Genomic DNA, 64,471 nt, shown 5'->3' with positions numbered 1-64,471 from the left:
ACAGGAAGGATTTTAAAACACTTTTTAAATGCTTCAAGCAATTCAATTGTTCGGATCCTCAGTGGAAGAGCATGCATTCCAGAGAGATGGAGCTGAAGAAGCAAATGCCTTTTCTCCTAGGGTTAAATTTGTTCTATAATACATGATTAGGTGATTTTCGAGATATACTACAATCCTGATTCTGATGAATCTTGATTGTTTTTTTTTCGTTATTTGTTATATACTTACTTTGCTTTTTTATTTTTTGTTAAACCCGCACATAACCGTGACAAATGTCATATACACCAATTCATTTCAGACTCTCAAATTCTAATCTCTAATTTGATAAATGACTAATTCCTGATTTGACCCAATCTGCATTTTTTCTTAAAGTATTAATTTGATAACCTTGTTTTTGTTTGTTTCTCTATTCATATTACGATGAAGGTTAATTTATATAGAAGTATTGTAATTACATGTTTAAATTTATTGCTATTTTGTGTTATTCCATGTAGACACCAGCCAATGTGGAGAACCTCTCGACAGAATTTTCAATTCTTTTAGGTGATCCCCAGGCATTGGCTGGTGCTCAATTTTACATTTCTTTTGTAATGTTTCTATCGCTGTCATGTTTTCTTGCCTGGAAATGAAATAAATAAACAAATCCTCCTATATAGAATAATAGATATAAACAAAACATTATCATGACAATATTGCATTATGATTTGTGTTGTAAAAAAATCGGAACAAACTACGCTTTTTCTACGCGAAAATGATATTCAAGTTTAAGTTGAGGTTCGCGTGACTATACTACATGCTTTGTTATGTTGTACACAACTGTATATGTTTACTCAGGTGAATAAGCACTATGTCTACCGTCAAGTTCCAAGAATCGTTTGATAATGACTCCTTACAAACCTGGTCTTGGTGTATACGAGGAGTATTGGTGTATGCTCATTCATGTATGTCCACTTAGTAGTCTGAAAACTACAATTCGAGTGTACAAAAAGAGATGTATCAAAAGAAGAGTCAGAGAGAAAAGAGTTAGAAAGGCTTTTCAAAATACATGTAATAAAAAAAAGGACATGTGGTTTACGAATATAAAAAATGGAAATGAAAATGAAAGAGAGATACAAAGAGATGAAAGGTAAAAAAATGAAAGGGTTTGAGAAAATGAAATTGGAAGGGAAATTGATACAGAGAGAGGGAGAGAGATAAGGGGGGGGGGGTGAAGGGGGGCTTTCATCATTTGGGTTTACAAATTCATTGCTCTACACATTTCTATGCATTGTTCGTCTACTTGTGTATAATAACCATCCATAACGTGTCTGATAATAAAGACTAACGACTCAGAGTCCACAATAACGGACTCTCCTTTCTAAAGAAGATGTGTAGTTAGTCATAATAAAGCTGACCGTTTCTCGAAACTGGAAAGTGTGCCCTAATTGAAATGTAAAGTTTCTTTGAATGATAATAAAAGAGAGTAAGGGGGGGGGGGGCTTGTAACCCCCCCCCCCCCAATATTGTCATGATTGTGATCATGGACCCAGTAGGTCCATGTTGTAATCATAGCCATAGACCAGTCCAATCACAAAATATTGAAGTGCTCCTGTGTGAAATATTAAATAACTCATGCATGGGAGGAGGAGGAAGGGGGGGGGGGGGGTAATGGCAATAACAGTTCACTGGAACAGCTGGGTTCAAAAGGCAATTGAGGGAAAAGGAATGATTAAAGATTAAAGCATCGAGAGCTAAAAAAGAAAATTTCGGGGACAAACGATAAAAATAGTAACATATTAGATTTGAATCATAACAACGTTGACACAGTAATACATTTAAGATATTTACCAATAACACAATACTCATCTAACCCTTCTAACTTAGGCATTTGAGACTTTCTAAACTACCAAAATCGCATTCTCTTTCGAAATCAGAATAATTAAAGTATTATTGTATTGCATTCCAAAAGTTACCTCGCATTGCAATCAGGTTTATTACGAAAGTAGAAGATATGTTCAATAAACCATTTCTATTTTGTCCAATCTCATGATTTTTATCAATTTTGTTTCTACAAAATCTTTTTTTAAAAGGGGGTGTTTTTTTTCTTTTGTTTTATATCATGTTTTTATTGTCTTTTTCAAAATCAAATATACAATAACAAAATATATATCATAAGCAAATTATACAATCACTAAAACAAGTATCACATAATTATACAATTGTACAACAGTCATTGAGAATGAAAACAAAAATGAAATAATGATGATAATGAAGAACATTACAACTTGTCTCGAATACAGATTGAAATTCATAAAAATCTAAATGATAAGAGAGAAAAACAAAGATAAAAATAACAGGTTACTATATTATATCGATGATATTCAATAAACAATGATTCGATACGATAACAAGTTAAGAGGATAGCAATATCCATTTATTAGATAGGAAAAAATGACGTAAAAAAATCATGATCATGCCAGCAATCACGTCATAGTGCTCTGCCTATATTCATACTGTTCTCCGTATAGACTTCTAATGGCGTAAGTAATGGCGTAAGTGGACAAGGGTATTTAACTCGGAAAAGTTACGTAACACTCGGGAAGAACGACCAAGATTATATCATTCATGACTTTAAACTAAAAATCGAATGCAATATCGATATCCCATTCTGTGTATGCAACCGTCACACCGATTCCAGAAGGATTAACGTTTAATAAGATTATTTCCTTTTTTTTTTTTACATATCACGATACATCGGTCCGTTTGAGGCTGTTTATAGCTGGTGTGACTTGATAGGCTGCTGAACTAAACATACATAACTACTATATTTCCCTCGGGGCTTCGCCCCTCGGGGAAAAATAGTAATTGCCAGACCAACCTCGGATAAATAATTCCACTATACTTTCTCAAAGCCTGATATATTTGTTTTATATCCTACTTTTAATAATTTATAACCAAAATCTATGCGCTGAGCATGCAAAGTCCTGTACTTGCGTTGAATTACCTACTTTTCTCCGAGCCACCGCGCTCAGCGGAACGCAGATTAGTGTCTGCGCTGACGCATCGCGCTGGACTTGCGCACTATGCTTTCGAATGAAACGCCTGATATATTTGCTTTATATCCTACTTTTAATAATTTATAACCAAAATCAAAATCTATGCGCTGAGTATGCAAAGTCCTGTTGAATTACCTACTTTTCTCCGAGCCACCGCGCCCAGCGGAACGCAGATTAGTGTCTGCGCTGACTTGCGCTGGACTTGCGCTGGACTTGCGCGCCCGGGAGAGAGAGAGCGCGCAAGCCGGTGCGCCGAGATATCCAGTTTTGTGAAATAATGACGTCAGAATATTGGTATATCCAAAAATATATCGAGGTCTGACGTCACGCAACATCATAGTTGAAATATATTCGGTCACATGATGCTACTTGAACCAATCACTATACAGGATTTACTCTATGTAGGATATATTGGTATATCCAAAAATATATCGAGGTCTGACGTCACGCAACATCATAGTTGAAATATATTCGGTCACATGATGCTACTTGAACCAATCACTATACAGGATTTACTCTATGTAGGATATAATAAACAAATATATCAGGCTTTGAGAAAGTATAAACAGTAAATCTTTTCAAAATGAATGAATCTTTGTTCATTTTTCTTCAAATGTTCATCATATTCATTCCATAATATTTATTGCACATTTTTGCACTTAACATCCACTTGTATCACTTGTTCTCTCTTCTACACATTCTCTCCAATCACTCTATTTAATGACTATTGGCAATTCATTGTATGTTTGCAAGTCTCTAACAATAAAAGAAACAAACGGGAACAGCATTTCAATTAATACAACCATTTAATAGGAATAACAGATCAAATAAATATATCATGCAAATCTATTACAATTATAAGGATTAGTTCATCCTGCTAATACTACAGGAGGATAAATTTATCTTAATTTCAAGGCTACATGAGGATAAATTTATCCTAATTTCAAGGCTACGCAAGGATAAATTTATCTTAATTTCAAAGCTTCACGAGGATAAATTTATCCTAATTTCAAGGCTACACGAGGATAAATTTATCTTAATTTCAAGGATACACGAGGATAAATTTATCTTAATTTCAAGGCTTCATGAGGATAAATTTATCCTAATTTCAAAGCTACATGAGGATAAATTTATCTTCGTTTCAAAGCTACATGAGGATAAATTTATCTTAATTTCAAAGCTTCACGAGGATAAATTTATCCTAATTTCAAGGCTACGCGAGGATAAATTTATCTTAATTTCAAAGCTACACGAGGATAAATTTATCTTAATTTCAAGGCTACATGAGGATAAATTTATCTTAATTTCAAAGCTACATGAGGATAAATTTATCTTAATTTCAAAGCTTCACGAGGATAAATTTATCCTAATTTCAAGGCTACACGAGGATAAATTTATCTTAATTTCAAGGATACACGAGGATAAATTTATCTTAATTTCAAGGCTTCATGAGGATAAATTCATCCTAATTTCAAGAATACACGAGGATAAATTTATCCTAATTTCAAAGCTACATGAGGATGAATTTATCTTCGTTTCAAAGCTACATGAGGATAAATTTATCTTAATTTCAAAGCTTCACGAGGATAAATTTATCCTAATTTCAAGGCTACGCAAGGATAAATTCATCTTAATTTCAAAGCTACACAAGGATAAATTTATCTTAATTTCAAGGCTACACGAGGATAAATTTATCCTAATTTCAAGGCTACACGAGGATAAATTTATCTTAATTTCAGTCTACATGAGGATAAATTTATCCTAACTTCAAGGCAACATGAGGATAAATTTATCTTAATTTCAAGGCTACACGAGGATAAATTTATCCTAATTTCAAGGCTACACGAGGATAAATTTATCTTAATTTCAGTCTACATGAGGATAAATTTATCCTAACTTCAAGGCAACATGAGGATAAATTTATCCTAACTTCAAGGCAACATGAGGATAAATTTATCTTAATTTGAAAGCTACATGAGGATAAATTTATCTTAATTTCAAAGCTACACGAGGATAAATTTATCTTAATTTCAAGGCTACATGAGGATAAATTTATCTTAATTTCAAAGCTACACGAGGATAAATTTATCCTTATTTCAAAGCTACACGAGGATACATTTATCTTAATTTCATGGCTACACGAGGATAAATTTATCTTAATTTCAAGGCTTCATGAGGATAAATTTATCCTAATTTCAAGGCTACACGAGGATAAATTTATCCTAATTTCAAGGCTACATGAAGATAAATTTATCCTAATTTAAAGGCTACATGAGGATAAAATTATCTTAATTTCAAAGCTTCATGAGGATAAATTTATCTTAATTTCAAGAATACACGAGGATAAATTTATCCTAATTTCAAAGCTACATGAGGATAAATTTATCTTCGTTTCAAAGCTACATGAGGATAAATTTATCTTAATTTCAAAGCTTCACGAGGATAAATTTATCCTAATTTCAAGGCTACGCAAGGATAAATTCATCTTAATTTCAAAGCTTCATGAGGATAAATTTATCTTAATTTCAAAGCTACACAAGGATAAATTTATCTTAATTTCAAGGCTACATGACGACAAATTTATCTTAATTTCAAAGCTACACGAGGATAAATTTATCCTAATTTCAAGGCTACACAAGGATATATTTATCCTAATTTCAAGGCTACACTAGGATAAATTTATCTTAATTTCAAGACTACATGAGGATAAATTTATCCTAACTTCAAGGCTACATGAGGATAAATTTATCTTAATTTCAAGGCTACATGACAATAAATTTATCTTAATTTCAAAGCTACATGAGGATAAATTTATCTTAATTTCAAAGCTACACGAGGATAAATTTATCCTAATTTCAAGGCTACACGAGGATAAATTTATCCTAATTTCAAAGCTACACGAGGATAAATTTATCTTAATTCCAAGGCTACATGAGGATAAATTGAACTTAATTTCAAAGCTACACGAGGATAAATTTATCCTAATTTAACGGCTACACGAGGATAAATTTATCTTAATTTCAAGACTACATGAGGATAAATTTATCCTAACTTCAAGGCTACATGAGGATAAATTTATCCTAATTTCAAGGCTACATGAGGATAAATTTGTCTTAATTTCAAAGCTACATGAGGATAAATTTATCTTAATTTCAAAGCTACACGAGGATAAATTTATCCTAATTTCAAGGCAACACGAGGATAAATTTATCCTAATTTCAAGGCTACATGAGGATAAATTTATCCTAATTTCAAAGCTACACGAGGATAAATTTATCTTAATTTCAAGGCTACACGAGGATAAATTTATCTTTATTTCAAAGCTACACCATTACATCAACTACATCAACAACAATGAAAAACAGAAGAAATAAATAAATATATATACTCGAGGTTAAGATTTCGATATTCTTTCCCCTAACATGGTCTAAGTTCATTGACCCTAAATGACTTTTGACCCTGGTCATGTGACCTGAAACTCAGGCAGGATGCTCAGTAATACTTGATTTCCCTCATAAGTTTCAAGAACTGGGTCTATACACTTTGTAAGTTATGATGACATTTCAACAAGTGGAACGCCTCTGGCAGTCTCGCCTGCATTACGCAATTCGATATAGCAGCAGTGCTTCCTTTGAAAACAGCTAATGAATAATTATTCACAGAAGAAAACACTAATACGTATATACGAAAATAAAATACTATGTCCATTGACCCAAAATGACATTTGACCATGATCATGTGACCTAAGACATGTGCAAAACAATCATTCATAGCCAGAGTTCATTGACCTTTAAATGACCTTTGATCTTGGCTATGTTCCTAAAACGCACACAGGGTATTCAGGGATACATTGCTGCTCTTATGTCAAAGTTTCATGAACTAGATCCCTAGACTTTAACCCTAAATAGACTGGGCTATTTCGACGCCTAAGAAGACTCGGGGGGGGGGGGGGGGCTGATTCAGCCCCTCCTTATGATCTCGGCCGTCGATCGCGCGATCACGACGAAAATTGGCACGCCCCTTACCCATGGCATTATCTACAAAACTATAATATCAAATTTTGCGAAAAATCTCATTGCTCATTAATTATGCTAATTTATGCGTAAAATCATAAGTTTGCATGCTCTAATTAATAAAATAATGCCCCTAAAATTCTAATTTTTGTTTCACAGACTCAAGATAGGCATCTGACCAAATTTATTTTTCAAAAATTTTAACATCACATTTATTTTCTTATGTATTCTATTGTTTTCTAAATTTCTTATGTATTTCTTTGTTTTTTGACTTTTTGTTTTTTATTGTTTTTTCAATGGAAATTGTCGGGGACTTTATTTTGACCGTAAGCAAGATAAAATTAATTGATTTTAAGCAGTAAAAGGAAAAATAATGATACATTTTATGAATTTTGGCTAAAAACATTATTTGCATTGGATTTGCACACAAATTCACGTTTTTGAGTAATTTTGGGTCTGCATGCACTTACGAAATGTTGCGTAATTTCGGAACCGCGTACCCGGGGGTCACAATTTTGGTCTTAAAAGTTGCGCGAGACTTGAAAGTAAAAAGTCAGTGAACGAAGCGGTAAAAAAATATCGAGCGGCGGATTTATCGCGAAAAATGTCGAGGGGGGGCTAAATCAATTCAGCCCCCCCCCCCCAGTATTCTTAGGATGATGACAATTCCTCCTATACCCCCAATATGGCTTAAGTTCGTTGACCCTAAGTGACCTTTGACCTTAGTCATGTGACCTGAAACTCACACATGATATTCAGGGATACATGGTTGCTCTTATGTCCAAGTTTCATGAACTAGATCCATAAAGTTTTAAAGTTATGATGATAATTCCTCAAATAACCCCAACATGGCCATAGTTTGACCCTAAGTGACCTTTGACCTTAATCATGTGACCTGAAACTCAAGCAGGATCTTTAGTGATACACTATTACCCTTATGTCTAAGTTTTATGAACTAGGTCCATATACTTTCAAAGTTATGACAACATTTCAAAAAGTGGACCTTGGTTAAAATTTTGATATTGATTCCCCCAACATGGTATAAGTTCATTGACCCTAAATGACCTTTGACCTTGGTCATGTGACCTGAAACTCAAGCAGGATGTTTAGTCATACTTGATTACCCTTGTTCAAGTTTCATGAACTAGGCCCATATACTTTCTAAGTTATGATGACATTTCAAAAACTTAACCTTGGTTAAGATTTCAATGTTGACGACGCCGCCGCCGCCGTCGAAAAAGCGGCGCCTATAGTCTCACTCTGCTATGCAGGCGAGACAAAAACTTAACCTTGGGGAAATTCCATAAAATGATAAGCCTTTTTGTACATCCGACCCCCATTTTTCTCAAGTCTTACTTCACTTCATAAACTGACGGAATCATGGACGTTATAGAACATTACAGACTGTCAAGAGAACCAGAAATCAGAGACAGAAAATTTCATGAAAGTCCCACATATAGGGGGTCGGACGTACATATTTTATGGAATTACCACTTGGTTAAGATTTCAATGTTGACGACACTGCCGCTGTCGGAAAAGTGACCCCTATTGTCTCACTCAGCTAGGCAGGCAAGACAATAAAACTCATTCAACTATATTGCACTATGCAATCAATGAAAGGTCTTCAGATGGTTCCAGTTGATGTATAATTTCTTTCTCACATAGTCTGACTTAAAATTTTTGTTTGAGAGATAACTGACATGTGCCATTACAGAAAATCGTTATTTGTGCCTGTTCAGTATACGCAAATGTTGCATATTGAGTTCCATGGTAAGGAGCTTACCTCTTGAGCACTGAGAGGGTAAACTTTCCATTGGCAGTGGAACTTAATTCATTACCTACTTCAGGTACCAACTCTCTATCAACCATTGTGCATTTATCTCTTCTAAATGTAGATACATGTAGGTGATCAAAATTATGTGAAGATAAACCCTGGAAATTATCACCATATCCCAGGGAGGCCACTTCCATTGACGAGTGGATACCATGCGCGACCATGGGGTCTCGAAAAGCACCCTAAACAATTATTTTCCATATTCTGAAAATGCACCCCTTAACAAGTATTGGCGTCTGAAACCCTACCCTTAACAAGTATTGGTAACAAATCAACACTCTTGGCAAGTATTCCCTGAAATGAACCCCTAAACAAGTACAGCGATATGTTATGTCACGGGTCCGTCGGTCGTCGGTTTTACCTTTACACACCATTTGGTGCACGGCCCCACCTTCCACACCTCGCGCAAATCGGACTCTAAACACGTAGTGTTGGGGCAAAGAGGACATCCTTTATAAAAAATTTTAATTTTGTTTCATCATTCCCGCAAATTTGACCCTAAACACGTAACTTTCCTAGCGAAATAGATACCCTTTTTCCATTATTTTTGTGTTTTTGACACCCTTGTTACGTACGTAACGTGCCCAATCTTGAATAAGACATCCTGTTTACATGTTTTTTTGGTCGCGCATGGTATCCACTCGTCAATGTAAGTGGCCCCCCCGGGCACCATGTCCAATGTGGAAACATATAGGTACATTGTAATATCACAAAAATACATAATTCAAGTGGCTTCCATATAGACAGACAGCTTTTGAGTCCTGGACAAACAAACTCATTCCAAATTGGTATGAATACAGTGTATGTTCATACAGACCTAATATGCAAAGTATTCTTCACGTTTTTCCTTCAAGTGACACTGGATATCCTATGGTAATTTGTTTGTTTTAGTAAGACTGTAGGGGAAAGAAATGACTTCTTGAAGAGAGACTTCTCCTGTGTACGGCTGACCCTTCTGTCCTTGAACTGATGTGGTAGGTGATATCCACGTGGACGTTTCTGATCCTGAGTACCAATGCAGATTCACACTGTCTCTAAAGTCATTTCCAACACTTTGCTCACTCGCGGCCACTCATTACTGAACTCTTCTAAGTAGACTGCAACCATATCTCCCAGTTTTAATACTGGCTGTTGAGGCCTTTTCTGCTTAGTACCTAGATGGACCTGAAATATTGCAATGAGAAAAATCTAAATATTTATTACAAAGGCAATACAAGTTAACAGTGTTATAGTGCACATGAACATATTATGGGGCACAAGTGATTAATTCTGAGTGTTTGGAATCCCAGCTATGGGTTAACTTTCTTCAGCAAGAAATTGAACCACATTGTGCTGCAATCAACCCAAGTGAGGAAAGCGGGTACGGGCAGGATTAATTTGGCTACTTTTACACATTTACTTACCGCTTGAATAGGTTGCTGTTCATCATTTGAGAATTCCGAAGTTGGATCAAGATGTCTTTGTGGTGTATTCTGAGACTCTTTATCCATCAATATATCCACCAGTGGCCATTTACCAGAGTCTTCTATTCCAAAAAAAAATCCCCAATAGAATGAAAAGAAGTATATGCACAAGTGGTAAGATAAATCCGACCCAAATTTCAAACTATAAGTGCTTGCATAAATGATTGGAAGTTCCAACCCTTATCCCCTATTGATATTAATTATACCTTATTATAGTATAAAAATATACCAGGCTTTGAGTGAGTATAGCGGGAATTATTCATACGAGGTTGGACTGGCATTACTATTTTTCCCCGAGGGGCGAAGCCCTGAGGGAAAATAATGATTTTGCCAGTACAACCAAGGATGAATAATTCCCTCTATAGTTTTCGAAATAATGGCCTGGTATATTTGTTTTATATCCTACTTTAATAAGTTAGAGCAATAGATCTTGATAATCTAGTTCTTGTACATCCTTTTTTTTTTAAAATCTGAACCAAACCAGCCCTGCTGACTCAGTGACTGACCTGCTTTTCCTGAAGTGCTTAGCTACGCGCTCAGTGCGCGTATTAGTGCTTGCGAGTGACGTCAGTGATAACGGAATAGCACATTTTCTTCCGTGGGCTTTCATTTTCGACATCACCGCAAAATAATGAGAATATGTTTGGTCACATGATGCTATTTAAACCAATCAGCATACAGGATTTAATTTATGTAGGATGTAATAATTACTATTTTCATACAACAGGACTAAGATGCAAAACAGTCATTATATCTCTGATCCTATGAACCTGTTTAGACATGTGAATAAATAAATGCTTTCATTCTTTTAATACTTTTAATTTTAAGGGTGTACGTATAAAGGAGATGCCAGTATTGAGTGACAAACTTTTTATTATTTCCACAGGAAATTCTTCTTCTTTGTAAATTTTGTCCATCAATACTTTTAAAAAGCTTTTGCAACACCTGTCAACAAAATTAATGCGGAAAATTACTTCCTCATATACCTAGGACTATTGAAGTTCATAATGGAAGCCACATCAAATTAAAAAAATTATCGGCCATTTCAGCAACCTTGCCCTCCCTCTTACAAACAAACAGGCGCGTAGCCAGGGGGGGCGGTGGGGGCGGTCGCCCCCCCCAAAAAAAACGTCCCCAAAAAGAAAAAAAAGAAGGGAAAAAAGAGAGGAGAAAAGGGAAAGGGAAAAAAGGAAGCTTTGTGGGTTTTTTTTATTCTTTTTTTTTCTCAAAAGAGAAACTCCTTCACTCTTGCTCTAAATTTATATATGAATTTTGCTTCCGCGCTGCGCGCGGTTAAATGACAATATTGAAGTTCTCCATTATTTCCCCCACCCTTTCTCTAACCCTGTTTTTCCACCTCAGCTATATGTGTTTCTTGCCAGTTAAAGTTCAAATGTACACATTAGGGCATGGAATTAGAGTAAGATTAGGCCGAAGTATATGAAGTTATCTTTTTTTTAATTGATCGCGCAACTTCTGGTCGGGTCGGCTCCGGGCGGGTAAAATCTTTATATCAATTTCTGCCGTCACCTCAGTAAAGTAAACTTTTCCCGCTTTTTAGCTCATTACTATACAACCTTAATTTGGGGGCAAACATGTTCCTAATTTAAGAAGAGGAAGGTATAAAATTCGTGTCGTATTAAATAAAAAAGTACAATATTTTTTATCTAATTCTATTAAACTTCATGTCATTTCCCTGCACATTCATCTCCTGTCCTGATTTGCGCCCTCAGTTTGAAATTTTGAATGACACTTAAGTTTCTTTATAATTCAAAATGAGGCGCTTCAGGATAAGTAAAATAAATTAGGCATCCTTTTTAATATAATTTCAATAAATCATAGAAGTTTCAACTTTTTGCGCGCTATTTTCCTTGTAATGAAGTTCAATAATCTTAGAAAATCAATTGAATTAGAGCCGATGGGGTATTATAGAGATATCTGCATTTGATGAAACGTCCGCCCTTTGAAATTTCAGAGTTTCATTGCTCTGCGCGGGGAGGAATATCTTCCTCCCGGCATAATATACACTTCTTCTCCTCTGTTTTTCGAGTTAAAGATATGCACTGTCGCTAAAATGTTTGTAATCAAACCTGATCTTTCCAAGGGAATTAGGAATTCAATGTATCTTTGAGAATACCCTTTTCTCGGGACCCTTTTCATGGCAAAAAAAATTGATAAAACGCTTTAGCTTCCGCGCTTCGCGCGGGGTTATTATTATTTCAATTTCCTCCATTGTATTCCTTTTTTGTGCGTTCACAATCACTTTTGAAAACAAGGTTCAAAATCACAATATAGTCAGTCAACTGAATTGGAGCTGATATAGGTACTAGAGACAAGAGAGACGGCTCCTTTTCATTTTAATTTAAGAAACACCGAAAGCTTCGCACGGGAGGGGGAAACTCCCCCTCCCAGCACCCACCCCCTAGGGAGCGCGCTTTGCGCGCTCTGTAAGTGTTGGCACGCTTTGCGTGCATTTACCGCCCCCTCCAAAATGAAATCCTGGCTACGCGGTTGTCTCTACTTAGTAAAATAAAAAAGCTTCATGAAATTTCTGATAGAAATAGGAAGTAATTGCAAATTCTAGAATACATTCTGTTAGATTACATGATGGACATCCAGGATTACATATGGTGTTGAGTGTTCTTATCCCTGCAACTCTCGCATACCACTGAAATGTGAATTTAAATTGCCTCAACCATTGGCGTAAATCCGTGTTGAGGGGTGGGGGGGATGACTGAAATATTTTTGCTTTTTTTTTTGTTATCATGTTTTTAGATATGCAAGGAATTGTAATTGATATGTCCACAGTGGCGTACCGTGGGTCACGGCATTGTGGGGGCACCAGCAAAATTTTCAAATCACTGAGCGCTTGGTTGCTAGTTATTCTGACCTAATAGAGACATTTTAAGGACAATGTCATTGAACGGATATGTATCTCACTGACCAAATAATGCAAGCGAAGCGCGAGCTGAATTTTTTATATTCACACCTAAAAAGCGACATTATAATCAAATTTGTGTAATCATGATAGGTACCTGTCTCGCTAAACAATGCGAGCGCGAAGTGCGAGCTGAAATTTTCGTATATTTTGACCCCAAACAGCGAGATTTTAAGGAATATATTTTAGGAATCCATTAAGAGTATGCATATCTCACCATAGTCATCTAATGCAAGTGCCAAGCGCTTGCTGATTTTATCAGAATTACATCTGAACACATGAAACACTTTTTGTACTCATTGCAATCATGATTATCATACGCATCTCACTAATCAAATATTGCGAGCGTGAAGCGCGAGCTGAAAATTTAGATAATTTAGATAATTCAGACCTGAAGTGGGGCATTCTAAGGTTTCTTTGTAGGAATTAACTAGGACCATACGTATTTCATTAACCAAATGATGCGAGCGCGAAGCGCGAGCTTAAAATTTTTGATATTCAGATCAGAAGAAAGGACATTTCAAGGACTGATTTTAGGAATTCATGAAGAGCAGACATATCTCACCAATCCACTAATGCGAACGTAATCACGGAAGGAAATGTTTTTATATATACATGTACGAAGACCTTAACATGGGGCAATCACCTTTTTAATCATGTAAAAGAAGCTAATGTCACTACATAAAATAATGATAACTCAAGTGCTAGGAAATATATTTAGTTTATATTGACTTGAAAACGGGATGTTTTAGTACAACAGGATTATATTATCTCTTTGAACAGAAAATGCGAGCACCAGGAACTATGAAGACGTAGGCCCTGGGTAAATTATGTTTCATGAAGTTATGATAAAAATGTTTCTTATGTAATGTAACATAACATAATTATAATATAACATTATAATGAATAATATTTTCTTCTTTCCCACTACGTTTCTCTTCCTTTCTCCCTCTTTTCTATTTTTCCCCATTTCCCCGTCAGCCGATGGGGGGAGCATGTGCCCCCCATGCCCCCCCCCTCCCCCCCCCCCCCCCGTAGTTACGCCACTGTATGTCCATATGGCAAATACCCCTCCAATATTATTATCTTTTAACCCCATGATGGTTTAATTGTTTTATTAGAGATTACATTCAAAATTTTTTGACATTCCATCTTAATCCCTTCCCAAAGACCCCAACATTGATGAATTGGAAGAAACGGGGGTTTCTCTTCAATGTTATAATAAGGACTTAAATGTAAGTATTTTGTTTGGAAATGGTGAACTGGCTCTTTATTTGCATTTTATGATTCAATAATATTGTTTTATTTGTTAAGCAGTATTTTAGGAAGAATTTTCACCAATAAAACAATTATCTCTTGTGATTTTTTTTTTATTTCTTTCGTACAAAGTGGGGGGATATATCCCCCCCATCCCCCCGGGATTTACGCCAGTGGCCTCAACATTGTATCTCTGCATATACTTTGAAAATACCACATTTACACAAAAGAAGAGGGAAGAAAGATGGCAAGTGAATAAAGATTGATAATTGTGGAGGCTAGTCTTCCGGGCTGACATCCATGACATATAAATGATACTTATCCTGGAAGACTGTGATAATTAAATCTAAATACATGTACATATACACTATCAAATATTTCATTGAAACTTACTTTTGCTGGAAAAGGTGTGACTCTCTTTCTTGCAGTAAAGTTTGTCTCTCTTCTCTGCCAGTTGTCTTCTCTAGGCAAGATTTCAGTTTGGTGCATATGTCGCATTTCGTAAAAAAGGTTCACCTGGAATGAACAAATAAAGAGAGAATTACACAATGTATATTTTCTAAATTTTTTAAGGAATAGTAGTTAACATCATCATAGTTAGGTGCTATACCATTGTAGCAGCTGCACTGCTAAAGCCAGCAAAGTATGCTATATTATTGTAGATCACCTAAAGACCTGTGTTTATGTTGGGGAATACATAGTCAAGTATATCAAATCTAATTGGTCTCAAAACAGCTTCATGAAATGTGATAGAAATAGGAAGTTATTTCAAATTTTTCAATAAAATGCAAAATCTCTGGTTTTATAATTAACCCTATGATTCAGATTTAACATTTTTTGTGATATATCTGCCGTGCGAAATTGTCTGACTGCGCCATTGACTAAATTTTCATTTTAAAGTCTCACACAACTTTTGAGAATAAACTTGCGACCCCTGATTACATGGTTCCAAAATTACCCAATATTTTGTTAGTGCATACAGACCCCAAATTGCCCCAAAACATGAATTTTTGTTCAAATCCGATGCAAATAGTGTTTTTAGCCCAAGTTCATCAATATATTACCTTTTCTCCTTTCACTAATTAAACATAATAAATATCATGTTGTCTATGGTCAGAGTAACAATGATTTCCATAAAAAAAATCAATAAAAAACAAAGAAATCAATCAGAATTCTAGAAATAAGGATATATATAAAAATAATAATTGCGATATTGAATTATTTTTAGCAAAAGGGCCTTATTTAGATAGAGGAAAGGTTTTTTTATGCATAAATTAACATAATACATTGGCATAATTAATTAGCAATGTAATATTTTTGAAAATTGATTTTACCATTTTGTAGATTATGCCATGTGTAATGCGAGTGCAGATTTTCATCGCGATCAATGGCCAAGATCATATGGGGGGAGGGGCTGAATCAGCCCCGCCCCAGTCTTCTAAGGTATCAAAATAGCCCAGTTTTTTATGGTTAAAGGTATGATAGTTTTGTAAATATACAGTGAAAATACTCATGAGAATCACCTACCTTTGGAATGGTAACATGAGACATTTCCTGTCTCCATTTGCGGAAGAAGTATTGCTGACTACAAACAGAACCTCCTTGCTCTTCTACTTCCTCCTTCATAGTCCAATACACATTTCCACGTGTAAGGCATGATGGAAGATGGATTTTGTTGTTGGTTGGCAGTTTCTCTCCAAACTTATCGACAAATTCACTAAGCCACACCATTGACGTCATCACAGACAAAAAAGTCCTTTATGATGGTGATTTGATGGACGAGATGTCACCAATCCTTCTGGAGGTTAAATGAATACAGAGGTGGTACATTTAAAGCAAAAGAAACTATAAACATGTATCTTCTACAATATTATTATCAATAGAAAATTTTCATATTATTCCCTGAGCTTAATTTACACTGGTCACATGTACAACAATTGCTATCGCTTTAAAATTGTGATCACTTTAAAATGTTATCAATTAATTCAGTTTACCTTTGATCCTTAAATCATATCCTGCCTCCAAATATTTGAACTTGGTAACCCTTGTACATGTACTTGGTCATTTTTTACCCTTTGAAATTCTATTTGGGTGAATTATCTACGTTCTAAATTCCAAGCCAAGCAATGGAAAGACTGAGTTAAGAGATAGGTGACAACCACATTTCTGCTGGTGAAATTTTGGGTGTACTAAATTTTGATATCCAAGGTCTTATATATGTCCAATTCTAATGCTTTTAAGTCCATTTTTTAGACCAGTTTTCGTCGATTTTTTTTTATATTAACGCACCTTTCATTGTAAGGAGGGTTTTGACTTTCTTTACTCTATCCCTACAATCAAGCCTCCTGCAGTTGTCTTATCATATCAGCACTCCTCTTCATTACATGTATCTTTCTCTCCAGCATGCACATATAACAATATGTTAAAAACTTGTTTGAGATTAAAACAAGCAGACTCCCCTTCCCCATCTCCTAAATAAGCACAGAGACCCATTTTCACATGGAATTTTTGCTTGAATAATTGTAATGTTTGGGAAAAGACATCTGTGACTACCAAGTGAACCAAAGAATTGTCCTTTATAAGCTTGCTGGGTTTAGCTCCTGCACCAATGATTATAGCAGAACCAGATCCTAAGAGACAACATGTAAAACTATAATCCCTTATAAATAAATTAAGTGAAAAAAAAGAAAGTTTAAAGTATGTATCATGATTTAATTTTACAAAAATGGTACTAGTAATGTTAAAGGATACCTCTTGAACCATTTACCTGCTAATCCTGACTCCATCTTCCATAAGCGGGTCCTAGTAATCCCAAGGATGAGTCTCCATCCATGTTTACAAAGTTGTGATGTTCAATAAGGTACTGCAAAATCCATAGCCTCTGATCTGCTAGAGTATTGTTCTGAAATCTTCTGCGGGCCTTGCTTGCATCTATTCTTGATATCTTATGAAGACAATAACTTTTGCAGCATTTCATCCTCAGTATTGCCGCTAATTCCAGACCGGCTGCATTTCGCTCTGTAAAGTCATCAAAAACAAAAACATCAGGGCATGAATGTACCAGGATGTTCAGTAATACTTGATTCACCTTTTGGCCAAGTTTCATGAACTAGGTCCAGATACTTTTTAAGTTATGCTGTCATTTCAAAAACTTAACCTTTGGTTAAGATTTGGTGTTGACGCCGCCGTCGGAAAAAGCGGCACCTATAGTCTCACTCTGCTATGCAGGTGAGACAAAAATCTCTTAACCCTAATTTGACTAGGTTATTTCAGACCATGAATTACTGGGGGGTCGAATGACCCCCCCCCTTCAGATCTTGGCCGCTGATTGCAAAATCACCACAGAAATTTGCATACACCTCGAGCCATATGTAAACCACAAGACAGTTGTATAGTTAAGCTTTTTTTTAATTTTGATTTTTTATTTTTTTTAATTACTAGTAATTAATTGTGCAAATAAGTATGAAATTTTCCGTAAATCTTTAAGGTTTTTGAGTACCGTATAGAAAGTCATGATGACGAGGCTGTTTTCTGCATCCTCTCGTATAAGGTATTCAGCTCCTACTGAATGGTTTGGGTCTTGGTACAGCAAAGTTAGTACCGTATTCCTATTCAAACATGAAACGAGGATCAGTTTCTTTGGAAGAATTCCATGACTCAGAAACTCACATTCTTCAAAGAGAAACATTCTCAATTTTCATGCCAAGAACAGAAAATAATGTGTTAAAGAAAACTACAATTTTTTTTATTTGTTAAACATCCTTTGTTATTTGAGCCACAATTGGAACTTTTTTACTGTTCAAAGCATTGTTTGCAAAGCTGTGACTTACTGGGAAAAAGTTGCAAGTTTATTTTAATTATTTATTTTCGTACAATCGGGGAAGTGGGAGGTTTCTAGTACAATAAACCTGAAATATTAATTTGGCAGTTCTTAGCAGTTTTGCTAGGAATAAGAACACCTGGTTCTACAGCTTTAAAGAGAAATTCCAGTAGTTGCAGTAAACACTGATTTCATGAGAAAGTCTGTAAAACCAGGCTTAATTGTCAGTATATCATCGAGGATCTAAATCTGGTACAGTTACATAAACTGAACTTTGTGAAATCTTGAAATCTACGCTGAATAATGTTCAGACTGAACTTCCCCAACACAGATAAGCGCACGTGGGACAGTGTATAATTATTGCTTTGAGCGTCGGGCCCGACGCTCTACCCGAATCCTGTGCTTATTTGCTGATTTCTCAGCAATTACACAATTTCTTCCAGAATCCTTTAGCACATACGTTTTATCTAAATACAAACAGACACTTTGGTGGTCATTTCATTGGATTCTGTACGAACTCATTTTGATATCGTTACCAAAACTAGCATTTACCTTTAAATACATGTAATAAAATGTTATACTAATGGGATAAAACCAGGGACAATGCAGATTTTGTGTATTATTGCACTCAATTATCTGTGCATTATTGAACCTTTCTCAGTGTACCTGCTGAATGAGCACAATTGTACAGAAAGTATGAACAGGCCTTGGCTAAATTCAGGCCTATAATAGTATAAATTCAGTTTTTACTCTTTGAATTCCTTTTTTTAAACATATTTTTTTTGTTCTGGAGTACCAATATTGCTGTGGGTGTACAGCTGCGTATAAAGTGTTAACCGATATAGGCTACATTGCAAGATCAACCTGTCTTAAACATATGATTTCAATTGTTTTGAGTAGATATGAAGGATTTTGTTTCGATGATATAACGTTGATAAAATCTTTCTGTTTTGAGTAAAAAAAAATATTACTGCCACATGTCAATCATTTGTACATGTTTCAATGTCAGTTATTTCAAATCAATGATTTTTTAAAATCATAGTGCAAGTGGAGTAGGGGGCGAGTGTTCACCACTTTATAGGCTATAATGCAATATTATCCTGATTTTTAATGACATGATTTCAATTGTTTGGAGAGTAGATATGAAGTATTTATTCATGTTTTGATGATATAAAGTTGATAAAATCTTTCAATTTTGATTAAAAATAAATTAGCCACAAATAAAAAAAATTTCAATCATTTGTACACGTTTCAATGGAAGTGATTTAAATCATGATTTAAATCAACGTGATTTAAATCGGCCAACCCTGACCCTTTCGCAATCAATAATAGCACAAAACATAAACAAAAATAAAATGTGTATACATTTATGATTTTTGGTTGAGAAACAGAGTTTGCATTGTATACAGAATCACATTTTGGAGCAATTGCAGGTCTTACATGTACATGTACATGTGCTTTAAAAAATGTTGTGTTATTTCTCAACCGCATACCCAGGCATCACAAATTTGGTTTCAAAAGATGTGCAATATTTAAAAGTAAAAAGTCAGGGAGCAGCGCGGAAAAAAAAAAATATTCGCGCAGCTGCATAGTGAAAAAATTTGTTGGGGACCCCCTCCCAGCCTCCCCCCGTTTAATGCGAGTTAACCTGAAATGACCTTTAATTGTGATATTATGACATGGAAATAGTTTCAAATTAATTTCCCAAATGTTGTGACAACAGACATATGAAAATGCAATGACTACCAAATCAAGATTACTCTTGTCAGTCTAATCAGTTAGATCTAGATTGACAGTTACAAATTAAGATTCCAATTGATTTATCAAACGACAAATGCTCTCATTCGTTCCTTAGCCCATAGTAGCTCATTAAATAACTAGGGTAGCCACTCATGCAGTTCCAAAACCTGATCTCCCAGCGGGCCCTGCTATTATCATCATTACCTTACAAGTTACATTGTGGTTTGTACAGGTAAAACAAAGTGCAAAATGTAACATAAAATGATCATTATGTAAAATTTTAACTTAAAAATAGCTTACTTTTGCTGAAGTTCCTTCTACAGGTACGTGATACAGCTTCAGAGCAATGAGAGGAGTCAGACTCTGACTGTCTCTCTGTCAACAAAATAAACCATCAGACGTTTTCTTCCTCGGGAGGGTTGATCTTGAATAGATAAAATACAAATTAAAATGACTTATTAATACTTCAGTAGATCTCAGAACTGTTGCAAGAAGTCTAACAAAATTATTGCCTAAGTTTCAGATCTACTGTATGGTTTGGTGGGCTTAATCATTCATTCAGAGATCCATGATATCAACAAGGTTTTGGTAACCTATTAACTAAGCATTCTAAAAACTTGCCTTAAACACTTTCAGGATAGATTTCCATTTGTATTTGCACTGATCTTAATCCGCTTGCCTTCAAACCTCTCAAAGAGCATTTTTTTCTACTGAACAACAAAACATTAGGTGATGCCATGGCCCTGGGAAGCAGAGGTGCTAGATTTGCCTTGGGGTGATTCATTTATTATTCTCCATAGGCAGTACCCCTGGAATTCTGGAAGGTGCTATAAAATGGAGAAATGTAACTTAATCATACAAATAAGTGTATGAAATTAAGTAATATCCTTAAAGTCTCTTTAAATTTATGTAGCTTAGTGAAATGGTAATATTTGGGGAAATATTGATTTTGACATTGCTACAAACCCCACAGAAGTCACCAGAAATTAATTTTCAGTTGAATATGCCAACAGAAATAGGGGAATCTTAGCTTCATAATGATATATAATTCATGCATGAGTATGCTACGGGGGGGGGGGGGGGGGGCCAGGAGGGGCACGTGCCCCCCCCCCCCCCCTGAAAAAATTGGCGGAGCAAAAAAAAAAAAAAGAAAAGAGAAGGGGAAAGACAGAAGGAAAAAAGAAGAGGAGGAAGACGAGTGAGACTTGCAAAACAAAAAATCTTTCATGTTACTAAATAAAATTTTTGCTCGCGCTTCACGCTCAAATTTCCTGTTCGATGAGATTCATATCTTGCTCAATAGGCTGATATGGAGCTTAAAATGTCAAGTTTTGAAGTCAATATACAAAACATATTTCATCTCGGACATCGAGCTTTCATTATTTTTTTTTCATTTAATGCACTCTGTAAAATGTCTGTTAATATGGTCTACATAATTATCAACATTTTAAGCTCACGCTGCGTGGTCGCATTATTTGATTGCCAAGTTCCTTGTCTTCATGTATTCCATAAAGTTCTCAAAATATAAATTTTCAGATGTGACTGTCAAAACGTAGGCCTATTTTTTTATTTCTAGTTGTCAAGCCTTAAAAACAAAAACTTCCACGTTGTCATTACGCATGTTAGATAAACAAATTTTTCATTATAAAGTGTGATCCACATCCACTTCACAATTTTCCTACACAGTACTTGAAATAGTTTTTTAAATTAACCCTCTTCAGATCATAATATCAAATGTTTTCAGCTCGCGCTTGCATTATTGATCTTCATGATTATAAAAATGTATTCAGAATGCCAAGATTCTAGGTCTAAATCTAAAATATGCGCACGTATGTTTATTGAAATAGCCTGCATGTTCTTTATTTAAAATATGCTTATCCAGTTTCAGATCAGAATATCAATAATTATCAATGATACCCAATTAACCATATCCTATTCATAATTTACAAAATATGAATAGAGTGTCCCGCTTTTAGGTCTAAAATCTTAATTTTCTTCCAAATTGTTTAGTTACATACATGCACCTATCCCATTTATGATTACAAAAAGTGCTTAGAATGTCAATTATTTAGGTCGAAATTAAGTTTTAGCTCCCGCTTCACGCTCCCATTATTGATATATGTACCGTATTCGTGGGTAGCTGTAAACAGTCCTTAACAGGTCTGTTTCCGATCATTCTAGAACATTCATTAAAAATTTCTGCTCGTGCTTTGCGCTTGCAGTAATTATCTAGTTACATACACATCTTGTTCAGGATTAAACTGTGCCCAGAATGTTCAATTTTCAGGACAAAATAAATGAAAGATAAAAAAAATCGCTCGCGCTTCGCGCTCGCACTTTTTTATATAGAGCTTATGAGATTATTTCATATTTAGGTTGTTTTATAGAAGTGACTGATCAGGGAAAATATAGGTGAAGATAATTTCGGGCTCCACCCCCATTCGGATCTGCCCTTGTGACATAGTATATACACACACACAGAAAAAATGTCCCCCCCCCCCCTGAAAAAGCAAGGACCCCCCAGTGCCCCCCCAGGAAAAAATCCTAGCTACGCCACTGGATGTTATAACCCTCATTACCAAGAGAAGAACTTTGACTCCCACAGATGTTTACTTTTGACAAAAGAGGGATTAAATTTGGCAAGTCTATTGAAGCACACTTACCCTCACACTATTGTACAAGGTGACAAAAAGAGGATTAGAACTCATTCAAATCAGCCTAGAGCAACTTTGACACAGTAATTAGGCACTTCCTGTCTTGATTGCAGAGAAGTATCAATGAAAGGTTTTAAGTTTTAAATTTACTGGAATTCAAAATTAGGAAAATACTCTTGTTTTGCATCTTAGGAAGAACAAATTCCAAAATAATTTAGAGACAAAATATCTCAGTCTAAATAATACTTTCAGAACATCAATATGGGTTTGTTTGGTACATCCATTTTGTTAATGGGTGGTCAATGGATGGCACATGGTCATTCTTTAATACCACATACAACTTAATGAATCTGAGTTTCTGTCACATGATACACAAGACTATTCACTTAAAAAAAAGAAAGAAATATTTCCATTCCTACTTTTCATACACTAATGATGCTAGAAGTAGTAGTACATGTAGTTACATTACAAGTTATCGGGCCAAATCATAAAATAAGGTTACTTCAGCTACTGGTGGGCTTAACCATTGACTTTAAAAAGGTAAATTAATACAATACTAGCACATCAATGATGTGGAGCTCATCCGGCAACTCGCAAAGAAATTGAACACAATTTTTAATTTCAGCGCAGTTGACAATGTAGTGAATTATATTGGTGACATAAATTGAGGAAACAGAATTGAAATTGATGAATAAATGAGAGAAGCTTTTTTGTGATTTATGAAAAAAAAATTGTCTAAGCATAAATAATCTTCTAGTCAAAATTTCTTAATTCTGTGTAAAACCTTGGTGAACCCCATGTAGCTCTCAGATGGAACAAAAAAAAATCAAAATCGGTTAACAAATAAATAAGAAGCATTTATTGTGAGTTTTGAAAAATATGCATGAAATACATGCAGCATATTTAATGATTTCTAATTTTGTATCCCCCACCTAGAGCTATCATATAAAGCAAACAAAATTGAAATTGACAAATGAAGGAGAAATAAGCATTTTTTGTGATTTATTGATAAATTTCGCATAAATATCACAAATTAGCATAATTTTCTAGTCAACATTTTAAAATTCTGTGGGGAAGTTTGGTGACCCTCATGTAGCTCCACCAGATGGAGGAAAAAAAAATCAAAATTGACCAACTAATAAAGCATTTATTTGTGATTATGAATAAATTTTGCATAAATTAACATTTAAGTAATTTTCTAGTCAAAATTATTTGTTGAAGTTTGTGAACCTCATGCAGCTCAACCAGATGGAAGAAAAAATAATCAAATCAGTCAACAAATAAAGAAGCATTTTATGTGAATTTTGAAAAATATGCATTAAAAAATTTCGCTTGAATTAGCATAAAAAATGTTTTAGTCAAAATTTCAAAATTCTGTGTAGAAGTTTGGTGAACTTCATAAAGCTCTACCAGGTGGAAGCAAAAAATCAAAATCGGTCAATAAATAAAGAAGCATTTTTTGTGAATTTTGAAAAAATGCGCATAAATTAGCATATTTAATGAGTTTCAAAATTCTGTGTAGGAGTTTTGAATCCCCCACCTAGTGCTATCATATAAAGCAAACAGAATTGAAATCGGACTTAAATGACAAAGCATTTTGAAATTGTGGACGGACGAAAGACGACAGATGCAACGCCGCGAAATAAGCTAAAAACAAGGAAAAGTAATCAATGCAAAAGCAAAGTAATACATCAGAATAAATAAAAGCCAGCAATTAATTTTATTTGTCAATATTGTGGGTGGCCTCTATGTTATTTTTTTTTGCATGAAGAACTATTTCAAAGTACCTATATAAGAAAGAACTCTTTTGATATTTTTCTTTGAATGGTGCATTCCTAAGTGAACATTACTATTAATAATTGTATCCATGTTATTAAGCAATATACAACAAAAATTATGGAAACTTTAATGAAATTTCCAATGCAATGTTTGCAAAATCTACATTGCAAGTGTAAAGTGTACTCAGATTGAGTGAATTCAATAAATGTCACCATAATAAGATTCACTACTTTGGGGGGGGGGGGGTCGGGGGTGGTATTCTGAGATCCATTTCATCTCAGATAAAATAAAATATTTTATCTGTGTTAAAATCAGTGAGATAAATACCCTTAACCTTATCTTAACTGGGCTATTTCAGACCAACATATACTGGGGGGGGGGGGGGGGGGTCAATTTGACCTCCCCCCTCAGATCTCGGCGGTTGATTGCGCAATTGCCGCAAAAATTTGCATGTGCTTAGGGCCGGATGTAAACTACAAGACCGTATAGAAAAATTTTCCTAAATTGCTTACATTTTTAAAATTAATTAATTATGCAAATAAACGTATGAAGTTTGCCCTAATTAGGCGTTTTTGTGTATGTTCTTGCCTTTAACTCAATTTATAAAGCTAGTAGAATTCTAATTTTTTACATTTCTACCAATAATCTAAACAAAATTGAAGAAAAATAATCAATTTATTATGTATCTTATTGTTTTTTTTATTCTTATGTATTTCTTTGTTTTTTCAAACCTTTGTTTTTATTGTTTTTTTTCGATGGACTTTGTCGGAAATCCTTTTGCGAACATAAACAACATAAAATAAATCTATCTTAACCAACCAAAGTAAAAATAATCATACATTTATGTATGTCAATTTGCATTGACTTTGTACACATAATCACGTTTTTGCATAAAAACACTTTTTTCATAACTTTATGAAACATGATTTGCTCAGGGCTAATGTCTTCATTGTTTCTGGTGCTTGCATTGTCTGTTTAACGAGATATAATAGATCAAATATTTTTTCGGAATACTATAGTTTTCAAGTATATTTGAGAGTTAATATACAAGTTAATATACAACAAATACATTTCCTCGCACTTCGAGCTATTATCATTTTATGTAGTGACATATTCTTCTTTTTCATGACTACTAAAAGTGATCGGCCCATTTTACGGTCTTAATATAAAACATTTCCTGTCCGTGCTTACGTTCGCATTAAAGGATTGGTGAGATATCTGCTCTTCATGAATTCCTAAAATCAGTCCTTAAAATGTCCCATTTTCTGGTTTGAATATAAAAAAATTTCAGCTTGCGCTTCGCACTCGCATCATTTAGTTAGTGAAATACATATGGTCTTAGTGAATTCCTACAAACAAGCCTTAGAATGCCCCTCTTCAGGTCTGAATTTCCTTTATTTTCTGTTCGCGCTCGCAATATTTGATTAGTGAGATGCATGTGATAATCATGATTACAATGACTAAAAAAGTGCTTCATGTGTTTAGATGTAATTCTAACCAAATCAGCAAGTGCTTGGCATTCACATTAGTTGACTATGGTAAGATATGTATACTCTTAATGGATTCTTTAAAAATATTCCTTAAGATGTCCCTTTTTCTGATTTGAATATCAAAAATTTTCAGCTCGCGCTTCGCACTCGCATCATTTGATTAGTGAAATACGTATGGTCTTAGTGCATTCCTACAAACAAGCCTTAGAATTAGAATGCCCCTCTTCAGGTCTGAATTTCCTAAATTTTCAGCTCGCGCTTCGCGCTTGCAATAGTGAGATGCGTATGTTAATCATGGTTATAATGACTACAAGTGCTTCCTGTGTTTAGATATAATTTTAACAAAATCAGCAAGCATTTAAAAGGGGGGAAAACAGTGACTTACTTCGGCTGTCGCGCAACTCCCACTTCCCAGGTTGATCTGAACTTAATACATAAACATATGGCCATTGAGTCCCTGTACAGATCGAGCTACAACTTCGGTCTCTGTATTTGGTGAGTGGAGCCAACGGAGTTCAGCGGAACAACCAACATAACAGAGACCGAAATCTTTTGGTCTAGTCATGCGACATCTACATTGTAGATCTAGACAGCTGGGTGCCGTCTGTCTCAAGGAGTTACTAAATATTTTTTTTTTTTTCTCTGTAATTGGTAGGTGGATCGAGCCAACACTAAACAGTCTTTGGTGGCGGAACAACCAATTTAACAGAGACCAAGGCAATTGCTCTATGCTACAATTCATACATGTACAATGATGCATGTAGCCTAGACTAGACAGACTCGAGGGTAGCCCCCGGGGGGGGCACTCGACCAAAAAAGTGGTAGGGGTGTGCCGCGGGCGAGGCAAAAAACGGGGGCCTTGGAGCGGGCTTATTGTAAAAAGGAGGGTCATCGGAACGGGCTTCGGAACTACAAATGTTTGTGAAAACGGGGGTCCTCGGAACGGATCTCCGTATCTCTGTGAGTGCGTATGCATCCCTATGGAACGGGCAATCGTGCATGACGCAGCTAGCGCGGCCTCCGCCGGGTGCGCTCGCGCTTAGGCGATGGTCGAAAAGCGCTCTACGGCCGCTTTTCACCAAAATTGCAGCTCCTTGTAGCAGATCAATGCGACCGGAACGACGTAACGAAAAATATGCGAAGCTTTGGAACGGATTTCTTTCTTCTTTTTTTCTCGATAAGAAGGAAATGCTATGCCTTGAAGCGGCTTTCTTTGTTCTTTTTCTCAAAAAGACAAAAATGCTATGCCTTGGAACGGAAATTTGAGTGTAAAAATGGGGGTCCCCTCCGCGGCACATACCCACTTTGCATTATATACTGAGTGCCCCCCCCGGGGGGTAGCCTAAAGAAGGTCTAGACTTTAGTCTAGTAGTAGTATATCCCCAGTAAAGTAGTACTATTACTAAATAAACTAAAAATATAGCCTATATTTAAAGGCTAAGCTAAGGCTTAGGCTAGGTTAAGTAACTTAAGTAGGCTTAGCCTTTAATAGGCGCGCCTTACCTCTCTCTTCGCCAACGGGATCTGCTCGAACAACGTCGTTGCTTGTTGCAATCTTCAAACCCGTAGCTGATGTCAAATCGCAAAAACTCGACTCCTGGCCTGGGAGTCGTCCCCGCCTAAGGCTAAGCCGTACTCCGGCCCGTAAACTGGTGGCCTCTTCACTTGTTGCAGCATTTTCCTCTTCTGTAAAATAGAGAGCTTCGAAAAGATGTCGCGCTTCGTCGCCATCGTATATTCTTCTTCGTTTAAATTTAGTCCACATTGCAAATGTGTGCTGAATGAAAAGTACTTAGATTTACGAGTGAACAGTTTAGATTTCGAGATGCAATTATTAAGCAGTGCAGTGTGATGCCCAACGTCAGCTTTGTGTACAAACAAAACACACGTGCGATTGATTGCGAAATCAAGCTTCTTGCACGCGTACTATCGTGTGGCCGTGGGCATAGGGTATCTATAGGGTGGACAGGGGCGCCGTCGTCCAGTGTGTGTGTGTGCTGAACATATAGGTCCATGGTGTGTGTGAGGGTGCGTTTGTATTGTGTCTCGTATTTTTTTCTTTGTATGTTACTGGTCTACCTCCATGGTATGATCATGGACCTATCATGATCATGGACCTATATACATGATGTACGGTTCCGTACATGAATTTTGAATTTGAATTTATTAACAAACTTCATTCATATGGCATGAATATTTTGTTTTAAAATATATAGGCCTACAATGATAACATAAACAAAAACATTCATAACTGTACATGTATGTCGTATAAATCAGCAATACATCAATACATAGATTTCCAATTATTATAAAGATATACATCTATATATACAAAGAGAAATGACGAATTGAAATTTAACATAAGAAGGTGTAGCATAATGCAATATACATAAGTTATTATCGAATACAAATCAGGAAGTAAATAAATGTATAACGTTAGAGATATATCTTTGGTAATGGTGGCTTTGGTGGATTTTAGATATTTTGAATGAAATTTAAAAAGAAAATAAAATGTACTTGATGTTAAAACTCACCCCTCTTATTTATAATCGCATTGAAGAACTTACAAAAATTATCAATTATGTTTTCATTATCAAGTTTCATTATGAATGTAAATTTGTCTTCATCGCTAAGGTTCTTAAATTGTATATACATTTCAGCTATTTTGTCAAAAAACACCACCATTTCAGTTGTGTGTACATAACATTCTATTATCGTGTGATACTCATCCCCAACCCTTCCTGAATTACAATTATTGCACGTTCTTAAATGTGAGGGTATTTAATCTGGACGTCTACCCTGATAGCAGACACGGTCGTGATGACGTCATTTTCTGGTCAGAAACTAGTAAATCTCGTCATAGTATATTTGGACAACGTCGTTACGACGTCATTTTGACGACTTTGAACGACAACTTTATTTTGCATTTTTGTATGACCAGATTATGACGTGATTGTGACGTCATTTACTGACCAATCTACGACAAGTAAATTTGCATTTTTATATGACCACATTAGGACGTGATTATGACATCATTTATTTACCAATCAACGACGAGGAAATTTGCGTTTTCATTTGACCAAATTACGACGTGATTATGACATCGATTATTTGCCAATCAACAAGAAATTTACAATTTTATTTTGCTATTTTTTCAACCTTGCCATGTTATTAGCGAGGCTGCATGTTTTCTCTTTAAAAAAGGAAAAAGAAGAAGAAAAAAAAGTAAAATACGGTAGTACATGCAAAAAAAATAGGAAATTATATAATCTTAAAAAAAAAGCTACAAAAGCAGTGGCAAAAATATCATTTTGACTGGTTGCCAACCATAACCAAACAAGAAGAAGAAGAAGAAGCTTCTTATGCCAAAGAAGTTTGTATCTATTTTAAAAACTTTTTTCTTACTCGCGGTGTTAGACCCCCCTCAGCTCAACCCCTATAAAAATTCGCCGGGGGGCGGCGCGGCGACAGGCTTGTGCATGCGCACTTACCGCCAACATTTGAAAAGAATTCCGTTGCGTTGTTGGAGTTGCAGTTTATTGAGCTCGATCGAGAAGTGCGACGAAGAAGGCCGTTAATAATTCTTTTAAAGAATACGGGTCAGATATGGACAACGACTTCGAAGACATTTGCAGTAGGCTAAACAGTAAGTTAGATAACCATTTTCTATTATTTTATTTTCGTATTTTGTGAAATGCCGCGGCTTGCAGCTAGCTTCGTCACTGAAAATGACATGACGCTGGCAATCCCATCCTGGTACCGCCGGCTCGCCCCGGCCCGAGCGCCCGCTCGCTGCTGTGGACCACTGCACTGGCGGCCGGCTGGTGATCGCCAACCCCAAGTCTGCACATCTAACGATTTGAGTTCAGAATTAACGTGAATTTCCTTTTATTTTACAAAATCTTTCAATTGATGATGTTCCTTGTATTCTTATGAGTAAGTATGCAAAAAGTCTCATTAAAAAATGAGAGAAATAATTGATTTTCTTGGAAAAAAACTTGGCCAGTCATGGTCATTTTCAGATTGAACAAAATGATTAGTGGCTTAACTGGTAGTGGCAGCGGCAGTGCCCGATGTGTGATGTCTGCGCACTCATTCACTTTGCACAGGCCTGTTACACACGGTGTGAAGATTTTGATAAGAAAGCAAGCACCGAGGTACCTCGAGCGAAGATCGTGCAGGCTCCACTCCACTTCACTACTGCTGCTACACTACACTCGTAGCGGTAGTGAAGTGGAGTGGAGCCTGCACGAACTTAGCTCGAGGTAGCACCGAGGCTGCATTTTGAGGCCGTCACATGAAATGCCCTGGAAAGAGTTCCATATCCAATGCACCCCTCCCCCCCCCCCCCCCACCAACATGACCAAAAATAACAAAAGAATGAAAAGATTGTTGAGAATTAATTCCGTTTCGTTCAGATTTTTCTATAATTTTTTTTTTGTACCGTTATCGTTATGTTGGCACCTTCCTTAGTTGGAACTTGAACTCACCTCGTTTTATCTGCAGTCTGCTATGCTAGCGAGATAGCCGATAGTTCAACTAGACTTGACTCAGACCCTTTACTGATTAAATAAACCGATGTCTATGGACAATTACACACACTCTATACATGCTCAAAATTTGACGGAATAAAGCCATATTTTAGTATGTATTTCCACTTCCCCATCATATATGTTCTATATTGGGCTGATGGGCTCGATATATATTATTCTGATCCTTCTTCGTGTTTTTATTTTCAATATCAGTGGGGGTGCATATGGAACTCTTGGCAATGCCCTAAATTCATTATTTTCCCACCATTTTGAGTCAGATTTTTGATGAATAGATCTGTTTATGACATTTCAGGGGAAAGAGAGGGAGAACCAAAACTCCCTGTCCTGGCATCACACTTGAGGAGGAGATGAAGTCAGTGAATATGACCTAGCCCGGGGGAGTTTCCAGAAGGCCCAGAACCGCCGGCCGCCAGGAGTGGAGGTCCTTCGTTGTTGCCCTACGTGCCAAGCGGCATCAGGCAGTAGGTAAGTCAGTACAGTAGGCTATTTCAGGTGTAAAGTTTATTTTTTGTTTTGAGTCGTTGCGCATCTTCTATTATCAGAATCGCACAGATTCGGATGTGCGCATTCTTGGGGCACCTTATATCTGTCAATGGTCCTAACTGTACTAAGAGGACTCTGTGATGCTATTTTATCATTTTTACATTGTATTTTCATTCATGGAGCCTAGACAAGTCTCTGTTGACTGTAGAACTTTGTACACAAAGATGGATTTCCCTAGAAAATCCACTTTTCCCTCAATAATTTTTGGGCAAACATTTAATTTTTCTGATTTGTAAGCCTTTGTATTCTAAATATAAAAAATTCTTAACCCTAAATGGACTGGGCTATTTCGACACCTAAGAAGACTGGGGGGGGGGGCTGATTCAGCCCCCCCCCCCTTATGATTTTGGCTGGCGATCGCGACGAAAATTGGCATGCTCGTTACCCATGGCATTCATTATCTACAAAACTATAATATCAAATTCTGCGAAAAATCTCACTGCTCATTAAGTTGGCTCTAATTAATAAAATAATACCCCTAAAATGCTAATTTTTGTTTCACATACTCTAGAAAGGCATCTGATCAATTTTTATTTTTCAAAAATTTCAAAAAAACATTTATTTTCTTATGTATTCTATTCTTTGTTTTACGACTTTTTGTTTTTTAGTGTTTTTTCAATGGAAATTGTCGGGGACTTTATTTTTACCATAAACAAGATAAAATTAATTGATTTTAACTTTTAAGCAGTGAAAGGAAAAATAATGATACATTTATGAATTTTGGCTAAAAACACTATTTGCATTGAATTTGTACACAAATTCACGTTTTTCAATAATTTTGGGTCTGCATGCACTTACAAAATGTTGCGTAATTTCGGAAACACGTACCCGGGGGTCACAGTTTTGGTCTCAAAAGTTGCACGAGAGTTGAAAGTAAAAAGTCAGCAAGCGACACGGTCAAAAAAATTTGAGCGGCGGATTTATCGCGAAATATGTTGAGGGGGGGGGGCTGAATCAGCCCCCCCCAGTCTTTTAACATGTGCATTTATGATTACATCAGAATTGATCTTGGTTATGTGAAATTGGCAACTTGTAATTTCTTATTCAAACTGATGGAATTATCCCATAACCATTTAAAACAAATAAAAAAGCATGAATTAAAAATTTTTTTTTCAAACAAATTTACTCTAAAATTTCCTTCCCTTTACAGAGATGGTTTGGAGGTGTAGATCTTGAGGGCATCAAGCCCCCCCCCCCTCCCCCAACTTGACTTTACATGTTAATATTTGAAGTACTGTATAAAATATGTAACGCACCCCACATTGTTTTGGAATCATTTTTTAAAAAGTTTGCAAATTGATATTGAAACTATTTAGTTTCTAATGAATATTAAGTAGTTATTGTAGGAAAGGTTTTTATGTTTCTCTTCTGTTTTTTTTTTTGCAGATGCTGTAAGTGTACCCAGTCATCTGGTTTCGTAACACCTTTTATAGCGCTATTGGAACCTGCTCCCTACCAGTATAACATCGAACAGATTGGAAGAATAAAGGCCAATGGGAAGTGCCTTGTATACCCCTACTTGCCGCACAGCAGTCCGTGGTTTAGCGCAATCTAAACTTGACTATTGTAGCTCTTCGTGCTTGAATTAGGGTGATCTGGACCGACTGCAGATAGTACAGAATGCTGCATCTATTGTGCCATTTGCCATACGCCCACTTCGCTGGCTGCAAGTCAAGGAAAGGATATACATAAACATCAGTGTCCGTCTACTGATTTTCAAAGTCAATGACAGGGGTCCAGATTACATGTATTAAAAGGAATGCCTTGTGCGTCATTTTCATTCTAGGCGCACTTGCCTTTTTATTTTTGTGATCCTTAGTCTACGATGCACCTACAAATTAGCTACTGGTGATGCAACTTTCTCCACTACTGCTCCAAGGCCATGGAATTAGCTCCACCCTCTCCTCCAATTTTCAACAACCTTGGATCAATATACTTTGAGAAGACCTACCACATTCCTGATCATCTTTGCTCTGGACTTGGAACAACACTGTCACTGCCTGGTAATTTAATTTTTTTTAATCTCATGTGCTGACTAGGATGGCATCTGAAAGTGCTTTGTATCTCACAAATAATGTGTTGTGTAAAAGAGAACAGGCATTGAGGTCAAGCATAAGGGTAACCATGGATATGGCCTTTGATTACTTTTTAACAAAAACTGAAAAATTCATCAAAATAGGACAAGGGGTAATAAAGTAATGTATGGCATTCTAAGCTCTGCATTATTTTGGTGAAAGACCTCTAAGCATGTGCAAGTAGCAGGCTGATGATGTCATACAGACGTACACGTACATGTATCCCAAACGTATGATTTTGTATATATAAAATTGTGTATTTAAATTGGATTGTAAACTGCATTGATGTGACTTACCTGTATTGATTATTGCTGGAAGTTTTTTTGCTACATGGGATTGGAAGACATACTTATTACACACATGAAATATTATTTCATCTGGTAACAGAACAATAAAAATGTGGGCATGATATCATAAACTTATCTACTTGCATGTGTTAATGACCAATATTTTTGTAATTATTTTTTATCTGATTTTGATAAAATTTTCACTATTTTGCATGGTAAAAATTACTTTATTTATCATAGATATAATTGTTGAGCCCGAATCATATACAAGTACCCCTTTAAAGATAAATTACCAGTTGTAGTAACAATCTTCAAATGAGTTCGAACATAATCAAATAAAATTACTAGCAAAGTGTTTGTATGTAACAGATACGTGCCAAATAGCTCAGGAGAAAATGCGTAATTGCTGAGAAATGAGCAAAATAAGCATGTAAATCTATCAAATGTCAGGTATTTTTCAAATCAATTATAATACACTGTCCTGTCTCACATATGTTTTTCTGTGTTAGTGATCATCAGAATTATTGATTTTAAGTTCAAAATTCATGATTTTACAAAGATACAAGTTTACATTAATGTACCAGATCTAGATCATGTACAATATTTTGACAATTAACCTTAATTTAAAAGACTTTCTCAAGAAATAATTGTTTGCTGCATTTACCCCTAAGTGATAATGTAATACATGTACAATCACAAACTTTTCATAAGAATTAATGTACATGTATGATTCTTTCACCCAAATGCAAGCTTCCATAAATCCTGAAATCATGGTATTTTTTTTTTACATACAGTATATTTTTACCTACATTACATAGTTCTCTAAAGTTGAAGGTAGATTTAATTACAATTTCAACAAAAAAGCTATATTCTTCGAGATCATTATTATTCATAATGCCTCTGTTATGTATTAATGTGTATCTATGTATTGGTATAACAAACATTGTAATTATTTCATTCCTTTGACCCTAATACTGCATTTTCATAGAAAAGTGTTTTTTTTTAAATCTATTTAGAGTTTTTAAACTTTTTCTTTTCTTTTTTTTTGCTGGTAATATCATGTTATGCAACTTTTATTTATTAATAGAATATTTGTCATGATTTCCTAATTGAAATGCGTACTTGTATTTGATTTCGTTTTCCATTTTTGTATATATTCTTTTTCTGGGGGGGGGGGGGGTCATGTTCTTGAGACTGTGTCGAGTTATGCAAGCCCTGGCATGGAGGATCATTATATTGTTACTGGGAATGTTGGACATTGTCAGACCACCTCAGTATTCACCAACAATAGATAATCCTCAATGACAAGGTCTTTGAAGTGGTGTGTGTACATTACATGTAGAATTTAATTTAAATGTTTATGTCATCACGTCAGAATACGTTAAAATACCATAGTTGACTCCAAAAGACGTCATATTCATTTCAATATGCGACTTCAATATGACGTCTATTACTAGTCAGCAATATGTTTCAAAGTCGTCATTCAGACGTCGTAGTTGACTTATAAAGACGTCATAATTACAGCAATATGACGTCTGAAACTGGTCAGGAATAGGTTACAAAGTTGTCATTAAGACGTCGTAGTTGACTTTTAAAGACGTCATAATTACATCAATATGACGTCTAAAACCGGTCAGGAATAGGTTGCACGGACGTCATTACGACGTCGTAGTCGACTCTCGAAGACGTCATAATCACGTCAATACACGACGTCAAGCTGACCCTTGATACTGGTCAGGAAAACGTTGTAAAAACGTTGCAAAGACGTCATTAAGACGTCGTAGTCAATCTTGGAGACGTCATAATGACGTCAATATACGACGTCATAATGACGTTATTCGCGGGTGCAAGATCCCGTCAATAAGACGTCATGTTACGACGTCAAAATGACGTGACACTCGTCGTTAAACTGACGTAATTATGACGTCATTTTTACCAGTTTCTGCTATCAGGGTATGTCTTCCAGTTTCAATGGGTAGATTATGGGAACTTATTCTGAATCGACAGATGTTTTTCCGTATTTTCTGATTTTTAACAGTTAATAGATATTTCTCTGTTTGTATATTCAGTTTAAAAACTTAAGTTCTCAATTTATTTTGTTCAACATCATTTGCTCGATCATTACGTAAATCCAATAAGAACTGGAGATTGAAAATATCTTCAACTTTGTTTTTTATTTCTTCTTCTAATACTCTATCACTATCGATTATCTCACCTAGTTCTAAACAATTCTTATTCACATCCAAATATATGTTAAATCCCTTAAGAAGGTACATGTATATGTGCATGTCCGTAATAGATGGGAGCGGGTGTGTGTTGGAAAGTGTATACCTTTTTAAAAGAAGGGAAAGTTCTCCCTGAAGAAAAGTTTGTTGTAAAAAGCAGTCGAAAAAAAATATTGGTGAAGGTTTGAGGAATTCCGTTTAAGATTTACCTCAAACGAGGAGCACCATAATAAAACAGGCGCGTAGCCAGGGGGAAGCGATGGGGGTGGTCGCCCCCCCCCCCAACAAAAAAACGCTCTAAAAAGAATAAGAGAGGAAAAGGGAAGAAGAAAGGAAAAGCGAAGAGAGGGAAGATGGGTACAGCCCTAATGTTTTCTCGTTTGGTATTTTTTTTGTCAAAAAAATAAAAACCTAAATGAGACGTTCAGTTTTCTCTCTTATAATTCATTTAAAAAATTGCTTTCGAGCTCTATCCAAACTATATGATACGGTTTTTCCCCTTCCCATCTATGGGAATTGTATATTCTTGCCATAAATTATAGAGTATACATAAATTTAAGAAAAAATATGATGATTCTTTTTTAAATTGCATTGACACAAAATTTCGGCTCTTCTGTTCGGAGCGGGTCAACACTCCCGCCACTCCCAGAGTTCCCATAATTATTATGATATCTTCCCACTTTTCAGTGAGTAATTTGTGGCAAAGTATCTGCTCAAAAGGGGCTCGAGGCATTATAAATTCGTGCCGTGCTATATGTACGATGAAACTTTATTCTGTATCGCTGTTACACCCATCTCCTGTCTTGTTTTGTGCGATTGATTTGAAATTTTGAATATCACTGAACTTTCTGAATCATAATTAATAATTCTCCCGAAATAAATCACAGATGTTACCGTATTTCACGTGGAAGGGAAATGAAAAGTCCCTCTCATAGTCTGGCTTGCGTCACTGGGCCCTTTCACATTTTGAGCTTCCTTTTTCATCGTTATCCATTTATAATCTAAGAAATATCAAAATTAGAGCAGGTTAAAGTTTCAATTCAGAGCTTCAAAACCATTCGCGGAAAGGAATATTTCCTCATTGCATACCCGTCTTCTACTATTTGTGATCTAAAGACATCTACTGTGGCTAAAGTTTTCATCATCAAATATGATGCGACAAAGGTAGGCATTTTATGCCACTTCTGTTCTCAATTTTATAAAACGTTTCTATAGCTTCCGCGCTTCGTGCGGTATTATATCATTCAACGGTTTAAAAAAATCTTTTCCCATTAATTTGGGGACGCTCGTAATTTCTTTCAAATACATTTTTATTTTGTTTTAATCACAGCAAGTGGGGGCGAGTCGATAAGGATACTAGAGATGCAAGAGATGTCTTCTTTTCATATTAAATTAATGAGATATCAAGAACTTCCCTACACCCTTTCCTTCGAGAGTGCGCTTCGCGCGCTCTGTAAGTGTTGGCACGCTTCGCGTGCACTTACCACCCCTCCAAAATTAAATCCTGTCTACGCAGTTGATATAAAATACATGACTTTCATTTTCATTTCTAACCTATTTTTGTTTTCTTTTCGTGATCGGGTGTGTATGTGTCAGTCAGGGACACTTTTCATCATTTTATGATGGCGCTATCAGGCCCAAAGAACAATCTAAAAAAATGATTTGTCTATTGATACGAAAAAGGTACAGAAAAACCCATATTAATTTTCAGAGAAAATGACAATCAAAAGATATTGTTACTATATGCCATGTAAGGTTTGGTGTCCCCTAAATGGCTTACATGGTAAACACCGACTTTTGGGTGTAGAATGCATATTACCTTTCTAAAGATTTTTTCTGGTAGCCATTACATATAGTTTTATGTTTAGAAAGAATGATTAGCAATAATATAAAAAATAATGAAAAGTATGGCCATTATTGTATTTTGTAGATGAATTTGGTGACCCCCCAAATATTACGTTGTGACACACCATGCATTGCTTTCATTAAATCTTATTTTATGTTCTTGCTAAAAATTTCTACTTAATTTATGTATTATTTGTGGTTTCTATTTAAACATTAAGTGTCCACTTCAAAGTACACTTTGAAAATATTTACTATTTACTTTTTACATCAGAAACATTGAAAAGTATTTTTCGGCATTAAGTTCTCAAAAAAGTATTTGATATGCATATGCTAAATGGATTACTCACTTGCAATATGACCACTCTTTCTGAAATAAACAATAAAAATAACATGCGCTAGTTTCTAGAGTATATACTCAAATGGAAATTTTGCATTTTGAGGTCTCCCGTTACACGAGAAACACAATTTTAGCCCCTCTAAACCAATGTATTGATGTATCTTTTCTGCTCTGATTTTAGTTCTTCATAATATCACGGCCATTTTGAAGGAACTTCCTCAAGGCCTATCCGTGCCTATAGCATTTTCAACCAAAAGATGATTAACTGATTTAAGTGCCAAAACAGGCGTCACAAAATTGAATGCCTTATTTAGGGGGAAATACTCATTTCTGAGGTGAAGACAGTCTGATGACAAGAATGTGCGCTCAGTTAAGTTTGTGGAACTGAAAGGACGAACAAAAATGTTTTGCGAAGGGGCGTGTAAGAATACTCAGCCCATAATTATGTGTGGCGTTAATTTTGACTGAACATGCTGAACATGACATGTAAGCTGATAGCAATTGTTAATTTGAATCGTCACATATTCGTGTCCTATACCACACAGGGTAGGCCTATATCTCTTCCCGTATTTTGGCTAATATTTTTTCCATTTTCTCTAATATGATTTAGGCCGATAAATAACCTGTGAGGAGCGTTTTTTTTGCAAGCAATATAATTTCTCCACGTCTCATCTGAATAACGTAAAGTAGACCTGCTATGCAAGACGGCTACCAACAGGGGCCGCGGAAGCGGGGGGGGGGGGGGGGAGGCTGGGGAGTCCTACGTGGATAGGTCCATGCCATGGGGCGCTCTGGCATTGTCTAAATGAAATCGAAGGATTTTGTGCACAATTATTATGATTGATTTTGTTACAATTTCCAATTTCCAAAGTAAAACATTTTCGGTAGGCCCGGCCTATTCCTTTTTTTAGGGAGGGAGTAACCCCACCCCCCCCCCCCCACTGCTTCTGGCAATGGGATGACAGACCAAACTTTTGTTCTCTGTGAGGGATTTTTTGTTAGTTTGATGGGGGGGGGGTGGGGATGCATACATTTTGCGCGGTCCAGACATAACATAATAGGCAAAATCTATTTTAGAAAAAAATGAGAAGGCGAAGCCAGCGAGCAAACATTTTCACCTTTTTAATCGGAATTTGATTTTGTAACAAGTTTTGACATAAACAAATATAGGGCCTATATTTATCAAATTCACCCCTTTTCTTCCATGGTCCCTATAGCCCAACATCACGCACGCCAGTAGAGGTTGCAATCCTTATAAGACTACAAGTACTACGCTTTAATATACAAGGCCGGGGGCCGGGGGGGGGGGTATAATACCCCCTCCCCCGGGATCGACACCCATGCAAAGATCTGAATGTAGAAGGACAAGTTAACAATTAAAATTTTAAAGTATAGGCTAGCTTATAGCAGTTCATCCACTCCCAATTACTCCCTGGTTTTTATCCATTCGATTGTAAGGAATAAAGGAAAAATATGGAAGACAATGTCATGTAATTTGCATGACTAAAGTAATAGTGGCACATGTTTGTTTTAATAACAATCAAAATTGATAAAACGTTAATGTCAGATGAAATTGATATCATCCTTAATCATCACAAGACCATGGATTTACTCTTTTGAACCAACCTTTTTTTACCACGGCCATTTTTTTAAAAGGACGGTCAATAATGCCCAGTTTTTCATCTTCCATGCTCATGGTCATATGCTATCTATCATGCACACATTCGGGGCACATTGACAATAGCATGATAGTCTGTATACACAGACGCATTTATACTCGAGCACAAGCGATTATTCCAAATCATCCACAAAACATGAGATGCGTCATGCATGTATTAATTAAGGTAGAACAAAATGTTACTGGGAAAAGTAGGCAGAATGACCACCAGTTAGCTGAACATTCAAATAAAAAGAATGTATACAGATCATAGATGTACGTATCATCTTTATGATGCTATATATGCAACAACTAGAAAGGTTCTCGATCGCGCCTTACGGTAAAAGCAAAATTTTCCCCAAATTTTGAACACGCCATGCAGGTCTAATTGTACTAGATGAGTATATCATGATTTTCTAAAGGGAAATTTCTTATATTAATTTCTTCTGGCGCACCATGCTAGCAGGCCGATAGCCTATAACTGTTACCCCCTCTTAAAGAAACTTGTAGACTATATAGTTAATATTATATTAATTCATTTTTCACATTATGATTTAGTTTGATATACTAGCTCATTGGATACTTATTAGCAAAGCAATATCGATATATGTATATGCCGTAGGCCTATATATTTTTTGCGATATCAGAAATAATTTGACATAATTATGTTAGGGTCTCGGTTCGTAGAATAGCTGTAACCCTAGCTAGTAGCGTTGCAATTGCAAAACAAAAGCAGAGTCAGGGAATCGAATGGAGATTAAAGTTTATCGAGACCAATAGAATAATAGCCCTGCTCTCGCTATAACAATAGGGGATGTGTCACGCATGCTGCACATCGCTCTGCACATGCATGCAGCGCACCACATGCCACGGACCTAGACGCATACGTATTATACCGGTACCGGTACTTGTTTTTTCACAACATGACATCTGTTGATTACAAACCGCTCTCGATAACCTTGTCCTTGATTAAGCCAAAATAGCTCTTCTCGACATTGTTTTTGTTTTGGATCACGTTTTACTGTTTAAGTGTTTCTATCTTCTGAAGTTCTCTTACGCGTTATTATTGACATTTTTAATTACGAGTTAAAACTACGAGAGTTTCATCTTCTTCAGCTGGTACCGGTACCGGTAGTGGTCGTGCCGTATTCGTTCACTGTCTGTGGTCACTCGCCCCCGGGCGCGGCCGTCCCAGCAGAGCCAGCCAAGCAGTTCGAGCGAAAGGGACAAGAACTCGGAGTCCACACTTTGTCTTTGTTTCTTCAAGTCAACGGGCAACTTGCTCAATCGAAGAGGACTGGGGAAGTGTACAACAGGCCTGTCGTTTCCGTCCGGCGAAACAAAGAGATGATGGAGGTGAGATATTGTAAATTTTAATGATAATGTGTGCCTGAGTGAGTGAGATAATGACTTTTACTTTAATGTACATGTAGGTCCTAGTCGATAGTCTTGAGGACTCCATGATGATAATTTTTTAATATTTTGACATACTTCTTCATCATGGAGCCTTGAACCACCTGCCATTTAAAGAGACACTTGTAAACAAAGATGGATTTCCCTAGGAAATCCATCTTTTAAGATGAAAATCACGTAAATGATTTTGATTTTTTTTTGTTTACACCTTCATACGCCTAATCATCTAATGGGTATGAAAGTTTCCAAAATTGGTTAATGAAAAGGCGAAACATGGAAGGTTTCTTACCAGACCGATCTCTCGTAGATCCCTCATCCGTTTTTCAACAAAGCATGTACAATAGGTCTCGCCCATGTTACAAAATGCCGTTTTGAAGAACAATTTATAGATAAAAATTATTATTTAACAAATACTAAAATTTAATATGTGATTATAAATAATTATTATAATAATAATTATATATGTTGCGTGCCCTTGCAAATCATGATATTTCTGGTTATTTTCATAAGTGGGCGAGACACAAAATCGCTTATGTTATGCCTTGTCTTAGTTTAGAAAAGTAAGCAAAATCGCCTTTTGCAGAATACATCTCACATTACCATTGTTGAAATTTTGTGCTCGTTCAGCTGCAGGTTTTTTTTTTTTTTTTTTTTTTGGGGGGGGGGGGGCAAGGGTTGGGTACGTGTATACAACCATCTGGCCATGGAGTAGCCACAAAAGCTAGCCCATCTTAAGGTTAACAGTGAATGTGATGTAAATAAAATTGATTACTATCAGTACAAATCATTCATATTACAATATGAAAAACCTTTGCATTTCAAAATTTGACACAATAACTAATTGCTGTATAGAGTTAAAATATTTTTTTTCTCCTTAAATGTCATTACAGAACTCAGAAGTACCACAACTGGATTGGGAAGGACAGTGAGAAGTCTCTGGAAGACAGGAGTTGTGTGTGTATTTGAGTTTTGTCAGACGTGTATCAATCAGATATGATTATTTACGTCTGGGACCAACCTTTAACATCACAATCTGAAAGACGTGACCAGGGCTCGAACCTCTGCATCAATTTGTAACTTGATTCCCCACAGCTTGGATTACAGGCGCAAGCCACAACGCCCAGGACAGGAGAGCTGTCACAGATTATTTTACAAATTTGTTAACCTGGGTACATAGTTACATACATGTTGTTTACATAATTTTGAACATGCACCACAGGCCACAAGTTAAAGGACAAGTTCATCCCTACAAAAAGTTGATTTGAATAAAACGAGAAAAATCCAACAAGCATAACGCTGAAAATTTCATCAAAATTGGATGTAAAATAAAAAAGTTATGACTTTCTAAAGTTTAACTTAATTTCACGAAATAGTTATATGCACATCCTGGCGGGTATGCAAATGAGGAGACCATGACGTCATCCACTCACTATTTCTTTTGTATTTTATTATATGAAATATTCTAATTTTCTTCTCATTGTCAAGTGGTACAACGATTAATTCCTCCCTGAACATGTGGAATTAGCATTGTTTAATACTCCATGGTTCAGTCAAGTTGGTCCCTATTGTCAAATCTATAAAAAAATGAAATATTGTATAATTCAAACAATAAAAAACAAAAGATATAGTGAGTGATGGACATCATCGACTGACTCACCTAGTTGTGCATATTACTGTTTTGTGAAAAATAAGCGAAACTTTAAATGTCATAGCTTTCTTATTTTACATCTGATTTCGATGAAATTTTCAGCACTATGCTAGTTTGATTTTTCTCTATTGATTCAAGTCAGCATTTTCCTGGGGTGGACTTGACCTTTAATGAAAAACTTACTCTTGTCTACAAGTCCAATGCAAATTTAATCATAAATGTCATTTGCCACCCAATGAAATAACCAAGTGTTAAATTATTCTAAGGTGAATTGTGTAATTGCTGTGGCTTTGAAATTAAGATAATTTTTTCCTTGTGTAGCTTTGAAATTAAGATAAATTTATCCTTGTGTAGCCTTGAAATTAAGATAAATTTATCCTCTTGTAGCTTTGAAATTAGGATAAATTTATCCTCATGTAGCCTTGAAATAAAGATAAATTTATCCTCAAATAGCTTTAAAATTAAGATAAATTTATCCTCGTGTAGCCTTGAAATTAAGATAAATTTATCCTCGTGTAGCTTTAAAATTAAGATAAATTTATCCTCATGTAGCCTTGAAATTAGGATAAATTTATCCTCGTGTAGCCTTGAAATTAGGATAAATTTATCCTCATGAAGCCTTGAATTAAGATTAATTTATCCTCGTGTAGCCATGAAATTAGGATAAATTTATCCTCGTGTAACTTTGAAATTAAGAAAAATTTATCCTCGTGTAGCCTTGTAATTAGGATAAATTTTATCCTCATGTAGCCTTGAAATTAGGATAAATTTATCCTCGTGTAGCCTTGAAATTAGGATAAATTTATTCTCGTGTAGCTTTGAAATTAAGATAAATTTATCCTCGTGTAGCTTTCAAATTAAGATAAATTTATCCTCATGTAGCCTTGAAATTAAGATAAATTTATCCTCATGTTGCCTTGAAGTTTGGATAAATTTATCCTCATGTAGACTGAAATTAAGATAAATTTATCCTCGTGTAGCCTTGAAATTCGGATAAATTTATCCTCATGAAGCCTTGAATTAAGATTAATTTATCCTCGTGTAGCCATGAAATTAGGATAAATTTATCCTCGTGTAACTTTGAAATTAAGATAAATTTATCCTCGTGTAGCCTTGAAATTAGGATAAATTCATCCTCATGTAGCCTTGAAATTAGGATAAATTTATCCTCGTGTAGCCTTGAAATTAGGATAAATTTATCCTCGTGTAGCTTTGAAATTAAGATAAATTTATCCTCATGTAGCCTTGAAATTAGGATAAATTTATCCTCGTGTAGCCTTGAAATTAGGATAAATTTATCCTCGTGTAGCTTTGAAATTAAGATAAATTTATCCTCATGTAGCTTTCAAATTAAGATAAATTTATCCTCATGTAGCCTTGAAATTAAGATAAATTTATCCTCATGTTGCCTTGAAGTTTGGATAAATTTATCCTCATGTAGACTGAAATTAAGATAAATTTATCCTCGTGTAGCCTTGAAATTAGGATAAATTTATCCTCATGAAGCCTTGAATTAAGATTAATTTATCCTCGTGTAGCCATGAAATTAGGATAAATTTATCCTCGTGTAACTTTGAAATTAAGATACATTTATCCTCGTGTAGCCTTGAAATTAGGATAAATTTATCCTCATGTAGCCTTGAAATTAGGATAAATTTATCCTCGTGTAGCCTTGAAATTAGGATAAATTTATCCTCGTGTAGCTTTGAAATTAAGATAAATTTATCCTCATGTAGCCTTGAAATTAAGATAAATTTATCCTCATGTTGCCTTGAAGTTAGGATAAATTTATCCTCATGTAGACTGAAATTCAGATAAATTTATCCTCATGTAGTCTTGAAATTAAGATAAATTTATCCTCGTGTAGCCTTGAAATTAAGATGAATTTATCCTCGTGTAGCCTTGAAATTAGGATAAATTTATCCTCATGTAGCCTTGAAGTTAAGATAAATTTATCCTCATGTAGCTTTGAAACGAAGATAAATTTATCCTCATGTAGCCTTGAAATTAAGATAAATTTATCCTCGTGTATCTTTGAAGTTAAGATAAATTTATCCTCGCGTAGCCTTGAAATTAGGATAAATTTATCCTCGTGAAGCTTTGAAATTAAGATAAATTTATCCTCATGTAGCTTTGAAACGAAGATAAATTTATCCTCATGTAGCTTTGCAATTAGGATAAATTTATCCTCGTGTATTCTTGAAATTAGGATGAATTTATCCTCATGAAGCTTTCAAATTAAGATAAATTTATATTCGTGTATCCTTGAAATTAAGATAAATTTATCCTCGTGTAGCCTTGAAATTAGGATAAATTTATCCTCGTGAAGCTTTGAAATTAAGATAAATTTATCCTCATGTAGCTTTGAAATTAAGATAAATTTATCCTCATGTAGCCTTGAAATTAAGATAAATTTATCCTCGTGTAGCTTTGAAATTAAGATAAATTTATCCTCGCGTAGCCTTGAAATTAGGATAAATTTATCCTCGTGAAGCTTTGAAATTAAGATAAATTTATCCTCGTGTAGCTTTGAAACGAAGATAAATTTATCCTCATGTAGCTTTGAAATTAGGATAAATTTATCCTTATGAAGCCTTGAAATTAAGATAAATTTATCCTTGTGTATCCTTGAAATTAAGATAAATTTATCCTCGTGCAGCCTTGAAATTAGGATAAATTTATCCTCGTTTAGCCTTGAAATTAGGATAAATTTATCCTCGTGTAGCCTTGAAATTAGGATAAATTTATCCTCCTGTAGTATTAGCAGGATGAACTAATCCTTATAATTGTAATAGATTTGTATGATATATTTATTTGATCTGTTATTCATATTAAATGGTTGTATTAATTGAAATGCTGTTCCCGTTTGTTTCTTTTATTGTTAGAGACTTGCAAACATACATTGAATTGCCAATAGTCATTAAATTGAGTGATTGGAGAGAATGTGTAGAAGAGAGAACAAGTGATACAAGTGGATGTTAAGTGCAAAAATGTGAAATAAATATTATGGAATGAATATGATGAACATTTGAAGAAAAATGAACAAAGATTCATTCATTTTGAAAAGATTTACTGTTTATAGTGGAATTATTTATCCGAGGTTGGTCTGGCAATTACTATTTTTCCCCGAGGGGCGAAGCCCCGAGGGAAATATAGTAGTTTTGCCAGTCCAACCGAGGATTAATAATTCCCACTATGCTTTCGAATGAAACGCCTGATATATTTGTTTTATATCCTACTTTTAATAATTTATAACCAAAATCTATGCGCTGAGCATGCAAAGTCCTGTTACTTGCGTTGAATTACCTACTTTTCTCCGAGCCACCGCGCTCAGCGGAACGCAGATTAGTGTCTGCGCTGACGCATCGCGCTGGACTTGCACGCCCGGGAGAGAGAGCGCGCAAGCCGGTGCGCCGAGATATCCAGTTTTGTGAAATAATGACGTCATAATATTGGTATATCCAAAAATATATCGAGGTCTGACGTCACGCAACATCATAGTTGAAATATATTCGGTCACATGATGCTACTTGAACCAATCACTATACAGGATTTACTCTATGTAGGATATAAACTAGAATATGTCTAAGCATATTTTCAGTAAAAGCCCTGGTTTTAATTTTTGAGACAGACCTACTCGACTTTAAATTCTAGTAGGAACCTTAACAAAAAAAAAAAAGAAATAAGAAAAGAAAAAGAAGAGAAAATAAAAAAAAAGAAAAAAAAATATTTGAATTTTACTTTATATATATATAATATATTAAAAGAAAACAAACGTGAATAATATCATAATATTCATGGTGGCGAAAACAGTCAAATTGACTGGTTGCCAAATAAAAAGAAGAACCCTTTAGTATTTCTATGATTTTTTTTTGCTTGTATACTACCACATGTTTGAACGTGTGTGTTAACGATGTAAGGGTGTATATTTGTTCAAATAAATATCATTATAATTATTATCGGTTGCAATGAAAGTCGGAAAATCTCACATATCAACCATATTAAACTGGTTAAAATTACTAGTTGCATGTAATATCAGATGGATTAACCTCAGAAAGCCGAATTATATTTTCATATGATCTGCGTGAGCTCTAACGGTTACCCGAGGACCGCTATATAAGCACGCTAAACCTGTGCCTGTGGCCCCTCCTTGGTCAAGGAACCGGGCTGTTAACGTACCGGTCTAGGGGGCACAAAAGATAGGGGCAAACCGTTACATAATAGACCCTTATCTTTGACATTACATTAATTACTCACTCATGTTCAGCCAATCTCACAAAGAAACGGGCTTTACACACTTCAGCAATGTGTACTGTGATATTATTGGTAGTCTACTAGGTGGGTGTTTCATAAAGATGTTCGTAAAGTTACGCATGACTTTACGCAAGACTGGAATATGTTCTTAGGTCATAAATCAATTATACAGGGATATCACATAACACAATGAAGGATCACCAGTCGTGCGTAAAGTCATTCGTATCTTACGAACAGCTTTATGAAACACCCACCTGATCACAGAATGGTCAATTGATGATACACCATTGAAAAATAAAATTTAAAAAATGGAAGAACTATGTTTGGAGATGACAGTCAAGGGGAAAGAGTTGCGACAGCCTCCCTAGCCCTAACACTACTCTTTAAACCTCACCCTACTTCTAACCCTAACCCTATATATTTTTTCACTTTGGGTGGCTGTCGCAAAAGTCAAAATCTTGAAAAACTACTGATTTCTTCGGATCTTATACATCATAGGTAGCATGCACACTTTGGAAATCAGGTTGGATGTCGAAATATTACTCAAATCACCTTTAGTTTGGAGCGAAGACTATTTCACAATTATTTCCAGTCCCGTGAATCTGTCGTTTCACCATAATATATATAGTTTTGGAGTAATAATGCACAGACGGCTAAAAAAGAGGGTGTTGCTCGAATACACCGGCCATTTTCGTGGAAAGAAAATAGTATTTTATCACATTTATTTCTACCCAAGATGGGTTGTTTGGAAGTTTGAGTTAAAGAGAGTTACAAAAATCTAGGTACCATGCATGAGTATTGGGCCTATAGCACGTCTGTCTTCTCTGCGTAATTTTTGAAGTTTGCTTTTGTGTTTGTCAGCAGTTAATATGAGATACAAGCTTCTATGTAAGCATGTAGCACCAGCTAGTCAACCGAAACATACACTTTACATTCTTGTCACACAAAATGATGTTGCTAGGAATAAATGATAATATAATAATAATAATATAGCATTTATGAGGCGCCGATTTATCTAGTTTCCTATTCAATGGCGCACTATATACCACGGTTGTAGCTCCAGCTGCTATAAAGACGCTTGGTGCGTTCAAGGAATTAATCCTGCCGGGTCCCATTCACCTCACCTGGGTTGAGTGCAGCACGATGTGAATAATTTTGTTTGCTGAAGGAAAACGCGCCGTGGCTGAGATTCGAACCCACGCCTCTCTCATTGTAAGACGAGATTCGTAACCACTAGATCACGACGCCCCCACATTACTGTAGTGGCGGTCGACCTCTAAATCACCATTTTGTTAAATGTATTGTTATTTACTTTCATTGCATATGTTACGACCACAGTATAATTGTATTACCTCTGCATATGTTATATTGGATATCTCAGTTGTGAATGCATATCGAATCAAATCACATTAAAAAAGATATCTTCAGCATACGTGAATGAAACAACCTTTCATTGTAACAGACCTACACGGTTTCTCTTGGGCTTAAACTATCAAGCGTATTACAAGCGAGTATGTATCCTTCATTTTTTTTTTAGATAGCGCTTCTATCTTTATAATTCGCTTTGAATTGACGGGAGTACAATATAGCAATAGGCGAGAAAACACTGTAGAAACACAATTTTTACCTAATACTACACTGGCAATATAACTGCAACTAAAAGGACCTTTCAATAATATTTTAAAACGTCGTGAAAATGTCTTCGGTGTTGTTTGGTGCTATTCGAATCGAATGATATGGAGCGGACTTGATAGAAACAATATGCGGTAGAAAAGCGTTTATAGAAATCAAGTAAGGAACAATGGATTATTTTGGTCTTTTGGTCGTGGCATGTATATGGGGTTTCGGTTATAACATGTCTTACGGAAGCCTGGCACTTAAAAATGCTTTTTGAAAATTGATTTGATTGAAAATGATTGAGTGATAAAACCTAGTATAGAATTAGAACGTTTGACCATGCTTCAAGGGCAAATCAGAAAAAGGGAGGGTAACATGAATGAGTGAGGGCGAGGAGGGGGGGGGGGGGGGACCAAGCTCTGAGGTTAAATTACCAGGAATTCTCAGCAAGTATACTGAGGGGGTCCAAACATTGGCGGCGGAAGCCAACAAATTAAGGGGGGTCCACCTGAAATTTTGTGTGGACACAGGTAAAAATTTTGACAAGCAAAAAAAAAAAAAGGTTATCAACTAAAAATTTAGGGGGTACCGTCCCCCACCTCAAATTTAGGGGGGACCTGTCCCCCCCCCCCGCTTCCGCTGCCTATGGGTTCAAACATGGTGGATAATTTCTAAAATGTCGCAACCGAGCCAAGCGAATTATCATTTTTTAAAAACTTTTTTTTACTATGAAAATATAATTTTGAGAGAGATTTTGATAATAATATATTTAAAAGCAATAAAAAATATCCTCCGTTTTCCTTTTCTCCCCCCCCCTCAGTTATGGACCCCAAGCCCCCACCCTCATATCTACCAGTGGCGTATTCAGGGGGGGGGGGGCAATCATGTATCATTACATTTGCAGAAAGATAGTATAGATTTCACCAGTCATCATATATTATCATCACATATTCTTAATGGACAAGGCGTGTGGCGTGGAAGACATTGAGAGTCGTTACGCATCCTTTATTCGTCTAACTAAGAAATACAACTTAATAGATATTTGCAAAGGATTGCATGCTGCCTCTCTAAAAATATCACCTTCTTAAACTTTACTTCAATTTGCCGAGATAATGCAGACGTTGTGGCGTAAGAAATGTCGTCATTATAAGCGCCTCTCTTTGACATACGTTCACAGTGGTGGCCAAGGAGATGGGTCGTAAAGAACACTATAAAGAACGCGCAGACATAATGACAGTGCTTTCATATGTATGTTTAACGAGTGATTCTCAAAATGGAGAGGAGGCGCGCGTGCCCTGTGCCCTCTGTATGGAGCCATTACAGAGAGTGGGTACAATATCGTTTGAAAGCTGTGCTTCTGGCCAGATTCTGATCAAGAATCGAAGGCACTCAGACGCATCAGAAGAGGCACATGATATATTGTGCCCTCAATGGGTATCTGCTTAAGAGGAATCATCATTATCATGGAAACTCTAAATGTCTTTGGTGACGCATCTCCAGGACAGAGTGCTCTTGAAGGCACCACAATGCTGACGACAATAATATATGACTACAAGGAGAGTACAGAATCAACCCGGGGGGGGGGGGGGGCACTTCCATTGACGAGTGGATACCATGCGCGACCACGGGGTCTCGAAAAGCACCCTAAACACGTATTTTCCATGTTCTGAAAATGCACCCCTTAACAAGTATTGGCATCTGAAACCCTACCCTTAACAAGTATTGGAAACAAAAAACTATACTCTTGGCAAGTATTCCTTGAAATGAACCCCTAAACAAGTATATTTTATTGTTGTGTCACGGGTCCGTCGGTCGTCGGTTTTACCTAATTTACACACCATTTGGTTTAGTAAGGTCCCACCTTCCTCACCTCTCGCAAATCGGACTCTAAACACGTAGTGTTGGGGCAAAAAGGACATCCTTTATACAACATTTTAATTTTGTTTTATCATCCCCGCAAATGTGACCCTAAATACGTAGCTTTCCTAGTGAAATAGATACCCTTTTTTCATTATTTTTTTGTTTTTGACACCCTTATCACGTTACGTACGTAACGTGCCCTATCTTGAAAAAGACATCCTTTTTACGTGTTTTCTTGGTCGCGCATGGTATCCACTCGTCAATGTAAGTGGCCCCCCGGGAGAATCAATAACTACTGTAGTAAATGGATCGGGCCTACCTCATTCTGACCTTGGACCGTGGTCCTTCCGACCGATCACGTGGTCTTGGTGGATCATTCTTCAACTGATAACCGCGATTGTTGGCATCATAGGAAACGGACTCGTGATGATGGTGCTGTTCCAAAGAAGGTCAAAGCAACGCTCGACCGATACCTTGGTTGGAGGGCTTGCCACGGCCGATTTTCTGACATCCGTCTTTGTGATCCCCGTTCCAAGGGCGGGAAGGGTTCCTTTGACCTGGCTTGGTGAGGTTTATTGCAAGATACAAGAACCGAATATCCCCAAAGATATCTGTGTAACAGCGTCTATCTACATCCTGGTCGCTATATCAATGGAGCGTTACATAGCCATTGGACATCCGATCTATTTCAACCGTATCCTGACGCGTGGACGCGTGGCAATATCCATAGTCATCATCTGGTTATTTGCCATCATTACTTCTTTTCCTCGAGTTTTTACCACCAGTGTCCACAACATGGACACCCGGAGCACATCGGGCATCTGTGCGTACAGATATGCTAACCAGACCAGTCAGATCACCCTCTCCGTGTTTCTTTTCTGTCTCCGACTTTTAGTCCCAACGATAGTCATGTACATAACGCAGATCCTGATAGCCAGTCATCTCTATCGACATGCTCGCACGTTTCAAGGGCAGAATAACGCATCGTTTCATGATGTTGCTCGACGTCGTGTTCTCAAGTTAATGCTGATCGTCATCGTCACCTACATCATCTGCTGGGGACCAACTAAAGTCGCCACCTTTCTCTTCTTCTTTGGAGTTCTTCCTCCGACTTTCAGAAAGAGTCGAGGATGGACACTCCTCGTTGTCCTATCACTCTTCAACTCCTGTGCGGCTGTGCCAATCCTATCATCTACGCCATCAGGTTCAAAGAGTTCAGGGAGGCGGTATTCTCCATGTTCAGGAAACAGAGGCGTCCTCTGACCGGAATATTCGAGCAGGAAAAACAAAAGAGAAGCAACGACCGACCGTGATTCGCCCACCGGGGTGCAAGAAGGTGGAAGTTCCACGACAAAATAATATGGCACATCCTCGAATTCTTCTGGTGTTACTGGTGCTCTTGGCATCGCAAACATTCGCCAGCAGTAAACCAATTACAGTTTAGCTAACATATAAATATCAGTCAAATAATCAGTCGGCTTTGAGCTTTCGTTTGGACACAAACGTACATAGAGTGCATAGTGCGTTTTATAAGTTATAATAAAAATACCAAAACTGCATCTTAATTTACTATATGAAAACGTAAACTTTGATTGGCTACCGATCACTAGCGTACCTACGGGGGGGGGGGGGGGGGAGCCCCCTGACGATCCACAACACATGCAAAGGACGTATCCCTGCCCCCCTGACGAGCTTGAAAGATCTTTTTTGCCCCCCCTGACGAGCTTGAAGATCCTTATTCCCCCCCCCCTGACGAGCTTGAAGACCTTTTTTTTTTTTGCTTGTCAAATTTTTTTGGCGGACGGTTTTGCCCCCCTGTGGAAATCCTAGGTACGCCACTGCTACCGATCCATATGTTACCATCGCAAAATGTATTTTATCTTTAGATAATCTCCTGTACAACTGGTGGAATAAGACTGTTAACACCTGTCCTGTAACTCAGTTTCTTGCTACGATCTTCAATGTGATCGTTTTTTCAGCTTATATTTCATTATTTCACAAAGTCTAGTTTACTTGTTATATAGTAACAGTCTTGATTATATATATATACTTTCTCATACTATTAGTATTCATTTAACTTTAACTATCTGAAAAAATACAAAATTAATCAAGGCTTGTCGCACATTGCGCCCGGGAGCGTCGAAATATTGATGTTGACTTTATTTTACATATTTCACTTAGTTATGAACTTAATACAAAAAACAATATAATATCCAAAGAAATAACATCGTACAAAAATAAGACATGGCAGCATTCATCTTAATTAAATAATACAGCGATTTGAAATCAAACACAATTTAAAATATAGTGAAATATGAGGGAACCTGTATAAAAAAGCAAAGCTTGTTAGGTTTGCAAGATCCAAAAAAATACGAAGTCTTAATTTGTAGGAGAGGACGATGAAATTAGAATAATACATAAAGAAATACCAATGTATTACAACTGTCGGCATTTAGACTGAACATTAAGAGAGAGAGAAAACCGCGTTTGCCACTATTTGCAACTATTACTCAGCCAAGCAACTATTAACTATTAAAGTTACAATAAAACATACACAGGAAATTTATAAGAGTTAGTCAATTTCAATTTACGTTTGAAAATATTTAGAGAAGTAATTGTAAATGTACTAATTCATTGGGAAGACTGTTCCAAAACCTGGGTCCTTCAAAAAGTAATTGCTCTCTGAGTGAGGAGAGTGTAAGTACGTGATGAGAGTCACGTTGAGATACGTGTGGACTAGATTATTCCTTTGAAACATAATCGTAAATATATCAGGCAATTCATCTTTGGAAAGTTGAAACATCAATATTTCAAAACAAAATGAACATAAATCAGAGATTTAAAATCTTTTATATGTAAAAAAATAAAGGATTTGTGTGGGAAGAATGCCCAACTTGATTGATCACCCTAATGGCTCGTTTTTGTATTGTGAATGTTTGTCGAAGAAAGTTTTATTGCAGTTTCCCCAGGCCAGTATTCCATAATTCAGGTTACACTTCGTAATTCCGAAGGTTCGTAATTCCGAAACACGTAGATTGCCTATACCTCGATGTTCGTTAACCCGAAAACGAACAAGGGTTCGTTAATCCGAACATTTGTGGCGTAATTCCGGAGGTTCGTTAATCCGAAAACGAAATGAGATTCGTAATTCCGAAGGTTCGTTAGTCCGAAAACGAAATGAGGTTCGTAATTCCGAAGGTTCGTTAATCCGAAAACGAAATGAGGTTCCTTAATCCGAAAATTTAATAAGGTTCATACTTCCGAAAATGAAATTAATTCATTTTGGTAACAAGAACGGTGTTGTCCCTACAAGATAAGTGGATATTATACAATAATAGTAATAACGAACGACGATGCATGTGTGTGTTGTGGCCAAAAGCATGTATTTCATTAAGAATAGGTGCCCGTATCAAGCATAGGCTTAATTTCGATTTTATCTGAGCAATTGCTGCCTAAGCAAATGGTTTAAGGATGCAGGGGATTACGTGTGTTGGTCGCATGCGAGTAACCTCCAGATAATAGGATTTGTATATTATTTTTATTGTTACTATTATTATTATCATGTCTTATTAGGCCTACGTGAAATTTCCAAAAGTTTGAGTTCGTGATTCGTTCGCAACATCTTATACAAGGATGCCCTTTTAACAGTAATTAGGTCAATAATTGACCAAAAAGCGAGTTTTACCCATTTCAGATTTGATTTTTTCTTCTTCCAAACTGCTTGCTCGCTACGCTTGCTAGCGAAAAATAAAACCTAAATATATATTTTATCAATCAGAAATCAATTAACAAAATTTTGTCCAGCTTAATTACCACAAAACACACAACTTCTTTACACAGATGATAATCTTATGGTGAAAATATCCGTTTGCACCAAAATGCCTGTTTTGGCATATAAGTATACCTTTTTGGCACTCTTTTTTGGCTTGCTCGTAGTTGTTATCTTGTTACATAGGCTTCTTGTTTTAAAGATCACAAACATATTGCCCATCATAAAAAAATATGGCTCGCGCTTTGCGCTCGCATTATCAAAAAAAGCATATGATATTATTGAATATTTACTTTATTTTATAAGAGTAAAGCTAATTATTGACTGTTAGGACTACCCTTTCAAAGAAAAAAAACAACAACTTTGAGCTGCCGATCGGGGAAATCATGGGTGAAAAAATTTCGCCCCCCCCTATTGGCGAAAGTTGGATCCGCCGGGGGGGGGGAGGGAGGGGAAACTTGCACACCCAAAAGAAATAACAGGGAAATGCTATTTTTCCAACATGAAAAATTCAATTTTTTTGAAAATAATTACTCTTTTTTTTAGTATACATTTTGTATTAATTTCCAGGCTGGAGTATTACAATTTTTCAGCTCGCGCTTCGCACTCGCATTATTCGATTGGCGAAATATGTATCCTAAAGATGTCACTAAATGCAGTCCTTAACATGTCCCTTTTCTGGTCAGTATATTTAAGCTCGCGCTTTGCGCTCGTGTTAATTCTTTAGTTAAATCATGGAACCTAAGGTCCATGGTTATATGCACATCTTTTTAATGATAGCAGAAATCTGCTCGGATTTTTTTTCTTCATTTCTTATTGAAATGCCCTAAAGTTTGAGTTTGTGATTCACACTCTCAACCCCTCGTAATAATGCCATTTTAAGAGTAACTGACCCCCAAAACGAGTTTACAACTTCAGCTTTGAATTTTTTTCCAAATCGCTCGCTCATTATACTCTCTCGCGAAAAATAAAGCCTGAATATACATCTTTCCATAATCAGAAGTCACCTAAAGAAGGCTTTTCTCTACTTAATCACTATAAAACACACAATGACTTCACGCAGAGGATAATCTCATGGTGAAAATATCACCAAAGTGCCCATTTTGACATACGAGTGTCATTTTTAACTTGGCCCCCTAAACGAAAATTCGTTCGGCCGCCCTTGCCTTCCCATTATTGAACAGCAACGGTGTTTCACCCCCACCACCATGCACATTTGCTTTCCCGGTTTTTATTTTTAGGATTAACGAACCTTCAGAATAAGGAACCTTATTTCGTTTTCGGATTAACGAACCTTCTGAATAACGATTTTTTTTTTCGTTTTCGGATTAACGAACCTTCGGAACAACGAACCTTATTTCGCTTTCGGATTAACGAACCTTCGGAGCGACGAACCTTATTTCGTTTTCGGATGAACGAACCTTCGGAACATCGAACCTTATTTCGTTTTCGGATTATCGAACCTTCGGAATAACGCCACAAATGTTCGGATAAACGAACCCTTTTACGTTTTTGGATTAACGAACATCGAGGTATAGGCAATTTACGTGTTTCGGAATTACGAACCTTCGGAATAAAGAACCTTCGGAATTACGAAGTGTAACCGTTATTAAACACGTTAGTCATAGCAACAGGATTAACAACCGATACATCGTTATTTAAAATTTCTTTAGTGAACTTCATCGATTTCTTTGTGTGTAAAACATTGTTGATAACCATCCACGTACTCGATGTATCATTTTTATACCAAACGCAAAAAGGATATATTCTTTTCAAATTACTATTTTCTGGATTCTTTTTATGATTTATTGACTTGAGGAGTGAATTAGAAATCCAAGGAAGTCTGGTTATTATTTTTGTTTTGATAAATGGCAGTATCCTGTAAATATTGCGCTTTAAAGGTTGACAAAATATTTTTTTAAAAGCCCGAGTGAATCACAAATTTCATTCAATTTGAAGGTATGTAATGACTGATAGAATGATAGCTTTAATTCAGTTGTCGCCAATTTAGGCCTATATTTAATCATTTCTTTTTAGTAATATCCATGCACCGTAACAAAAGCAGTATAGAGGACCACGTTAATCATCTTACTTCGAAGTTATTTTTGTTAGTTATTTCAGCACAAACACTCTGATAACACGAGTAACATTTTTACCCAATATTAGGTAAAAATGGAACATGCATGTTTGCTGGGTATTTTTTTTACTCCATATTCTGCTATTTCAACGCAATATTGCGTAAAATTTACAAAATATTTGATATCTATTTACCCAACCAACATGCATGTTCCCATTTTACCCAATATTGGGTAAACTTTTTTAAGAGTGAAGTACGGGAGTTGTTACAATACATATAATTGTATTTTTTACACATTGTGGTGTCATATTTTATCTCTAGTGTACATTTTTAACACCTGAAGGTGTAATACTTTACGGACACCAACTGAACAGGTGTCAAGTTTACACAGTGCTTGGTAAATACTTTATTAACCTTTACTACAGGGTTTATCTCTGCACCCTATTAAAGGTGCACAAGTGCAGTTTGGGGTGCTGCTATTGTACCAACCGCTAGGATTCAAATTTAAACCCCTATTTCTTAGTGTGCCCAATACAGAATTATTGCTGAAATAATTACCATCACTTGAAAAAAAAATGTATGAAAAATGTGTACCGGTAATTGGATTGCATATTGCAAACATGTTATATTAATAAACGCTATTTATTGTCGCACCTTCCTGTAAATTTGTTTTAACGTCCGTCGTCTGATGATGACCATTTTTTTGAAAGATTTTCTTTAATATCTGACGGTAATGACATTGTGGATGACGACGACTACGATGATGATAATGGTGGTGGCGGTGGTAGTGGTGGAGATGATTATGAAGAACCAATGATGAGAAGGATGATGTTGTGATTGTGGTGGTGGTGGTGGTGATGATGATGATGATGGTGGTGATGATGATGATGGTGATGATGATGGTGATGATGTTGATGATGATGATGGTGATGATGATGATGATGGTGATGTTGATGATGGTGATGATGTTGATGATGATGTTGATGATGTTGATAATGATGATGATGGTGATGATGGTGATGATGATGATGATGATGGTGATGATGATGATGGTGATGATGATGATGATGAGGATGATGATGATGATGGTGATGATGATGATGAAGATGGTGATGATGATGATGGTGGTGAAGGATGATGTTGTGATTGAGATGGTGGTGGTGGGGTTGGTGATGATGATGATGATGACGGTGATCGATGCCAGTTATGATAATAATCATGATAGGCATTACAGAATTTCGATTGACATAAAGTGACATTCCAAAATATCCTATCTGGAATCAACATTGCCCTCCCTTTAAAAAAAAAACGAAAGAAAGAAATTTATCATCACGATTAAGTCAAACCATTTGTCCTAGGATATGTCGCTGATCTTTATTTAACTTGCGCAAATTGGTATCATTTGACGTACGATATTTTTTTGGTCGAGGTGGTATAGATAGGCATATATCTTTATTAGTTGTCGGGCATCCAACGCCGGACTTATGTGTGTAGCTGCAGCGAGCCAGACAGCCTCTGTCACGGGGGTAAATTGCCAATTCGTCCACTGCCAACTGGTCCACTCACCACGTATGGTCTACCTCCATTTAGTCTAATGTAATTCCGTCCATCAACATTTCGTATAACTACCATTTGGTCCAATAACCATTTGGTCCAATCATCACTTCGTATAATCACCAGTTCGTCTATAACCAGTTGGTCTAATATCCATGTTATTTTCCTTCATTTCGCCCAGTTAACACTTTAGTCCAATTAGACCAAATGGTAAATGGACTTAATGGCTATTTGACCAAGTGGATATTAGACGAGATGGTGAGTGGACGAAATGACATTAGATCAATTGAAAATAACCCTGCAACGGCGCATGCAGTGCACTGATCTGAATACTAGTTCAGTGCATGCAGTGCCTAAAAAGCAAGAACGCCCGCTTGTGGTGAACGATGAATAATTTTTTCACTGGACGGAGCTGACGACTTTCCATAAGTCTCTGTTTACCATGGCAACACTTGAATGTGTGACTAATCAAGAACTGTGTTTCGTTTGAAATGTTAGTGATCTTCTTCAGATAATTGTAAAGATTGATGACGGACCATCAATGTCTAGGTTATCGTCCCGTAATGAGGATACTTGGACACAACTTCAAGAAAGGTAGGTTTCATTGTCATGAGTGTGGCCCCACGTGTTGAAAAATATGTCTGGTTCTTCAAAGGAGTGCCAGTAATAACAGTATCAATAATAGATCTCACGTTAGATCTATTTATAGACGTTAAGTTACATGTGTTACTGACAAGCTTACCGTTTATTTTTAAAATACCTCGAGTGTGACTCATTCAAACAATATTTAATCATATCATTGACATTATCAAACTCAAAGCAATCACCTAGTACCAATGAGGTCCAACATTACATGTATGGACCTCATACTTTTTTTTAGGCGACATCAGTAGTATTTTTGGTTAGAAATCTCTGAGAACAGGATATTTATATATTATATCACAAGTACAAGCTATATTCCTTTCTCTTATTTAAATTATAATTTTATAGTGTAAATGCATCGTTAGCAACAAAAAAAAATGAAAGAAATGAAGGGGAACTTACATTTTCACGGCTTTTTCCTGATTTTCTGGGCAGCTGCTCTTCTCTTCTGACTCGCGATCGAAGCTGATATGAAGATCACGTGATTCGCGTTCTCGTCAGCTGATCGGTTGGTTATTCTTTTTGTCAGACGTTAATAATATATATTTTATAATGCTAGCATTCATCGCTAATTTAGGTGAAAGAGATTGAAGTTAAACAGCGCCAGGTCGGAATCATAATTATTTTGGAAGAGTGTATTTATACACTCGATCTCGTACCTGACGTAGACGGCGCTATTCAACAAATGCACAATCTTCAATATAAAAAATAAAACAGAAAGAACGCCTTGAACACAGGCCAAAATGCCTAACGATTTCTCCGCGGCATTAACAACTATCGTAAAGGGCGCTCCATTTATCAATAAAGATGGATGCTAAGCTGTCTATGGCGACAAAATTTGCCGCAAATATTTACGAAGAATTGTGAGAAATGGTCTGAAAATGCAACAAAAGAACCGGTGAGTACCGATTAAACATTATCAATTTATTTAATAGAACATATTTAATGACTACAATGTAACAATTTCTAGATAATATTGCTTAGTTCTAAGCTAGGGCGGCCCAAATGCGCGTGAGTGGAGTCCCAGTTTATTAGCACGGGTAAGTATTGGGGTGTCGCCTAGAGTGAAAGCAATGAGTTTCTAACTTTAGCTTTGCGTGAACTAGATTATATTAACGTCATTAGAAATAAAAAAATTAGGAGAAAAAACCTTAAGCCTTAAAGGGAAATTTGCCCGCTCTGGAGTCTGGGACTGGGTCTACTGCATCATCAACAAGCTTATTGACATCCCGGATGACCACTTTATTCCATCAACTGGACCATGTACACGTGGAAATCCTGATAAGTTCCAAATTCCATATGCCAGAACACAAATATTATATATCAAAAGACATTCTTTCCTGATGCTATCTCTCTCTCTTGTGTTCTTCCTCCGCTAAGGTCGGAGATCAACGGCGCCGTTGGAAGGGCCGCAATCTATCAGAATATGGAACTCACTCCCAGCAAAGATAGTTCACAGCACCTCCCTCGCGTCTTTCAAGCTGGAGGTGCAGCAAAGGAGGCTTCGTTAAGGCCTCTTCTGTTTTTAGCCGCACATAGTTTTGTAGAGATTTTTACTCGCACTGTTCATCTGGGCACTTGACAAGCACGAGTACGATATGCCAACGGCAGTCTGTACTTTACAGGAAGAAGAAGAAGAAGAAGAAGGGCCTTTGTGATGAATAGGCCGAACTTAATTTGTTGTAAAATTACAAGACAAAATAAAAAGGTGGAAGAATTGAGGAAGATCCATTAAAGATTTAGAAAGTAATTAGGATTGTAAACCAAGTTGTTGTGTGTCCGGACGGGTTGTGTGTCTGGACGATCAATTTTAGGTAGTCATTTGGAAAAATTTACAAGCGAAGTTTCAGCAATTTTTATTACAAAATGTTAGGAAATATTATGAAGAACAAAATAGATGATGACTACAAATATTGAATTCATATTCTTAGTGTAATCCAAAGACGAAAAAGAAGGCTTAAAAAATATAAAGTGTCCGGACACCCGGCCCCCCATCCTAAGTTTTACAAATTTTGATTTGTGACGTCTCATATGACTGAGAAGCTGCCCCAAATGCCGTAGGTCTAACTTAAATTTCATATTTAAATGGTTCATGAGGACTTAAATTCCAGAGCAGTTGTGAATGTAATTTGTCTGAAAATGTACCGTTGCTGAAGGTAAAATAAAACCATTTTCATATTTTTTAAAGAGAAAACATCATTTTATTGATTATTTTTTATTTTAGTCACAATACTTTTAATTCTCTGATGGATTCTCCTCAAAGTCAAACCTTCACCAATATTTTTTTGTTATTTTATGCTATTTCTACAATAAACTGTTTGTCAGAATGAACTTCCCCTCTGATATAATTTACAGGTAAATTTACTTCTACATCCACTTCTAGTTCTAGTCGATACTCGGCATTCAGGATACGTAGTGCTAAGGAATTAAACTGGATGCTCATCTGTGTTCAGACATACCCAAATCTTTAGATGAGATTGTGAGTGGCCTGTCATAACCTAGACCAAAAGCTTCGGTCTCTGTTATGTTGGTTGTTCAGCTGAACTCCGTTGGCTTCACTCACCAAATACAGAGACCGAAGTTCTAGCGCGATCTGTAAAGGGGACTCAATGGCCATATGTTTATGTACTAAGTTCGGATAAAACAGGGAGGCGAAGTTGCGCGACAGCCGAGGTAAGTCACTGTTTTTGTTCCTTTTAACTTGATTTTTCCCCTTGTTTTGGCAATTAATGCCAAGAGGGAATATTAATCTGCATTTCGGTCGCGTTAATTTTCAAAAGTTTGATTCATTAAAGACAAAAATTGAAGAGCCCCGACAGGGGGGTTTTGCATTGTAAGTCCCTAATGGTGGCTGAACGATAGCGAGCCGTCTGTGTACGAGGAGAAATTAAAAAAAAAAAAAAACTCCTCGAAACAGACGGCTGCCAGCTGTCTAGTCGAAAACATACAATACAATTTAGTAGATGGCCTTATCGTGCAAGCACACACACACACACACTGGTCATACTTGTATTGATTGGCTGCATTCTCAGAGCTTCTCAATGAGTTGAGATTAAGGTGCCAGCCACCCCTCTTATTTGGAAAAGTTCAATTAACAATAGGCCTGGGAATAAAACTTGAATAATGCATTCAATCCTGAAGTTTATCAACAATCAGCAACTGATGATTACTTTTTACACTTATAAAATGTTCACACCTCAAAAGACTGACCTATTTTGCATTCATGTACAGTTTGTTGACCTACAATGTTATAGTCTGATATGGAGTCAAATCATTCCCTTGCTCACTAGAGGATTGCATTTCCTGGTGATGGTTCATTATATGTTGTGTTTTTGTTTTATTTTGTAGATTGCGAAAGAGACGGGAGATAAAGGAGACACCTCATGGAGGTGGGTTAGATCATGGATCATCAACAAACAGACACAGGTCTGTTCCTCCCAATCCACTACCAAGGTATCTAACAAAGAAGATGATGATGATAGTGAGAATGATGATGATGGTGGTTGATGACTGGGATGATGATGATGATGATAGTGGTGGTGGTGGTCATGATGATGATGATGGTCGTGGTGGTGGTGGTGGTGATGATGATGGTGATGATGATGATGATGGTGATGGTGATGATGATGGTGATGATGATGGTGATGGTGATGATGGTGATGATGTTGGTGATGATGATGATGATGGTGATGATGATGGTGGTTGATGACTGGGATGATGATGATGATGATAGTGGTGGTGGTGGTGATGATGATGGTGATGGTGGTGGTGATGATGATGGTGATGGTGATGATGATGATGATGGTGATGGTGATGATGATGATGGTGATGATGGTGATGATGATGGTGATGATGATGATGATGTTGGTGATGATGATGATGATGGTGGTGATGATGGTGGTGATGATCATGATGAATTGATGGTGATGGTGATGATGATGATGTTGGTGATGATGAATTGGTGGTGGTGGTGGTGGTGATGATGATGATGATGATGATGATGATGGTGATGATGATGATGATGATGATGGTGATGGTGATGATGTTGGTGATGATGATGGTGATGATGGTGATGATGATGATGATGGTGATGGTGATGATGATGATGATGATGATGATGATGATGATGATGATGATGATGGTGTTGATGGTGATGATGGTGATGGTGATGATGATGATGTTGGTGATGATGATGATGATGATGATGATGAAGGTAATGATCATGATAATTATAATGGTGATTGTGCTGGTGGCAGTGTTGTTGATGATGGTGGTGACGGATAGGGATAATGATGAAGGCGGAGATGATGATTATCATTTTGATGTAGAGTGTTAATTATTACAGTGTATGTTGGATTTTAAATTTAGCTTCACATTCACTAATTACATGTACACACTTAAACCAAAAACAAGCATATGACTGCATCTTTTAATTCTATAGAATTGAAAATAAAAATGACATTGATGTTGATGATGTTGGTGAAAATGAATACAAACTACAACGATGTTGATGATGTTAATGAGTGACAAAGATGATACATATATGTACATGATGATAATTCTGCATCAAACAAGAGTATTCAGATTAAAAAAGAATGTTTTTCTCATTTCATTTTCAGGGAATAAGTTAACTAACTGAAATGCGATTAGCATTTCTAGTAAGTTAGAGAAAGGTTTTCAATTGTGTTCTGAGTGTACAGTCCTACATAAAAAAATAAAAGGATTTTTTGTGTAGCAGTCATAAAAAAGTAGAGCAATTGTGATGCGATACCAGGAAAAATGTTCCCTGGTTTTCATGAATATTTTCTTTATGTTAATTGACAGACTTGCCAGCCCGTCTCAATCAGAGAGTCTTTGTCTCACATCCCCAGAGCTCAGGGGAAGGCACTACTCTAAGGTTCCACCAGTTCAAAGTCTTCCAACTCACAGGTATACTCATTTTATGTTAAGTAATTATAGAAAATGAATGGTCCTTGTTAAAAGCTAAACCAATGATGCAGTTGCAGCAAACAATAATTTAAAATTATTTTCATTCATTGATATTTTCACTTCTAACATGATCCAATCTTGGTCCAAATTTGCAATTAGTGTAATATAGGTTATGTATCCAAATGTTACTTCAATTTAGACTTGGCTAATTACATTTTTGTCTCACCTGCATAGCAGAGTGAGACTATAGGCGCCGCTTTTCCGACGGCGACGGCGGCGGCGGCGGCGACGGCGGCGTCAACACCAAATCTTAACCTGAGGTTAAGTTTTTGAAATGACAGCATAACTTAGAAAGTATATGGACCTAGTTCATGAAACTTGGCCATAAGGTTAATCAAGTATTACTGAACATCCTGCCTGAGTTTCATGTCACATGACCAAGGTCAAAGGTCATTTAGGGTCAATGAACTTAGACCATGTTGGGGGAATCAACATCAAAATCTTAACCTAAGGTTAAGTTTTTGAAATGTCATCATAACTTAGAAAATATATGGACCTAGTTCATGAAACTTATACATAAGGTTAATCAAGTATCACTAAACATCCTGCATGAGTTTCACATCACATGACCAAGGTCAAAGGTCATTTAGGGTCAATGAACTTTGGCCGAATCGGGGGTATCTGTTGAATTACCATCATAACTTTGAAAGTTTATGGATCTGATTCATGAAACTTGGACATAATAGTAATCAAGTATTACTGAACATCCTGTGCAAGTTTCAGGTCACATGATCAAGGTCAAAGGTCATTTAGGGTCAATGAACTTTGGCCAAATTGGGGTATTTGTTGAATTACAGCCATAAATTTGAAAGTGTGTTGGTCTAGTTCATAAAACTTGGACATAATAGTAATCAAGTATCACTGAACATCCTGTGCGAGTTTCAGGTCACATGATCAAGGTCAAAGGTCATGTAAGGTCAAAGAACTTTGGCCACGTTGGGGGTATTTGTTGAATTGCCATCATATCTCTATAAGTGTATTGGTCTAGTTCATAAAACGTGGAAATAAGAGTAACCAAGTATCACTGAACATCTTGTGCGAGTTATAGTAGTTTTCAAAATCAGCACTGCTGCTATATTGAATCGCGTGATGCAGGTGAGACG

The 64,471-nt window shown here is 36.3% G+C and overlaps 3 protein-coding genes and 2 long non-coding RNA genes across 8 annotated transcripts in view; 4 read left to right on the top strand and 1 right to left on the bottom strand.

The window, feature by feature from the left end:
• Nucleotides 1-3,822: 3,822 nt before the first annotated feature.
• Nucleotides 3,823-28,260, bottom strand: LOC129283839 (uncharacterized). Of its 4 annotated transcripts, XR_010294502.1 has the most exons (7): nucleotides 27,527-28,260; nucleotides 20,401-20,524; nucleotides 17,308-17,558; nucleotides 16,068-16,338; nucleotides 14,934-15,056; nucleotides 10,286-10,407; nucleotides 3,823-10,046 (listed from the first exon to the last, which is right to left on the bottom strand). XR_010294502.1 is itself a non-coding variant. In XM_064103960.1 (6 exons), exons 4-6 carry the CDS (start codon nucleotides 16,278-16,280, stop codon nucleotides 9,906-9,908), a joined length of 477 nt encoding a protein of 158 aa, XP_063960030.1. In that variant the 5' UTR covers nucleotides 16,281-16,338; nucleotides 17,308-17,558; nucleotides 20,401-20,524; nucleotides 27,527-28,260; the 3' UTR covers nucleotides 3,823-9,905. The 4 variants fall into 4 exon arrangements, 2 of the variants coding, with proteins under 2 accessions (XP_063960030.1, XP_063960031.1); XR_010294503.1 differs by lacking the exon at nucleotides 20,401-20,524; XM_064103960.1 differs by lacking the exon at nucleotides 10,286-10,407.
• Nucleotides 28,261-29,519: 1,259 nt separating this feature from the next.
• Nucleotides 29,520-35,857, top strand: LOC135155159 (uncharacterized). The gene is made up of 3 exons (XR_010294501.1): nucleotides 29,520-29,669; nucleotides 30,869-31,041; nucleotides 32,506-35,857. It is a non-coding gene; the product is annotated as an uncharacterized LOC135155159 (long non-coding RNA).
• Nucleotides 35,858-40,298: 4,441 nt separating this feature from the next.
• LOC135155158 (uncharacterized) lies at nucleotides 40,299-45,460 on the top strand. Its single transcript, XR_010294500.1, has 2 exons — nucleotides 40,299-40,901; nucleotides 41,849-45,460. It is a non-coding gene; the product is annotated as an uncharacterized LOC135155158 (long non-coding RNA).
• Nucleotides 45,461-50,766: 5,306 nt separating this feature from the next.
• On the top strand, nucleotides 50,767-51,600 carry LOC129266490 (QRFP-like peptide receptor). The gene has a single exon (XM_054904345.2). It carries the CDS (start codon nucleotides 50,767-50,769, stop codon nucleotides 51,598-51,600), a length of 834 nt encoding a protein of 277 aa, XP_054760320.2.
• Nucleotides 51,601-58,105: 6,505 nt separating this feature from the next.
• LOC129266111 (uncharacterized) overlaps nucleotides 58,106-64,471 on the top strand; it is an 18,356-nt gene continuing 11,990 nt past the window's right edge. Inside the window, exons 1-3 of the mRNA XM_054903960.2 lie at nucleotides 58,106-58,331; nucleotides 61,728-61,832; nucleotides 63,204-63,308. Coding sequence (XP_054759935.2) covers nucleotides 58,279-58,331; nucleotides 61,728-61,832; nucleotides 63,204-63,308 — 263 coding nt within the window. The 5' untranslated portion in view covers nucleotides 58,106-58,278. The remainder of the gene's footprint in view (nucleotides 58,332-61,727; nucleotides 61,833-63,203; nucleotides 63,309-64,471) is intronic.

Source organism: Lytechinus pictus, chromosome 8 (assembly GCF_037042905.1).
Source record: "Lytechinus pictus isolate F3 Inbred chromosome 8, Lp3.0, whole genome shotgun sequence".
Lineage (NCBI taxonomy): Eukaryota > Metazoa > Echinodermata > Echinoidea > Temnopleuroida > Toxopneustidae > Lytechinus > Lytechinus pictus.
Note: the sequence above shows the minus strand (reverse complement) of the source record. Positions and strands in the feature narration are given on the sequence as shown.

What these genes read in the sequence shown, in the direction of transcription:
- LOC129283839 (XM_064103960.1), bottom strand. Translation starts at nt 16,280, where the DNA reads ATGACGTCAATGGTGTGGCTTAGTGAATTTGTCGATAAGTTTGGAGAG. An exon ending in CTCATGTTACCATTCCAAAG is followed by an intron (nt 15,057 to 16,067) that starts GTAGGTGATTCT and finishes TGTTCATTCCAG; the next exon opens with GTGAACCTTTTTTACGAAAT. An exon ending in TCACACCTTTTCCAGCAAAA is followed by an intron (nt 10,047 to 14,933) that starts GTAAGTTTCAAT and finishes GCAATATTTCAG; the next exon opens with GTCCATCTAGGTACTAAGCA.
- LOC129266490 (XM_054904345.2), top strand. Translation starts at nt 50,767, where the DNA reads ATGGTGCTGTTCCAAAGAAGGTCAAAGCAACGCTCGACCGATACCTTG.